Source organism: Helicoverpa zea, chromosome 23, assembly GCF_022581195.2.
Source record: "Helicoverpa zea isolate HzStark_Cry1AcR chromosome 23, ilHelZeax1.1, whole genome shotgun sequence".
Classification (NCBI taxonomy): domain Eukaryota; kingdom Metazoa; phylum Arthropoda; class Insecta; order Lepidoptera; family Noctuidae; genus Helicoverpa; species Helicoverpa zea.
In genome coordinates this window covers 5924574-5996662 of record NC_061474.1, presented here as the reverse complement: position 1 = coordinate 5996662, position 72089 = coordinate 5924574, and the positions used below count along the sequence as shown (strand labels likewise).

General features: G+C 36.8%; 2 protein-coding genes across 3 annotated transcripts; both read right to left on the bottom strand.

The window, feature by feature from the left end:
• Positions 1 to 25214: 25214 nt before the first annotated feature.
• Positions 25215 to 32597, bottom strand: LOC124642039. Its single transcript, XM_047180335.1, has 8 exons — positions 32452 to 32597; positions 31406 to 31523; positions 28733 to 28803; positions 28518 to 28593; positions 27984 to 28130; positions 27390 to 27549; positions 26358 to 27036; positions 25215 to 25314 (listed from the first exon to the last, which is right to left on the bottom strand). Exons 1-7 carry the CDS (start codon positions 32545 to 32547, stop codon positions 26898 to 26900), a joined length of 807 nt encoding a protein of 268 aa, XP_047036291.1. The 5' UTR covers positions 32548 to 32597; the 3' UTR covers positions 25215 to 25314; positions 26358 to 26897.
• Positions 32598 to 34232: 1635 nt separating this feature from the next.
• On the bottom strand, positions 34233 to 71186 carry LOC124641829 (huntingtin). 2 transcript variants are annotated; one of them, XM_047180061.1, is made up of 44 exons: positions 71007 to 71180; positions 70791 to 70932; positions 70083 to 70204; positions 68548 to 68765; positions 67637 to 67768; positions 67169 to 67302; positions 66595 to 66784; positions 65814 to 65965; positions 65225 to 65383; positions 64260 to 64369; positions 63905 to 64029; positions 62477 to 63291; positions 61850 to 62046; positions 61385 to 61504; positions 60817 to 61072; positions 60162 to 60336; positions 59499 to 59750; positions 58874 to 59049; positions 58073 to 58603; positions 57769 to 57929; positions 57408 to 57501; positions 57057 to 57156; positions 56489 to 56583; positions 55929 to 56174; positions 55267 to 55642; positions 54760 to 54946; positions 54201 to 54345; positions 53537 to 53719; positions 53063 to 53181; positions 52221 to 52352; positions 51654 to 51806; positions 49827 to 50871; positions 49287 to 49483; positions 48783 to 48929; positions 47914 to 48108; positions 47301 to 47449; positions 46719 to 46846; positions 45674 to 45895; positions 44744 to 44946; positions 43792 to 43930; positions 37726 to 37861; positions 36617 to 36936; positions 35044 to 36271; positions 34233 to 35012 (listed from the first exon to the last, which is right to left on the bottom strand). In XM_047180061.1, the coding sequence occupies exons 1-43, from the start codon at positions 71069 to 71071 to the stop codon at positions 35867 to 35869; spliced, it is 9348 nt and encodes a 3115-aa protein (XP_047036017.1). In that variant the 5' UTR covers positions 71072 to 71180; the 3' UTR covers positions 34233 to 35012; positions 35044 to 35866. The 2 variants fall into 2 exon arrangements, with proteins under 2 accessions (XP_047036017.1, XP_047036018.1); XM_047180062.1 differs by lacking the exons at positions 34233 to 35012; positions 35044 to 36271; positions 36617 to 36936; ... (2 more) ...; positions 44744 to 44946; positions 45674 to 45895 and adding an exon at positions 45954 to 46335 and having other exon boundaries at positions 71007 to 71186.
• Positions 71187 to 72089: the final 903 nt, after the last annotated feature.

Sequence of the window (72089 nt, the reverse complement as noted above, 5' to 3'; positions counted from 1 at the left end):
TCAGACTTTCTGGCTTACCCTAACGACTGCCAGTACTTATAGTTGGTTGGAAAAATATAAAAAAATATCGCGTCTGACCCAAGTCCCGACAAGCGTAATCACAAAGAACGGTGGAGATTTCTTTTTTCGTATTTTTTGATGTTGAGTTCGTTTGGCGTGTTGATTGGAAAGGCATTGAGTCTCGGCAAAGGCTTTTGTGTCGTACTCAGCCTGTTATCATACTACTAGGAAATGGTAAATGGTATAGGAACAGTACAACCAGGTTATGCTGTATTTGAATTCGGAATTGACGAACGTTCCAATTATAGAGAATTTAAAAATCACGTGGTCTTGAATTTTTTAACTAAGACATTTGAAATAAGAACTGCTTTTATTTCTTTGTTTTGGTTATTCCAAAAAGTATTTGACTAAATAAATGAAATAATATGTATTCATATTTTCTAACTGGTTATATTTTATGTCAGTGGTTGCAATAATTCAAAATTCGTAATGCATCTGATAAAAGGCTTGTAAATATTCATATAACACCTCAATAAATAACGTTGCACAATTGAAATGTCTTGAAAAGAAGACGTTTTTATAAATTGAAAATTCCACATGTAATAAATTAAAGTAGCGGGTCTTAGAAATCTAAAATGTCACCATTAGCATTTTGGTCAGAAAAAGCAACGCACGAATTCTCCTAGAGAAAAAAAAGTAGTCCTTCACTATTTTTTTATTTTTATTTTTGGGGCCAAGTCCGAATACAAAGTGCCTCCGGTCTTTATAAAAAAGTTGAAGGAAAAAAACCTCCTTTATCATGTAAATAGAGTAAAAGTATCTACGTGTGAAAAGCGTTTCGGGCGATAAAATAATTTGCTACTTTTTTATGTTTTTTTGCCGCTAAGTTTATATTTTTATCACATTTGAGGGTTTAAGGTGGATGAATTTTGTTTATTTGGTGCGTTTCCATTGTTTTTGTGCGTTAACCTTTTTCTTTCGTTTAATTTATAGCTTTTAACAAGCCTTTCATACCTGATATTAGTTTGTTTTTGTTACTCTTTCAGAGTAAACTACCTATTTGTATATACATAATTCAGGCAAAATGTTTTGAAAACGGTTACTTTTATGAAGTGAGGAATTCCGTTTAAATCGTACTAAAAAGAATATATTCAAAAGGGTTGAATATGAATGGATGATGTTTTTTTTTTTCTTTGCCAACCCCTTTTCTAAGCAAGCAAAAAAGGTTACGTTAACTCAATTATTAAAGTTAATTATGGTATGTTTACCTAAAAGGCATAATTTGAACATCTAAACGACCAAAATCAAGGTGTTTATCTCAATATTTGGAACGAAGGTATTTATCACGGAAAATTTCCCTTAATTTATATTTTGATGGAAATATTTACACAATTCATCTTGAATTTTAAGAAAGCTTCTGGTACAGAAATCCAAGAGCTGATCCATTATTTTCAGATATTTTAAATAATTCGTTATTATTTATCGAGAGCTCCCATCACGACATTGTAAGGAAAATACGTTACTTTTGCATAAATGGATAAAAAAAAGACAGCAATTTATATTTCAGCTAAACTTCCATGAAAAGTACTTAGCTCACCACATTGTACATTGGAAACTCATTACACTTATTTATGCCATCAATAGACTTCTTTACCTAATTATATACCTACTTAAATTTTTATGACAGTTAATGTCGGTTTACCTAGCACCAGTACCTAATTCTAATAGATCAGTAATTCAGATACGTAAAGCTTTTAATTTCAAAGTCATAAACGTCAGTTTTCTTAAAAATTTTCACTATGAGTTTGCAAGTTCAATTTACAAAGTAAACAGTTGTTTTAGGAAAAACGGATTATTTTGACTAATTTCACTAATATCACTAAGGTAAATGCAACTCTTTCTGCCTATCTCTTAAACTTTTACAGAAACCCCGATTTTCAATACCTATCACAAGTGTTTTTAAGTTTTCCACTTATTTTGTAAATTAAGAAGAAATATTCATATAAAACATTTAGCTTGCCAACATTTTTCACGATAAATCGCTTAAGTTTTATCAAACGGTATCATTAGATACATTTTTTTATAAAACCCCAACTTCAAGTCAATGACCGCGATTAACGAACTCGTCAATCATCCGCAGAGTTTTTAATAAATTCTACAAAAAAAGAACTAAATGAACCAAAAAGGTTTTAATTTTTTTTTCTTTATTTCACACTGGCCATGTAAGCTGGCAATAAAGACTGTTTGAATTTAATTAAAACAAAACAGATTGTGTTTATAAAACAACGCTGAAACAGAATAGGGATTTATTCTAAATACAAATATTGAATATGGAATACTCGAATGTGTGAAACGCGTTCGAATAGACAATTGTTTGATTTCAAATACGTATTCGTGTAGGTCCTCCTGAAATATGATGACCAAACTTTTTTGATTAATTTATGTTTAAAATGTACGTGGTGAATAATCGTATAATAAAAGAAGATCGATGAAAAATAAAAGGGGATTTGATGTTCTATTAAATATGGAACGAGCACACCCAAAAATACTTATATGGTTGAAGAAACCTTATAATTTTGGTATACTTAATGTCTGTCAGTTTTCTTACGTGTGTTTTTTCAATTTCAAGATAGTAATTTTACATATTGAATTCTAACAAAAATCAAAAATTATCAAACCAAATCTGTTACAAAAAATAAAATATTTCATTGACAGCCGACCTTTTTTTGCTAACCGTACAGAACAAAGATGTCCTCTGTAAAACAATAGCGTAAGAAACTATTCGATATGTAGAAGCTAATCGTGCGTGATTTTGTGTCTGACCGTACACAGGACCGGATTTTGTACCTACTTAAAAAAATCTCTACGGAGATGTCGAGATGATGTAGAGATTTTTTTAAATTCAAGGTGCTTAAAAGCGATTGTTTTAGAGAAAGCCTAATTTTAGGTGTTCTATGGCTGATATGGCAATGATAATTACTTAAGTATCAGAGCAACAGCCGCGGTGAAGATAGCGGTAAATAGGTAACTGGTTATGCTCGAATTTTCGATGTTAATAGAGTTCCTTCAAGAAGCAAGTTTGTCCAATAGGTATTCAACTGCATCTCTCCAAAAAATGTAGTTTAGTATAAATTAGGCAGATGGTGATTAAAGTACCTACACTGAACCATCACACTACATGTGACGCACACAATGCATTGCGGCACCGCACCGCAAATATTTCACCGCAACTTTTTTATGTGAAACTACGCAGCATTTTGTTAGCGAAATATCTGCTGCGCACCACAATGTATTATGAAGCTCTGACTGTTAATTAACTTTGTATAACGATCCCAATTCTTTGTCAATATCATTTTGTTTTTTTAATATGGACTTCACAAGGTTCATTAAAACATTTTGTGAACAGGAAATTCCGGATATAATTATTCACGGTCTCTATTTAATTAATTAATTTTGCCTAAAAAGAAACCGTATTACCTTACCGTTTATTCTTTTCATACACACCTTCCGAGTTTTTTAATGAAGCATTACTTTTACACGTGTCGTTGCCCGACTGTTGCTTATTTTGTTTAACATGAAAAAAAGCAAAGTAGTGAAAAAGCCCACATACATATTTATGCCATGTAATAAAATAAATGCCTCTGTGGCGTGTGGAGTTTTGGCCTAGTGGTAGTGGTAGAGGCAAGTACTTACCAATGGAACTTTTCTAAGTTTGTATGTACTTTCTGAGTATAACTTAGACACCAATGACTGTGTTTCGGATGGCACGTTAAACTGTAGGTCCCGGCTGTCATTGAACATCCTTGGCAGTCGTTACGGGTAGTCAGAAGCCAGTAAGTCTGACACCAGTCTAACCAAGGGGTATTGGGTTGCCCTGGTTACTGGGTTTAGGAGGTCAGATAGGGCAGTCGCTCCTTGTAAAGCACTGGTACTCAGCTACATCCGGTTAGACTGGAAGCCGACCCCAACATAGTGGGAAAAAGGCTAGGAGGATTAATAAAATAAATGCCTCTAGTAGTCTAGGATATAGCTTAATCCTGTACCACAAATACATCCCTGTATTCACGTTTATATGGCAGTTCACAAAAAGATTAGCTAGACAGCTAGAAGTGGATAGAAAAGGAAGATTTATTAATATCTGTAAGGCCTCAAATATCTAGCTTTTATTTCAGAAAGATAAAAGCTTTGAACAAATATTGTCTTCGTCTACGTGACAAAAGCAGAGGATCGATCGAAACTTCTAGAAAAATTGCAGCCTATTGTTATCCTACTCCTGGTCCAAAAAAACTTCTCATGCAGAAAACTTGACTGGTTTATCTTTTCCAACATTTGTTTTATGTTTCCTTGACAACCAAAATGAACGCATACATTCTATAAGTCAATCATTTCTCATCCAGTATTTAGTAAATCCTTGTTTTTTACAATCCATAAAACAATCCTTTTATTTTTCAATTCCCAAAATCCCAAGTAATTTGTTCCTCAATGAAATAATAGGAGGTTCAAAATGAAATTAATTTCCAGGCTTTTTGTTCGCTTTCATATTAATTTTCATTTTTCTGTTCGTTTGAGGACTCTTCAATGCTGTCAACGTCAGAAACCCAGTGTTTTTTATGTAAACCAGTACATTGATTTTAATCTTTGTAATCTTTGGTAGGTTTTGACTCGTTTTGACTGACGAAAATATTTGCTTTGTTTACGGAAAACCGGAAAATTGGTGGGAAAAAAATAATTAAAATCATTTTTTCCATTACTTTTAAACAGAAAATATAACTGCCTCCACCAATCCAAGTACGTAAGTGAGCTATAGCTATTTTGACTGAAGAATTTCAGCAGTTGGTATTATATACTAAAATAAATAAGCTCAAATTAACTGCTCGCTCATTGGCATCAAACAAATAATTATTTGTTAATCGTTAATATCAAAAGACAATATGTTCAAAAAAGAATATCTCGGACTAATAGTTTAGTATTTTAAAGCATGAGCCGGTGATATTTATTTTAGGTAATGAAACTAATCAAGTGAGGACAATAGATCTTATTTGGAGTCGAGAAGTTCAAACCTACCAACTAAAAATATTACATTTCCTATAAAAATATGAGTGAAACAACGTGAAAAATCGAGTACACGATAAATCTTTTTACAGACTGCGAAAAGCTTTTAAAAGTAGTAACAGTATGTGGAAGTTGCGCTCGAGTGCCGTGAATCATACCTAGTCCTCTAGAGCCTTTACACTGTCAGGCGCCGAAACCGGAATGGGACATAAACTATGGGATTTGAAACAACGGGAAAATATTGTATTTAATAGAATAACTTTTGGAGTTTATGTGATAGAAGTTACTGCTTTATCATTAACGCAATAAGGGTGTAACTCCCTCCTCGGTCTAGTTGTCTAATAGTGCGACTGCTGTTTACGACGTCTCGGGTTCCATTGCCGGGTCGGGCCGAAATCGCTTTGTGAGATTTAGATACTTTCTGATCTCTATTCTGACAACAGACGCCGAGGCCGACAATCAGCTAGGACGATGTTATACAGGGTGTTTTGTTATTATGAAGATGAATATTGTAGACATGACATTGACTATTGAGTGCACCTGTCTATTTGGTAAATCAGTTTAAAGTGAAGTATTGATCTTTTTACAGGTAATTTAAAAATTACTTAGGAGCTCAACATCCAACATAAAAAAAATCTCTGACAGTTTACAGTACCACGTAAGTTCTGAACTCACTGGTAAAACTTTCTAGCGCAGACCATGTTTCGTAACTTCCCAGCTTTAATTTAAAAAAACTTCGTTCCCAGAACTGTTCTCATCAAGATAACTATTTTTGAAAATGAAAAACGTGCCCGCATCCCAGAAGTTTGTAGAAAGTTGAAATCACGCTGATTACTTCGATTCACTGTTTCCCGATAGTTACAGATTGCTCATTTAATGGACTTTCAGGCAATTTCTTAACCCGAAAATGGTGGTATCTAAATGTAGGTAATTGCATAACTTGATTAACTTTTTATTTATTAGCCTATTTGAGAGAGCATTAAAAGGAAATAAATACATGTGTAACATCTTCTGTTACTCATTCACACATAACTTTATCGTTTTTCAGTCACAGAAACTTAAAAAAAAAAAACTAAAAGTTTAAGTCTAAAGGCCTGTAGGTGTTTCAGCTCATCATGCTAAATGTGTGTAAAGTGTCACAACGGGCTATTTCTTTTCCATCTCACTATAACTTCTGTCAATCGCCTTCCTTTAATTCCCTCATCACACAAAACAAAACACATTGATCATTTGTTTAGCAACAAGTCCTGTTTCTTTCACAGTGTTGCCAACAACATACGCTCCCAGGGACTCGGCAAGTTATAAAAGTTTACCTACCATGAAAACTGGGCTTTTGCATCCCAGTACCGTTCTATATCTAGGTATAATATCATCATCAGCCTATCGCAGTCCACTGCTGGACATAGGCCTCTCCAAGTGCACGCCACTGAGATCGATTTTCAGCTTCTCGCGTCCAGCTCCTGCCAGCCGTCTTGCGCAAGTCATCACTCCACCGTGCCTGAGGACGTCCTACACTACGTTTGCCGAGGCGTGGTCTCCACTCTAGAACTCGTTTACCCCAACGGTTATCGGTTCTTCGGCTAATATGGCCAGCCCACTGCCACTTCAGCTTGCTGATTCGGTGGGCTATGTCGATGACCTTGGTTCTCTGACGGATTACCTCATTTCTGATGCGATCCCTCAGAGAAATGCCGAGCATAGCCCTTTCCATAGCCCGCTGAGCGACTTTAAACTTGTGAACCAGCCGTACCGACAGTGTCCACGTTTCGGCTCCGTAAGTCATGACAGGTAGGACGCACTGATTGAAGACTTTTGTCTTTAGGCACTGTGGGATCGACGATGTTAGGACTCGACGTAGCTTCCCAAATGCAGCCCAACCCAACTGAATTCTCCTATTCACCTCGTCCTCAAAGTTGTTTCTACCTAACTGCAATGTCTGCCCGAGGTATACATATTTCCGAACAACTTCGAGAATGGCGCCGTGTATCGCAATCGGTTCCGGTAGAACATGTTCATTGAACATGACCTTGGTTTTGTCCAAGTTCATCCGTAGGCCGATTCGTAGAGAAGATTCAGCCAGGTCGTTCAGCATCTGTTGTAGGTCCTGCAGCGTTTCCGCCATGATGACGATATCGTCAGCAAATCGCAAGTGAGAGATGTGTTCGCCATTGATGTCGATGCCACGTCCTTTCCAGTTCAGCGTCTTGAACATATCCTCCATTGCATTAGTGAACAGTTTCGGGGAAATAACATCCCCTTGTCTCACTCCTCGATGCAACGGTATGGGCCTTGTTTGCTGATTCTGTACTTGGACGGACATTGTAGCGGCTTCGTAGAGACATCTCATCACTTGGATGTATCGCCAATCTACTTGACAACGCTGCAAGGACTCCAGAACAGACCAGATTTCAACCGAGTCAAAGGCCTTCTCATAGTCCACAAATGCTAGACACAGGGGCTGATTATACTCTTCGGTCTTCTGTATAATCTGCCGCACTGTGTGGATGTGGTCTATGGTGCCGTATCCGCTCCGAAACCCAGCCTGCTCCGGTGGTTGGAATTCGTCGAGTCTTCGCGCAAGTCGGTTCGTGATCACTCTTGAGAACAGCTTATAGACGTGGCTTAGGAGGGAAATGGGTCGATAGTTCTTCAGCTGGGTTTTGTCTCCCTTTTTGAAGAACAGGACGACAACACTCCTACTCCACGCCTCTGGAGTTCTCCCTTCAAACAGGACGGCATTAAAAAGCTTCTGGAGCTCCCCCAGTAAGGGGTTTCCTCCTGCTTTTAATAGCTCTGTTGTAATGCCATCCTCGCCAGGGGCTTTTCCATTTTTGAGCTGTCTCAGAGCGATCTCGATTTCGCCACTGCTGACTTCTGGCAGGTCTTCGGTGAAATGGCGTGTTAATGTGGCTCTAGAATCCTCATTTCCGGGATCAGGTCGAGATGCATGCGATGCGTATAACCGGCCATAGAAATTTTCCACTTCCGAAAGGACTGCCGGCACCGAAGAAACGACTTCTTCACTTGTTGTGGTCAGCTTCGTCAAGTGGCTACTTCCAAGAGATTGTACGAACACCTTTGACCCCCGATTCAGCTCAATTGCTCTTTCAATGGCAAGAGTATTGGAGCACCGGAGGTCGCGTCGTACGTGCTTGTTGATCTCTTGGTTTAGAGCCCGCTTAGCTGACGAAGTGACAGGCGGGTTTTCACGTCGTTTCTTCATAAGCCCTAATGTATCTTCCGAAAGCTTTGATTTCTTGCCCTTACGCTGCATGTTACAGAATCTCGAACCTTCCTCCCTGAGGATCCGAACCACATATTCATGGTTCTGGTTAACGTCTGTTGTGGTTTCCACGGCGGCAAATCGGTTCTCCAGATTTGACTGGAACGTTTCAGATCCTGTCATGGTTTGGAGCAGTGTTGGTCGGAGCCTGGCCTTCATCAGACGGAAACGTTCGGCCTTGAAGTTGATATTCAGAGAGCCTCGGACAAGTCGGTGATCGCTCCCGGTATTAAACCTATTGATCACGGAGACGTCTCTGAATATGTGCTTCTTGTTCGTCATGATGAAGTCAATCTCATTTTTAGTCATAGTGTCGGGGCTTTGCCACGTCCACTTCCTTTGGGGCTGCTTTTTGAAAAAGGAGTTCATCAAAAAGAGCCCCTCGCGTTCGAGGAAGTTGACGAGCATTTGCCCCCTATGATTCCTGCTTCCAAATCCATGGGATCCTACTGCCGATTCGCCGCAAATCTGTACTCCCACTTTAGCGTTAAAGTCCCCCATGACAACGGTGTAATGGGTCTTTGTAGTGAAGTGGAGGGCCCTTGATATATCATCAAACATATCCTCCACTTCATCGTCTGAATGTGTCGAGGTCGGTGCGTACACTTGCACTACCTTGAGGCTATACCTGTCGGTGAGCTTTATGATAAGGTACGCTACCCTGTTCGACACACTAGACACCTCCACAACGTTATCAGCTAGGGACTTATTAACCAGAAACCCAACGCCACCTTGGGATTGTTGGTCTCCCTCTCGGAAGTACATTAGGTGACCTGATTCGAGGGTTATGGTGTCCTCCCCCTCTCTTCGAACTTCACATAACCCTAATATGTGCCACCTAATCTTCCCAAGTTCCACCTTGAGTTGCGCCAGATGCGAGTCAAGCCGTAGCGTGCGGCCGTTGTACGTCGCAAGAGTCAGTTGTGTTTGGTGGCCTCCCGTAACCCGGAGATTCTTCGCACCCCCTGTCCCGCCGTAACCACGGTCGCCACCGTGACCGGGAATAGCGGAACTGCCGGGAACTAGGGGCCGTGGCTTTTTTGTGCTGCTCATAGAGGTATTTAGCCTACTGCTATCACGCTGGCCAGACGGGTTGATAGAGGGTTTTTTTCGAGTTTTCCTTCTCTCGCACTGGTGTTCGGTGCATTTTTGACTCCATTAGTCGACTTCTACGACACCCACTGGAAGAAGGGGTAGCGACATATGTATTCTTAAGCCGTCGCTACACGGCTAGCCGTCGCTACACGGCTATAGTACACGGCTAGGTATAATATAACACAAGACAACAACGATAAACACAACTGGACCACGAAAATGGTCTCTCATGAATGAGTACCGTCTCATGAATATCTCACCTGTGTATGCCCCATGTGTTAGACCAAGAGCCTAATGCCGCCAGACATCAGTTATTTTCTCACATAATAAACATATTCAAAGTTACATGTACTTTATGTATAAAAATCCCTAAATAAACTAAAAAATACATACTTAGATAAAGCAAGGCCCAAGGTAACTGACAACATAACCGTCAGTTTTGCCTACTCTCTATTTTTACTGCCGGGCAAACCAAAACACCAATATATCTCAAGCTCATTACGACGAGTAGGTATCTTATCAATTTTCTGCTTCGACATACTAGCTATATTTTAATGGCTCATCTTTATTATAGTCATACTATCTTACTTTTGATTGTTCATCTCCGGCTAGAGAAACTTATATGTATTTTTGTAAGAAAATAGATAATGATTGGTTGGTCTGGTATCTCACACTATAAGTTCGGTGTTCTAGTTGACCCGCTGTGCAGTCATTTATCGCAACCCCACGTGGATGGAAGATAATAAAGAATATTTATGTAGGCACTGATGAAACGGCTTGTCTTAATGGTATTAAACCGTTGAGAACTGTCTGATTTTGTTTAAGCAATTATGTAATGGGATAATAAAAAAAACTGAAATAAAATCCAACCAAGTCGGATCGTCACACACGAAGGGTTCCGTAATAAAATGGCCTCAAAATCATCCTACTAATATTACCTCTATAAATGCGAAACTCCATTTGTTTGCTACGCTTTCATGCAAAATCTACTTATCGGATCATCATGAAACTTTATACACATATTCTTGGTGGTACTAGAATGAATATAGGATACCTTTTATCAATGCACAACGCGCGCGAAGCCGCGAGCGGAAGCTAGTTTTAATATAATTTTCAGAAATACTACATCTGTGAAAATTTCAACTATCTAGCAATCACGATCTATGAGATACAGTCATGTCATAGACGGACGAATGGACAGACGGACAGCGAAGTCTACAAGTAACCCTCTTGGTAATCCCTCTTTGCTTATGGAACCCTAAAAATTGGGTAGAATTTCAACATATAATAATTTAAATATTCCCGGAATCGAATTACAGCTGTAAAATTTTTCTGAACTCTGTTTAAAACATTTACGAGGACGTAATATGATTGCAAATGGATGCCAAAGGTCAGTTTAAATGCGATTACACCGAAAACGAATGAATAAAATTGAACGATGCGTTTTTATTTATATGCCAATAAACGTTAAATCGTAGTAGCCTAGTGGGTAAAGTATTAACTTCTCATGTATGAGTGTATAGGTGCGAACTATATATCAATGCAACTTTCTAAGTATATCTTAGACACCAATGGCTGATTAAAAGGTGAAGGAAAACATGTCGAGTAAACCTTCGCTATAAAGTCTAAAATCGCCAGTGCGCATTGAGCTAGCGTGGTGATCAACGCTCAAATCCTTCTCCGTGTGAGAGGAGGCCTGTGCCCAGCAGTGGGGCGATAAAAAAGCTGTGACGAAGATAACGTTGACCATCTGCCACAATATTTAAGTTGATGAAATTCTTGAAATAGTGTTATATGGCCTATATAATTGGCCTACTTTTATACAAAAACTTGATATTTTGTTCAAAATGTATAACAAAATCACTGAATAGAAATAAAATTATTATGTGTGCATCGACCTTAAATGCTTAGTCGGCTGATATAATATTCGGATGTATGCAGCGGCAAAAATTCAGGCCGTGCAGTGGATTTTATTTTACGGATCACGGCATTCTGATATAAAATATTTGCACATTTTGCACATTTGCGCACTTATGTAGGTTGGGAATGTGAAAAATTTGAGTCAAATTTGCTACTGTGCAGATGCGTTGATCAAGGTTTTTGGTATGAACCAAGAATTGGTTAAACTTTGAGAGACAACACCTAATAGAAATATGATCGAATAGACATAACTTCACTATATTATGTTAGTGCCATACTTACCATTTTCAGTTACTTACAGCATACGAATCCATATGACTCTTAATACCTACTTTAATATATAGAATAGTTTCATCTTTACCACTACAAACTACGTCAAAAATAATCCCTATTCATGAATTCCCATTAAAATTCCATAAAAGGAACAAACAAGAATATTTCGATCAAAATGCTGATGGCTTTGTACATCACATTGACAGATACGAACCGATTGCGTTGTTCTGTGCATTTTAATCAACTTGAACACAATGACCGTTTGATGTGAATTCTGATAACTGATTGTGCTGTTATGATGAGGTCTTGATTGAGAATGTCAGTTGGTTATCATAGAATAATTTGGTTAGTTTAGAGAGAGAATCCCGTGGTGGCCTAGTGGGTAAAGGACCAACCTCTCAAGTCGCCGCGCCGCCGACGCGGCGCCGGCGCGCGTAGTGGGGCCGCGGGTTCGATCCCAGATCAGGCAAGTACCAATGCAACTTTTCTCAGTGTGTATGTACTTTCTAAGTATATCTTAGACACCATTGACTGTGTTTCGGATGGCAAGTTAAACTATAGGTCCCGGCTGTCATTGAACATCCTTGGCAGTCGTTACGGGTAGTCAGAAGCCAGAAAGTCTGACACCAGTCTAACTAAGGGGTACCGGGTTGCCCGGGTAACTGGGTTGAGGAGGTCAGATAGGCAGTCGCTTGTAAAGCACTGGTACTCAGCTGAATCCGGTGAGACTGGAAGCCGACACCAACATGAACGGGAAAAGGCTTGGAGGATGAGAGAGAGAATCCCGTGGCTCTCTTACATTGTATAGATTTGCAGTTTATCTTTCAGTTGTATTGTATAACTTTATCAGCCTACTATTATAAAGTAATAGAATGTTTGTGAACATGTTACTTTTTAAAAAGAGTGTCTATGGAGTTTCTTGCCAGCTCTTCTCTATGAGACCAACTTTTTGGAACCGTGCAACTACCTAGTGTGACGTTTCATATGAGCCTGCAAAGGTCTATTTGAAATAAAACGTTTGACTTTGACTTTAAATGACAGAGGGAAGGGTGTTACTAAATCGGTACTAGTAGACCGACCAACGCTTGGTGCGGTCGGTCTGTGAAGACCGTGGTGACCGTGGTATTTCATAACAATTTCCTTCGCGTTTTGGAAGGCGTATCCTCACGAGTATGTAATAAGGCAAAAGGCTTTCTGTTAGTTAAAAAGTAGATATTTTTAATAAAATCTGTAGTTCTAGAGCTTACCTCCTATTACCTCACAAACATTACCACTTTATAATGTTAGTCTAATACTAAACAAACCTAGCTACCACTAGCTACATAATGAAGCTCATTTGCCATTCCACAACAAACACACGTCCAAATTAACTTCAGTAAAACATCACAAAAGTGCGTGATCAGTCGTTGTCTATTCAGTCGTTAATTTTGTGAAAGCGCTGAACAAATATAATATCTGTTGACTTTGACAAGCTCTGGATAGCATTTAAAGCGTATTTAAATCGTAAAGGACTTGTTAATTTATTGGCCGTTTGAATGCAGTTTTTAATTCACAGTAGTTTCAATAATTGCTACTGTGCATTAGTCGTGGTGGGCTAGCGGTTAAGGCAGCTCTCCCCCAAATCCAGGTCAAGCAAGCACCACCGTATGTTTTCCTAGGAAGTGTGTTCTTTGACATAAACTACGTGGACATCAATAACTAAGGAATGGTTTGTTGTCATATTTTACGGTAAGAGGCATAATTTTTGAAGCTTGAACATAGGATAAAAATAGATAGGGAACGCAAAGTAAATCTTTCAGTGGAAAATGTCAAGCATATCCGTCCCATAGTAACTGGCATACAGCAGAGTCGACCGACAGTTGACACAATGGTTGGCAATTTTTTTTTTTTGTGAAGATGATCTTGATTCCAAACAAAATTTTTAGTCGATGTAATACCGGCTGCATGCTTGATCTTTTTAATGTGAATACTTCCATTAATCTTCACACCGTTTTATGAGCCCAAACAAACTATCGGCCGACTAAAAGTTTGCTGTATGCACAGGCCCGCCGCTAGCTGTTTGTTCGCCCGCGTGCAAAACTGATTATGCCGCCCTACGACTACATACTTTTTGTCAAAAAATATATACGGGGGGGGGGCGGATCCAGGGGGTCCGGACCCCCCGCCCATTCATATCCATCTTACTTGTCCAACAGAAAAAAGTATGAACATGCACCGCTCTGATTGCAGAAAACCCACCTACTTTTGGATAAATAACTATTGCAATACATAACATACATTACACATAACTTTTTATTTACTTGAAATGTTCAGAGTAACCTAAGCAGTCTTGGGTTAGCCCATAAGCAAACTAAGCAATTGCTTAGGCTTAGGGCATCAATGCAGTGCAATCATTACCCAAGTGGCCCCTATGTATTGAAAGATTGTGATTAACTTAAACTAACGCACTTAAATATCTATAACAATGTTTAAAGTCAGTAAAATACGTTATTTGGTGGGTTTCCCGTTGAAAAATTATAAGACACATTCCATATGTAAGGAAGCGCGAGCGGAGCGACCGCAAAATTTTTAATTTTAAAGGACACAAAACAAATAAAAATCATTGTACAAAGCAAAGTCAAAAAGTAAGATATGCACAGAAGTGAAGTGCTAAAGCCGCGAGCGACGCGAGCGCGATTTTTTCCTTAGAGTTTTTATGAAGTAAACATATCATAAAAAGCCATAACGGACGTGCGCGAAAAATGTTTATTCGGAATTGAATGCCTCAACAATTAAATAAAGATAAAATGCGATATCTGACATGGAGCCGCGAGCGTAGCGAGCGCGAATTTTTTTGGGGATGCAAATGGTGAAACAGTCAAAATTGATAGGAGACGACCAAAGCTAGGGCGGCTTTTTCCGAAATTTTATTGGTTTAATTTTGCCGCCCCCTAAATAGCATTTGCCCCACGCTACGCCACTGGTTGATCTTAAATCGTTTTTAAGAATCTTTAATTTTGAAAATGTCCTTTCAACAGATGTACCTAACTGAAACCGGCAGTATAAGTAATATTCTTAGCGCTATTGTGTTCGGAAATATTGAAATCAAATCATTAGTAAAAAGATATTGTATTTTTTAAATATTACGTGATAACTCGCTAGATTTGCCGCCCCCTAGGACGTGCCGCCCGCGTGCTGTGCACGCACTGCACGCCCGCTTACGGCGGGCCTGTGTATGCAGGTATTCTAAAGTTCAACACATGTTCTAGCACATATGGGCATATTGAAACAGCTTCCTCAAAGTTTATAACAAGGAAACAGTGACGTAACTACAGCGAAATGCAAATTGTTTGGCTGCCGTCGACAGACCAATACAAGTTTTGACGTAGCATACACAACTTATTATGTTGAAGTGTTCTTGTATAATGACGTTTCTAACATATATATACCTGTGTATAGAGAATCTATATTTAGTAACAATGGAATTAATGTTGAATGATACCTTCTGCTTCTTGGAGGCTCATCGGAGGCATTTGTTTTATCGGCACTTATAAAAATCATAAGGAGGTGTTATTATTATTATTCTTTATTGCACACATAAATAATTGTGTTGTGTTGTCAATGTTTAATCTATTTTTTAATTATTTATTTATGTATTAGGTCTACCAACAATGTTTTACATCAAAGCATGCAATAACAGTAATTTACATTAATCTATTACAATGCAAACATTACTTAAAGGTAAACACGGTATGTGTTCTTCTATAATACGAAGAGTTATAGTGAAGATCATGTTGTCAGATTGTGCTGTTCAAGTTAAATCGGAAAAATATTCTTTTATTATCAGTCTTTACAGTCAGTGGCGTAATAGAGTATTGCCTCCATACAGAATGCTGCCACATGCATCTATAGTCTTTCAGCTGTTCATCAAAGAACTTGTTAAGGCTTACTTAGCTTATTATATCTACTCATTCTTGAAATGTATTTTCTGCTTCTGAGTATTCGCAATAATAACAGCAGCACAAATAGTCTACGCAAAGCCTTAATGAGTATCTCATTTTCCAGAAATACATCCAGTAACAGAAATAGGTAATTCTGTTGGTAGTACTACATTTCCGAACGCCCTACTTCAAAAGACCTTTATAGGAAACTAAAACGAACTACTACAAGTAGTACTAAAAACGTTTACGCACTGAATATCCAAAAGATATACTGCCATCTATCAGTTAACCCCCAAATCCCGTTAACCCCAATCCGTTTGAGAATAAATAAGAAGATACTCACACACACATGTGTAAGTAACGAGGTGTTAGTGTGTACGTACATGTGTTCTTGTGGATGTGTGTGTGAGCCAATTTTTATGTACGTCTCGCGTCAGGCCTGGATTTATAAGTGGGTGAGAGTCGTCGAATTGTTATTTGGGGGCTTATTGAAAGCGGGTAGAGGAAAATATGTACGTGTGTAAATAGGGCAAAATTGCTTTCTGAGTTTCGATGTCTGGATAAGTCTTGATTAATTTTGACTCCCACTTGCAAATATTTTACTTTAAAATATGTTGTTGCTTCATGTTGCAGAAAGCACGTTATGTGTCTTGACTGACAACCATTCTTAACAATTTGGTATCGGGTTTTCCGAAGTTACTGATTAAAGAGGTCAAGACGCCCAATGTAAAACACTGGTACTGAGCAGCACCTGCTTGGAATGGAAGCCAAACCCAACATATTTGGGAGATGATGATGTACTGTGTCAAGGCTTTACAAAATCGTCGCTACCACTGAAACCCCACCCTTATCACACATGCGACATAAACGACACCACAGGTGACTGTTGTCGGATAATTTACGACATCAATTCCCGAAGTCACGCGCGATGCGTGCGATTTCTCACTGTTTTACCGACACCGACTTTATACGACTTTTCGTTTCGTATTAAAATGTCGTTGACTAATGCGATGGTATTTGGTACGACATATGCGTTTGTGCTTGCGACTTCTATTTGTTGTTCTAAAGATAGGTTTGTTTAGTACAATTTGTTTTGCTTTTGGGAGTATTTAGGAATAATTTAGTGAGGCCTTGCTAGAGTGGAAGTCGGTTAAATGTTGGCTTGGTTTTCTAAGTACATACTAATATGTAAACTACAGATCCAAAGACCAACAACGTTTTGTCCGAGAACGATGATCGAACGTAGCACTTATCAACTGCGAACTACACATTACAAAATTTTACTTCATATTAGGAAAAAAAACAATTTGTCCTAATCCAGCATTTCTCATCGTCACAAAGAACAATCTTAGGCAATTTCCCTTTATATAGGCCAACCTTTTCTTTGCCTACACGTCGTTATCCCAGCAATATGTTGAGACCGCAATTTGTTCTGGGATTCGGCGATCAGGTTATGACGTCACAGGTCTTCAGAGGTCACAATCGACATGGCATGTGGCTTGTAAGAGTTTTTATACCGATGTGGAAATAGGCTAACGAGCGAAGTGAATTTTGGCTGGTAGAAGAGACGAAATTGAAATATTTTTTGTTCGCAATTTTGATATGAAAGGCTCTGCCTGGTAATATTTTTGTTATGAGTACGTGAAGTACTTAATTCCTTAACATTTAATGCGAATGAATTACACGTGGAGACGACAAAACAATATATTAAAAAGCCAACAAAGTTTTATCTACAATACCAAAATGCACTATGAAATTAGTTTCTATTTTTGAACCTAAAACGCAAGTCCTTCTAAAACCATAAATAATGACCGAAGTTTTTATTCCTGGACACCTTAAAGGAAACCACAAAAAGGAAACCCTTGGACGCATTAATGGGTCACAAAAGGTAAATAGTACGGAAATCACTCGAAACGAAAAGGTCAAGTCGAAATAAAACCTAACAAACGATAATACAGGAAATGAAAGGCTGTTCGATTCGCGGTCAATATCAATGGCTTCACTTTAAGAAAGTTTCTCTATAGATATTTACTTATTTATGTGCTATTCTATATCAATATAATAAAAAGGAAACATTTTTTTTGTTTGTTTACACCGATTTGAAAAATCTTTTCACTGTTGGAAAGCTACTCTTCCCGAGTAACGTAGGCTATATTTTATCACAGTAAGGGTCATAGTTCCCGCAATGAAACCGCGGGAAATCGGTTAGTATTTACTCTATTACATTTGTCTTATACAATAGTCTGTGGTGTGATTCTGTAAGACTTCATTCTTAACTTCGCATCTAAATCCGCCGTGAGTTTCGTGATTGGCATTCTCAAACTACACTAGCGCTACTCTTGCGAGCGTGTTTGCGAGTTGAACTAAATTAAACTCGAGATTTTGACAGATAAAGTATGAGATGACTTTTAGAACGTTTTAAGCCGAATGCGAAGTGAGAGTGAATAGCGAAGTGAAATGCGAGTTGTTGTCTGAATTTTATAGAATCGACGTACTGATCTATATACCTAAACATAAAAGTAAAGTTTCAAGGGCCAAAATCTAACACGTAGGTAATGCACCAATGAAAGGGTCCTTCACACCAATCTTAACCAATCAGCAATAAAGAAACGTGACCCTTAAGCATAAAACCTAACCAAAACTCTCAAACTACATAGTCTACTGACCTTATAATCCATTCCAACGATTCGTATCACCATTGTGACCAAATGGCGGAACGAAAATAGCGCCAAAACAGCCACAAAATGGACGAATGAAGGCCATGAATAGACGAGAGCGAATATTCAAGCACATTATACTAATTAAAGCTACGGACAGTCGTTTGTCAACGAAATGCAGAATGTGGAACTAGGAAAATGTTATTTCAACACTTTGGGATGACTGTGATTTAGACATCTATTTTGGAAAATTACGTTTGTTGTGAGAATCTTGCAGTCCTATAATATGCTGGACATCTGGATATATTTTATACACGGTCGATTAGGCCCACGGTAAGTTACATATACTTTTGTAACTATACACTATGCCACTACATATTATAACGCCTGTATGGTAAGCCTATGGCTTATTCAACATCCTCACCCGCTGAGCTAAGTCCCTTATACTTTAATAGCTTCACGCTCCGTAGGTAGTACCCCGATCACATAAACGTCAGTTTTCTTAAAATAACTGTTTACTTTGAATTTTCACGATAAAACAAAGTAAACACTTATATTACACGTTTAGTTGGCGAAGTTGGGCCCTAGAAGCATAAGTCCTCAGTTTCACGAAAAAATTGGTACCCTTTGTTGGTTACTTACTGGCGATTGTTAAAAATTACCTCCCCTAAAAATATGCACATAAGATTCAAAATTGCCTGACATAAATCACGCTCAACAGAATTTACGACCTGTCCGAAATAAAGCCTATCACACACCATAACACACTGGTTGTGCCATAAAACTGGGCAATAAACCGTCAAGAGCCAATTAAAGTTACCGTGATCATGTTTTGAAAATTTGAATACCTGTTACAGCCTTTTTTTTATCTCCCCACTGCTGGGCACAGGCCTCCTCTCACTAGGAGAAGGATTGAGCGTTAATCTGCGAAAATTTAAATTAAATTACTTAATTTTTTTCCGGATACGTAATCGTAGTAATGTGCGCGCTACCATTCATCACTACACACACGATTTAGAAGCCCAACCCAGTTTATCGGCTGACTAAAAGTTCTATACCTTGAATACGTTTAAACTTGCTTCCTATCAGTACTTTTAAAATCACTTTTACCACTGAACACTGAATTAATACCATTCATATCGTGAATGGTTTATGTAAACCGTTCCTCTATTTAATAACGTCTGCATTTCAATATTTCGCCAATCATTATTGAAACTATCACTGAATAGAGGGTATTGAAAATCAGATTCCGATACCTTTTATATTCGTCGCTTTTCAACTGGGAAATCTACCCGCAGTTTAAAAGCTATTGGTCAAACGCTTCAATCTAATTTGAGGAGGGGTTTTCACTCGTTCACTCAACGTTCAAGTTCTGTGTGAACTGCGCACTTTGGATCTAAGGACTCGAGCACATGGTGATGGACTGATGATCATGAGTTTGATTAGTGTGGGGACAAGACAATGATAATCAATGCTTACGCATAATGTATACGCCCAAGGAGATGTTTCGAACCTGGCCCACTACATATACTCGAAACGTTAAAAAAATAATAAGGATTTCGGGAAAAATACAGATAAATTGCTTAAATGCGTACTTTTCTTGTAATAATTTTCAATGAGTTTTATTGAATTTCAATATGGCGTCTCGCCAATTTAGATACGCCATGTAACCAGAAAATGAGAGTAAGCTTATAGTTTGACACTTAAGTCAAATAAATATGTCAAACGTCAAACGTTTGACACCGCCCGCGAAAAGTATTCAGCCTACCGCCATGATGGTTTTTTTGTCATGGGTTGTAATGTCAAGTGCATATTTTAGTGTTTTAATAGGATAATTGAAATTTAATTATTTTTCTCCATTCATTTTGAAACATCTCCTTTTTGCCATCATTGAGCGAGTCAGTGAGCAGAAATATTTTTTTTAGGTATCAGCGGGTGGTGGAAGTGTAGAAGACGGTAAGGACACATTCTGTTCATACTTATGCTCGGAATTTAATGTCCATCAGGATTGAGGAGCCACTTTTTGTATCTAAATGAAATTTTGTACTTATTTAGTAGTAAGTTAAAAAGTATTGTAGGCTCAATCTTGGAATTTGTAGTATAATAGTTCAAAAGTTATATGAACACAAAGGTGGCTCCTCAATCTAAATATTTGGACTGAGGAGCCACGTTGGAACACAGAAAGTATACGATGTACATTCTTGAAAATTTTGTATGATTTAGTAGTAATTGAGCGCAATGAGTACTAAAAATTTAATTCCAGTACCTTTAATATTTAAGAAGATACAATACTTTTAATGTGGCACCTTAACCCATACAATGAAAGTGTGAATTCCCATGAATCGTAAGTGGCAAATTCAAATTACACCCCATAAACATTTAGTAGTAAGTGTGTCTGAATTTGTAGTACATAAACAAAGTAGTAAAATTGAGTGAATTTTGTAAAAATACGTATTTTAAGTGGCTCCTCAATCCTGACGTTTCTGAAATGAGAAAATGCTTGGGTTACCTGAAATCGGAATGGAATTAAAAAAATAAAGACACTAACATTTAGTATAAATTTCTACTAAATATACATGCACAAATGAAAATTGTATGTATTCAATATCTGATAAAAAATCATCTTTTCCATTTTCCTTAGGACGTCGCCATTAAGGGTGACCATGTAATGTGAATAAAAATCAGGATAAATAGGTAGTTCTCAGCTTTGACGCCAATTTTTTATGAAACCTCTGTAGACAAACGCATTTATGGCTATTCCGCCTCGTGAATGACAAAATATTATTAAATACAAAAGTATTTAATAACCTTACTTAATATAGTATTTAATAAACTTGCTTTGCCATTCAACATTGCTGGAGCGATGTAATGTTCCAAATTCAAAAAACGCGCCTGCAATGGTTTTTTTTTTGCCCTTAGGGCAGGCTAAAATGTTACGACCGTACTGCCTAGTATTTCGTAGTGGCAATGGATTTGATTTTCATTGTCCATAAATTCGATACTTCGCATTTTTTTTAATAATGACAGCATTACATATGAAACAGATATTCGCCTTTATCTGTCGCCCTACCTATTTATCCTGATTTTTATTCACATTACATGGTCACCCTTAATGGCGACGTCCCAAGGAAAATTGAAAAGATGATTTTTTATCAGATATTGAATACATACAATTTTCATTTGTGCATGTATATTTAGTAGAAATTTATACTAAATGTTAGTGTCTTTATTTTTTTAATTCCATTCCGATTTCAGGTAACCCAAGCATTTTCTCATTTCAGAAACGTCAGGATTGAGGAGCCACTTAAAATACGTATTTTTACAAAATTCACTCAGTTTTACTACTTTGTTTATGTACTACAAATTCAGACACACTTACTACTAAATGTTTATGGGGTGTAATTTGAATTTGCCACTTACGATTCATGGGAATTCACACTTTCATTGTATGGGTTAAGGTGCCACATTAAAAGTATTGTATCTTCTTAAATATTAAAGGTACTGGAATTAAATTTTTAGTACGCATTGCGCTCAATTACTACTAAATCATACAAAATTTTCAAGAATGTACATCGTATACTTTCTGTGTTCCAACGTGGCTCCTCAGTCCAAATATTTAGATTGAGGAGCCACCTTTGTGTTCATATAACTTTTGAACTATTATACTACAAATTCCAAGATTGAGCCTACAATACTTTTTAACTTTCTACTAAATAAGTACAAAATTTCATTAAGATACAAAAACTGGCTCCTCAATCCTGATGGACATGGAATTTAGTTGCGAGCCACCATTAAAATTCAAGTGTCGTTTTACAAATAATTTTCAGAATCGCAACTAAATAGGTTCATGATACGAATAAATGAAAAATTTGCCATTTTCCTATTACACCAATGAAATGCGAAATCATACCTAGTCCCTGATACACGGATGATGAAACGCTTAACCTGATTTGTGAACCACTTTAAACTGCACATTTGGAACATGTGTAGAGGGTCTGACAGCCATGCGTTGATTAATGTGGTTAGAAAGGACCGTTGACTCCATGCTCATCAATGCAGATTGACGTTACTTCTGCTTTACAGCACTTTCTCTCTATCCGATTTTGAATTTTGCGATAACGATCCGAGCGTTTTCACATGGATAAGCCGAGTGAAAAATCAGCAAGTGTGAAAGCGCTTTTAATCCATAGGAATGGCATTCCATCTATTTGCAGTTTTCGACCAATAACTTGCTGCTATGAAGTTAGTCATCTCCCAATATAAATAAGTATCAAGTTTTTTTTTTCAGCAGTTAAGCAGTTGAGTTAGTCAGGATATGATTTTCATTTCTATACCCACGCATTAATTTACAAAATTATGGTTAACAATTAATTATTTCAATTGATTGCAACATTTATTATTGACCCATATTACATTAGCCTTTGTGGGCGATAAATAAAGTCGCTACAAGTTACTTTTTGAATCAATTATCCTGAGAAATGTTAACCTAAATTAAATTATGTGAAAAGTTAACAATTTATGTTCAAAACGAATGTAAGTTACCATTTCCAATATTAACACTGACATAAATATTTACCAGCGGTTTACAATGGCTTTAAGGGTAAGCTTCGTTTCAAAAACTGTCTTTTATGATATCTGTTTTCCTCCCTTTCGGTTCTCTTAAGTCCTTAAAAAAAGGAGATATGAGGAATGAAAACTAAGAAAGGACCTAAACACAGCACATACCTATGAGCCTATAACAAAATTCTTCCGTAAATCCAAAAGAAAAACGTTTAGCGTTTTTTTTTCAAAATAAAACATATTTTTTGCTGACTGGTCAATAAATTTTAGAATTTGAGGACAAATCTTTCTCCTGAAATAATAATTCCTTCATCAGCAAACTTTACCCTCATTAATCGCTACCACCAACAAAATTAAGTAGCCCACCAAATTACCGCAACAAAAAATGAACCAAAATACTTATGAACACGAGTCCATTAAACCAATGACCGGCAACTTCAACTTTTGGCTACTCGAAATACTTTGAAAGTTTCAAAAATTTTAAATGTTTGCTTTTTTTTAAACTGGTCCTGCCCTTAACACACTCGTTGGGGCCACTGAAATGATTGATGACGGACTCCAAATTGCTCTGGGCCGTCGGCGCCTACAGGCCGAAATTTTGGACCACGCTCTTTACTTGTACTATGGGTTAAGTTAGGAGAGGAAGAGAGGTTCATTAATTACATTCCATTTTTCGATCTGAATATAAGCCTTTATAGGCCCTGACTTATCGGGGCCTTATATATTTTTTGTTTTGCAGTGACGAGTTTTAATATTATTTAATAAATCTTCATTTATTTCTATAAACCCGCATACTTTTGCATTTGAAGATCAACTTCGGGAGCACCCACAGCAAACATACATTCATATATATGTTTGAAACCTGATAAAAATAAAACAGAAATAACGTAATGCCTATCTTTTTACGTGCTACTAAAAAATTGTGCCGCGTATACATAATTAGATACCTTTACCAAATATTTTCTTCATGTTCTCTAGTTGACTTTACCTTACGCCATCCAGGCACTCATGTCCGACACGCCAGCTCCAATTTACATGCAATCAGCCAATGGTAACAAGATATTGTACCTGTACTATTAGATTATTAAACGCCTTTGCTTTCACAGCACCAGTAACCGTAGGGTTAGATGATCGAGGAAAATAACCCGTTTCGCCGTTGAAGCCAATTTTGACAACTGTCGACACAGTTTAAATATATATCTCTTGTAAACAGTTGTGAAGTTACGTACTAACGTTCGTAACAATGTCACTCACACACTCATGTGTTTGATGCACGACATCATCATCCTCCGAGCCTTTTTTCCCAAACTATGTTGGGGTCGGCTTCCAGTCTAACCGGATTCAGCTGAGTACCAGTGCTTTACAAGAAGCGACTGCCTATCTGACCTCCTCAACCCAGTTACCCGGGCAACCCAATACCCCTAGGTTAGACTGGTGTCAGACTTACTGGCTTCTGACTACCCGTAACGACTGCCAAGGATGTTCAATGACAGTTTGATGCACGACACTCAGTACATATATTACTTTCCTCTATGCTCAGTACTGTGACAGCACCGGTAGCGCCGGTAAAAGCTTGTCGATGATTTTACTCATGTTAGTAGGTACCTTCACAACTGTATATCTTTATTCTGGGATTGAAGCCAATTCTCACGACTGTGGATTCGGAACTTGGAAATGTTCGAGTGAGATAGAATTTTGGGGAAGAGAGAAAGATTTTCCTGATAAGGATGGTGGATATTGATTATGTAATTATGGGTTTGGATAATGAACGGTGATTAAATAAATTAGACCAATCTATCGAAGTCTTGTCTTACGGGTATCGGTATTTCAGGAGATGCCGCCATTTTGTTATTTGGTGAAGTTTGGCGTGTTTTGTCATTTGAAAACTTGCTACTAATCAAGTAGTTAAGGATAGCATTTTTTTTTCTAAAAACCTAACTTCTTTATCTAGATTTGTCAATAATTAAGATGTTAAAAAAGCTGTATAGTTAGTTTATGTAAATGTAAATGTTTATGGAAATCTCAAAAACAAAAGCTGGACTATTCCGCCTAAACTCCCATTTCCCACATTTAACCGACTAAAGTTTTTAACTAATTCGAAATTTTCTAATCTAAATGCAAATCTTTTAGAAGTCGCGCTACTCGTAAATGACTTTTTTGTAACTTTTAGGAAAGTTTACACAAAAAGAATTCTACAAAGAAACTCAAAAGGGTACGCGTGGAGTGGTTTTAAATCTTTTTGAAAATTGATTTGAAAGTTTTGCCATATTTTTTGTCGATAAGAATCATTTTATTTACTTTGCTTTAGTGCAATGTGCAGTGGGTGAATATATTTTTACTAGTACATTATATGAACACAACATTTTGACAATATGTACATGTCGTAAGTAAATATAACTTTTTGGATAAGTATGTCTGACGAATTGTATCTTGTCTCACAAATAAAAGCAGTTATTACAAAATTACAAATTTATTACACACTTCACATTGTTTACACACAGTAACAAAGTTTAAAACTAATTAAAATTAGGAATTTTAATGACGGAGGTGACATCCTTACTAATATTATAAATCGGAAAGTGAGTTTGTTTGTTTGTTTGTTTGTTTGTTCCGCTTTCACGCCGTAACTACTGAACCGATTGCTTTGAAATTTTGCAGACGTAAAGTTAGAAGTCCGGATTAAATAATAGGGTACTTTTTATCCCGAAAAAAATAGATATTCCCGAGGGAAAACAAAAATATTGTTTGCTTGATGGATGGATTGTAGATGGCGCTGTGTGTCGTTTAAAACAAGGTAATATATTGCAAACGAATATAAACATGTAAATTTAGAAGCTAAATGATACGATAATGAATCCCCGAAAATGAGGAATTCCCGAGGGATGATGTACAATTTGTTTAATCGTCTAAACTGTTTTTTTTTTACATCTACTTATATATTGCAAACGAATATGAACATATAAATTTAGAAGCTAAATGATACGATAATGAATCCTCGAAAATGAGGAATTCCCGAGGGATGACGTACGATTTGTTTTATCGTCTTAACTGTTTTTTTTACATCTACTTATCCTGAATTAACTATAATTCAACGAATTACTAATTGGTATAAGTATTAGTTAAGTTATTTCGTTCTTGAGGTATGCGATAGATGGCGCTGGGTGTTTTTAAAACGTGGTAACGATGTGTTTTTAAAATACATAAGAAGTGGAATGATAGCTTTTTAAAACGTGGTGACGTTGTTTTTTTTAAGATACGTAAGAAGTGCAATGATATCTCGCGCTTTAACCTGTAGCTCATTGTTCAATCGCGAGCTTCCCGATAGCTCGATAGATGGCGTTGTGCTTTTCTGTATCGTGGTGTTAAGGTTCGCCGCGAATTAGTCTGTTTTGAAATCAGTGGGGCCCAGTAGCGCCAGGGCCAGCCGCGGCTGCGGGTTGTTCGAAAGAGGTACCGCGGCCCTGGTATATAAAAGGCCTAGGACGGAACACGACGATTTTAGTCAGTAAGAGTCTGACACTCCCTCACCGCTGCTAACCCACAGCGGGAGGGGTGAACCGAATTCCACGCGGGCGAAGCCGCGGGCGGAAAGCTAGTTAATCAATAAATCATAATATTAATTAATTTTCCACCGCTTAGAGAGTTTGTTAAGATATTAAAATTAATTAAAAAAGTGTATTCACTTGAATTAAGCCGGCTCCTTATAAAAATGGGATGAACTTTCAATAAATAATGTAAACTATTATAAAGTGTTAAAAGGTGACCATTTATTTCACACTTTTTACTCATTTAGTTCTTTATTTTAATAACTTCATATCTAACATACTCTCTAATAACTCTGAAGTACACTCGGAGGCAATAATTTCTGGTCAGTTATTATGCATTATGCACACACGAAAAATAATAACCAAGCATACCCAACGTTTCACCCGCATCCCGAGGTAACTACTCCAATTACCCGGACACAACGCCTATTTTTGTCGTTACATGTCTCTGTATAAAATTCCATTTCAATTGGCTCAATCGTTTTAGTTCGATTGCATATCACATAGACAGAGTTACGTAAATATGTTAGAATTTTAACTGACCCAATATCATTGCAACCAAGTGTACTTACTAAAATAATTTAACGTTATCTTAGTATAAGAAGATGGTTCCGTCGGAATGGTTTTCAACTTTGATCGTGGGCGGCGGAGGGTCCCTTTCCAAGAGGTAAGCTCGAACTTGAATGAGTACCACGTTGGCTATTGAACATAGTAGGGCTACGAGTAATAACCTGTACAAAGAAAGTAAGACTGATTACTTTGCCTGAGTTCAGGAGGTCAGATACGCAGTCGCTCCTTGTTAAACACTGGTTCACAGCTGCGTCTGGTTTGACAAGAAACCGACCCCAATTTAGTAATAAAAAAGCTAAGCAGAGAGTGGTTTTATTTTGCATTAAAAAGTCTATCGGATTACAACAGAGGCATCAAAAATTACTTCGAGGTATTATTATCAACGCGATTTACAAGATTACGCGATTACATTATATTACATACATTACTATTACATCCATTGGATAGTGGGGAAACACTAATCCCGTGCGAAGCCGGGGCGGGTCGCTAGTTAAAGTAATAAAATAAATCTTACCAATAAGAGAATCCAAGGCCAGAGGCAGCAGTGTAAATGCCCAGCGCTACGTATGACAGCGCGAGATGCTCATTCAATCCTGACAATAGCCAATATATGCCGAACATTAGCATCACCAACACGCCCACGAAGATGGTCGCTAGGTTTGTGTATAAACATCCTGGAATAAAATAAAGGAAAAATAAAAATAGATTATTTTGATGTAAGCAGTGGTCGGAATTATTGTACCAACTGTACAGACAAATAACTATTGAAAAACATGTTGAAGTTCGAAAGCTTAGATTATGGATGGAATCATTTATATTTCTGAGAAAACTTCAATTTGAACTAATGTTCCACTGTTAGGAAATGCTGAAAATCTGACCAACAGTTTAAGTAAGATATTAGGTAGGTACAATGGATTCATCTAACACATTAATATTTTTTTTATTCGACTCATGACTAAGATTTAATCTGAGACTGAAACAAACATATTTTAGAAACAAAATGATCATCCTTCTTTTCCTTTTTTTTAACCAACAGAAAGTAACTTTTAATGAAGTCAAATAATTCAGAAGTAAAATTCAAAGCGACCAAAACACGTCAATATCCTACCAGGTAATCCAAATATAGGTTCAGTAGGGTTCCTAGTAGCGTTGAGGATGGCCAGACCGGCAGCCACGACGGCTAGCACCAGCTGTATGATGAGAAGAGCGATCAACGCCACGTACAGGCCGAAGGAAATCACTGGGGCACGTGACACTGGAATATCGAGAAAATGTGTCAGAATCATTTATTCGTAAACATATGTAGGTGAGAATTACAGACGAAAAGGTAGGTACAAGATATTAAAAAATAGGAAGTGAGTCATGATTTTGTAAAATGATATAAAAATTATTGAGAAAATAATATTTTACGATTAAATTAAAATTAAGATAAATTCATCACGTTATTAATAACCTGTAAGTTAAAAAAATTTATAACTAGTTATAGTAGCCCGAACTAATAATCTGGGTTTTACCCACTTTTGAATAAAACTGACCAATGCAATGAGTAGGACAGATAGGAAATAATTCTATATGAGTAGGTTGGGGATGTTCTTATACGAAAAAAACTAGTAGGTAATAGTAGTATATAAACAAACATTACATGGATTCGTAGTATCAAAATCCGTTGTGGCGAGGCAATCGGCCGTCGGTCTGAATCCTCGAGCTAAGGCCCGCACCTGCAATTATAACGACAAAGTGGCGAAAAAAGTCCTTTCAAAAATAATAATAACCTGAGATTCAGTATTATTTTACGAGAGCTATAGGCCCATTGTTGCATATTTTTAGTTATTAAAGAAAAGTAACAAAATAACTTACCTCAGTTAATCTGGCTTCTGGGTCAGTCTTACAACTAACAGCGCACGCATTGAGTTCCGGAGCACATGTCACTGTAAAGAGAAACAATTAATAAGTAAATGTTTATTATTATTATAAAAAAAAATACATAATATATCTGTCGGATGTTTTTTTCAGGAACAACTAGACATAAAATAAACTATAGACTAAAGGTTATACCGTTATTAGTACAAAACGTAAACCCGGTACACAATGAAATCTATTGTCTTATATATTCTTCGGCCTACAAGAGTAATCAAGAGTTTGAAATAGAGAAATCTTAGTTTAACCCTTTTAGAGTAGGTAATTTAGAGATTTTAATATAGACTTCAATAATCCGTCTCATAATCTTAACTCAATCTATAAATTCGAAAGTAGATCTGTGTAATAATACAATAGCAATACCTAATACAACTAAGATGAATTTCTTTATCTAAAATTGGAACAAGAAACGTATTGTCTTAATTCCTTCCTACGTGTTGAGCTCTAAAACCAACGAGAATTATACCGCATCAAGATTCTAGCGTCAGGTAGACTAAACGACGACACAACTCGCAGCTGTAAATTATAAAGACTTAAATATTTCTTTATCAATGTCAATAGATACAATCAAAGATATGAGTAATAATTAGATAGTTAGGTAGTAATTTCAGTTGTGCACAGTTGCATGTTTATAGAATGGTAAATATCAAGACTATGACATGACAAGTGGTACCTAACTACTTTAAAAGTGCTGATTATGTAAGATTTCAGATGATATGTTTTAAGTTTGATAAAAAATAATGAGTTCAGAGACAAGGATTAATGTAAGTATACAAATAAAGGTAAGTAACGTAGCATGTCGTATTTAGAGTACGTCGCTGATTTCGTTGCCTACACAAACGAACCTGATAAAAGTTATTAGTTGGGCTATTTAAGATGAAAATGTTTTGTTGAGCCTAAAGCGAATTCTGATCAAAATGATTTACGATTAGAATACTGAACTTATGAAGTTTTGTATAGGTTTTGTCTAACCCTTTCTGAGTCCTATAGGTCCCAGACAAGGCTTTGTTGCCCTTTAGATATTAAGGTTCTCAAGAGGTCGGAAATATAGTCTTTTGATATGTGTTTTTAGGGATCCATACTTCGTAAGATAAAACAAGAGATCTAATAAGATCACTTTGTTCGTTGTTGAAAATACATTTTAACAACTTATGCATCTTATTGTACAACCTATATATTATCCTACTTCCTACTAATATTATAAATGAGAAAGTTTGTGAGAATGTATGGATGTATGTTTGTTATTCTTTTACGCAAAAACGGTTGGACCGATTTGGTAGTTTGATATGTAAATAGGTGATACCCTGGATTAACACATAGGCTACTTTTTATCAACACACCACGCGGGCGAAGTCGCGAGCGGAAGCTAGTTACTTATATTATGCAACAGGGGGTTGAAAAACTGAAGCCACTAGTTCCAGCTTTTTTTTTCCGACGTCAAAAATCATCAAATGACCCCTCCCGCTGTGGGTTAGCAGCGGTGAGGGAGTGTCAGACTCTTACTGACTAAAAACCGTCGTGTTCCGTCATAGGCCTTTTATGTACCAGGGCCGCGGTATCTCTTTCGAACAACCCGCAGCCCCGGCACTAGTTCCAGCTTAATATGACAAAAAGACGCATTGTTTATGCTGAAAAATAAGGCAAAAAACACCATAATTAATTCGTTTCCTGAGCCATATCACGTATGGAACCATCGGTGAGCTAGGCCGACTCCAGTTTCCATTTTTTGTAAAATGTAAAATAGCTCTCACTATTGATCTAAGTACAAAGTGAACTGATTCAAAACTCTTGGATTACAACGATTTTGGCTGGAAATGGAGCTGTCAACCCGAAAATCGAGTTTTTGACAGCTGAGCGCGATAAAAATGTAAGTAAGGCAAGTATTAGAAAATTATGCATAGAAATATAACGTCTGCTTTCAGAATTATATTCTTTTTTTTCTCGTCAGTATCTAAACATATGCGGAACACTGAAAACACTGTATGTAGGTATGCCAAATACACCGGTATACACTAGTTAATGGCATCTACCTAATGAAAAAATTTAAATGTTCTCTCCACCCAAATTCGGGAGGCGTGTCGCTAGTTATAATAAAGATTACCAAGAAATAAGCATTGACCTGAACTAATTAAAATATAAATCATTCTGTTATTGCTACCATAAATCTGGTCCGTGAAGAGAAATTCAAAATGTTTTGCGGTTTAATATTAAAAGTGCTAGCGTCGATTTAATAATGTAGTGCTTACATTTCTGGGGCTCACGGTTTAATTACACTCGGAAGAAATTAATTTGGGTCATTTGAGTAATATTGTCATTGAAAATATTAATTAGTTTCATTATTGCTTAATAATAATAGTCCTCATCTGCCTAGCCTTTTCCCAAGTATTCGGATTCAATTTATGTCCTTCAATGCGGGATTGTTCGAGAAAGTTACCGCGGCCCTGGTACATAAAGGGCTTACGAAGGAACATGGTTGGTTTTAGTCAGTAAGAGTCTGACGCTCCCTCACGCTGCACCCACACGCACAAAAAAAAACTGGGGTTAGTCCGGTTAGATTAGAAGCCGTCATAGGAGAAGTCTAGGTAGATGATGTTGAAAAGGATTAATACTTACTGTACAAGTTGTGAACATCGGGAGTAATGAGGGGTCTTAAGATAATCTCTCCTCTAAATAGGCCATAGTTGATGTCATTGGCATTTGCTTGGCCCGGTGCTGTAGCTGTTGATACAACCTGAAATAAGGTAGGAAAAACCATCTGTAGAATAGAAAGCAATCGACAGTATCACTGCATTAATGTAATGTGGTACAGATCTCTCCTCAATGTTCCATAGTTCCCGTTGGTGCCACAAAGTCGGCGCGAATAAACTTACATGGTAAGTTTCAGTTTCGAATTGATTCACATCGCACGATTCTGCGATATTAAGTGTATACGAGTCATTGAAAATATTCTTTGTATTTCTTTATGTATCTTCTGATCAATCAATGTGACTCACCGCGTCAATTCGGAATTTTGTGTACAAGACCTGTCATCGTTATTAAAACTTGGATTTCCTACATTGACAGTTTATGTACTAGATTTTAATAATTTCATCTTTAGAAATTCGAAAATGGTGATGCAAATCACAATCGTTAGCACTTTTTGCAAGAAATTGAGGTAGTTTTTTTATCGATGATATAAAATTATATTGCTCATAAATGCACAAATAGGTATCTATGAAAGATTATAGACATACTGTTGCCAGATAGTGTACCTACCTTTCCTCGACAATTTGCATAGGATTAGATTTTAGATTCGTATGCAATCTACAGCAATTTTTTTATGTTTCAGCGTAACAATCGAAGAAGCTAAATACCTCTACTTATTATAGAGCCTACTTTTTATATTGGTCTAAAGTGAAGATTTCTCCATGTTATTTGGTACCTATCCACATAAAGTCCCCAAGATGACCCAGTAAACGTCAATGTGAATGTTTATTAAACAATTGCTCTTGAAAGGCAATACAGATTTAGATAAAGATTGACCCACGTGAAAAAATCATCACTTTAAGATAGTCTACAATCCCGGATACACAAAACGATTCTAATAAACATACTGTGTTAATCGCTGAGTAAATTAACTTTAGGTAACTGCAGTAAGTAAATAAAAGTACCAAACTTACCCAACTGTCACTAGCTAGTGCCACAACAATCAAAAGAACACTCAGTATACTGGACAAAAATGCACCAAAAATATATCCGCGCCGTGTGACCGCCATTTTGACAGTACCGACAATACTAAACGATTACTTCGCATTATTTCTATCAACAATTATCACTGATAATGGATAATCTTCTGATAATAACTGAATATTTTTCGTAATGACTCAGGCTGGTGTTCTACGCGCATTGATCACGCATTTCTGAATTAGGTATGCAATCTTTGACGTGGATAATTTATTAGCATTTAAGCCCTTTTGGGGAAGTACTCACCGAGTACTAAATCTGTCTGTCTTGATCGTTAAGTAGTAGGACGCAACGAGGTCTCGAATTCCTCCATATCAGCCAAAATTAATTTGTAAGATTTTACTATCCAGTGGTAAGAACCCACCGTGCTGGGTGGTTTGTGGGACCTACTGCTTACTAATATCGTAGTTGAAGTCCTGTTGCTTTAGATTATTTGTTTTAGAAGCTTTTTGGAGAGTTGAACAAAACTAAATTATCTAGCAGAGTTCGCTAATGAAGCAAACCGGATAAGAAGAAGACTACTATACCCGTTACAGTCGCCCACCAATCTGTTAAAACACTAACAAAAGACGAAATTATTCAGTCCGCAGTTTTTTACCTACTTATCTATAATATAAAAATGAATCGCAAAATGTGTTGGTAAGCGCATAACTCAACAACGCCTGGACCAATTTGGCTAATTCTTTTTTTGTTGTGTTTGTTATTGTCAGGAGAAGGTTCTTATGAAAAAAAAAATAGGGTAAAGTAGAGAAGTCAGTTGACGGGAGCGAAGCCGCGGGCAAAAGCTACTACTTAATGAAATCGACTTGATGCCCACATCAATCCGATTCTCAAAAATTGGATTAAGATACTTTTTAAATTGACACTAAAATGTTAATCAGTTTTATTTGGCTGTTGATGTGTAATGAAACCATATCGCGATTCAGAAATGCACAACGCCATCTAACGAGCCAAAAAATCGTCAAAAATATTATTTTTCAGGATTTTTTGGAATCATCACCAGCCTGCACGCATGGACTGCGTTTTGCTGGTCTGTATTTTTAGGAAAGCTTTTTACTTTATAACAAAAAACTGAGACATGTATGAAGTCGCTCAAGGAGCTCGTCGCTACAAAGTAGATAACAGGGGGATGTATCACAAAGTTAAGCAACACCTGACGCGCTTGGTCCGTGGATGGGTGTCTATGTCATAATGTCTCTGCCTTTCATACGTCTACGAATACATCTTTCACAGTCATAAGGTGTAGTCAGCCGCCAGAAAGTCTGACAACCAGCCTTACCAAGGTATTGTGTTACCGGGTTAAGGAGATTAGATCGATATTTTGTGTTTCTTCCGTTTCATTATCTTAGAAAACTGACTCAATTAAAATACTATATTTTTTGTACACAAAATAAATAATGGATTGATTGAAGATGCCTATCCTATCTTATCTGTATCTATGCCTACTTTGTATGTATAGAATCAGAACTATTGATAAACTGTGATTTAGTTTAGATAATAGTTTGTTGTGTTTTAACTGAAATATCCTGTTAATACTAATGGATTATTTTATCTGATTTAGTTGGAAAATTGATATTTTCATTTCAGCGGTATGGTTCAAAGAAAAATAACCGAAGGAAAATCAGTACGTAAAATGCTTAGCACTGGTGTAAAAAAGTTAAGGAACATTTCTGACAGTTCAGCAACTAGTATTGCCAACAAAAAAAAAACACCCAAAAACATTTCAAACTGTTTTATTAACTTGCGGAAGCATCGAGTTAAAAATATTTCTATTTAAATTCAATTACATAATTTCATAAAATATACATATTGTACAACATTATCATACATTTTTCGTGAAATAATTTATAAGACACTAGAGAACAATGACGTCACTTGACATCCCTCGCGATTGCCATCCAAAGTAAATAGAACTTTGTCAATACAGAATAAAGATCATAATTGAATGTAAGATAGGAATACATAACATAAGAAAGAGTATTACATATTACACTTAAAAATATATCTATATAACATAGAGGTTATAAAATAATTTCATTATGTATGCATTTACTAAGGATAAATAAATAGTTACATTTAATTATTTAGAATTAATTAATAAAGTTTATAATAGGGTGAATAGGTGCTCTTTATAAATGGAAAAAAATATAAGTGACATAATATTTGGCATGCACGCAAGATTAATCGAACATATATTTTGAAGTAAGTATTTCATTTTCAGGTATAATTTTTGTAATTTCGTGCGTGCAACCATGACAGTTTTCAAAGAACATAAAGATTATTGCTATATAATAATGATTTATTTAAATATTATTTTCAAAATATTTTCTCTTATTTGAAGCATAAGATTAGAAATTAATAAATTAATCTACATCGAAAAATATAAGCGCGATTATTTCTACATTATTGTTTTTAAGTAGACTTTTATTTTATGAATAATGAAAGGACAATGTTCATTAAATTTGTACTATGTACTAACAAAAATATTGATGGAATAAAATAAAATATAAAAAAAATATAAAATAAAATAAAAATAAAGTCTTTAAGCGCCCCGCCCATGTTGACTAATTTATCGATATTTCTCTTAGGTATAGTAACATCACTATGTCGATAGGAAGACCGCGTGGCTTGAATTTTATTCTTAAGATAGAGAAGGGCAGTACTATCGATAAATATATTCTAGTTGATGTTTTTTTTTTTTTAATCATACTTCTATTTTATTAAAGCCACTAAGTTTGGTGTTCTACGATAAATCTCAAGTAGGTTTAGAATAGAAGGGGCGCTTTACTGATCTGTAAAAATATAACATATTATTATTTACACAAAGCAATTATTTTTTATATTGTTCAATTATCGAAACAACTCGAAAACGGCTAACCCAATTTTGATACTCTTTGATTGCGATCAGAGTTGTATTAGCTTGATTAATTAGTGTTATCTTACCAATTTTTTGCCAGCTACCTCATAAACTTTTACATACGATAAACTTTTAAAAAATCTCAAATTCTCAATCAATAAAACCACTAATTTGGAATGAAATTTTGCATTGAAATAAGTTAACGAAATACTATACTTGCCTACATTTTCTAACACACTCGATCGTTTATAAAAATGGTACCCCAATATATTTCATAAATACATGAAAATAAAGTACTTTAAGATAAATTAAGAGCTCATTTTGCTCCATCTAAAAGTCGATATCGACAGTTATTTTATATTTTGTCTACTCTATGGGACTTTCTTTAAAAAAATATGATTTCTTCAACTAACAATTCCTTGTAAAAGAAAAGCAAAGCACTACCGGGAAAACGCCTTCCAAAATTCAGGGTACCATTACTTTACCACCTAAACCTACAGATTCAAGCACAAAGCGACTTCAGACAAACACTCGTTATTACTACAAAGCTCTTTCAATCTTTCTATCTGAGATCCCGTGAAATTTGACTTACACGACACTACACACAACAGTCTCCTATCTTTAAACGTCATTGCAACATTATTTGACAAGAAATCTCTAAAAATACCCCAATTTTCGGAAATTTCACCACTTTTTAAATAACCAATTCGTAGGATGTGGTAGCAGAGTGGGGATATATGTCGTATGAACTGGTTTGAACTGGCTGAAACCAGTAATGTTTGTAAGCAGTAAGGGAGGAGGTTTGAGGTAACTTTGCCGTTTAAGAGATGGCATAATGCTTCGAAGATCCACCCGGAGAGAACTGGGAGCTGGTCTTGAGTTATCGATGTTTGGAATACCTGTTGAAGAATTAATATGTTTTAGTGTAGACTAATATCAAGCGTCTATCTTATGGGAAAACGGAGGTAAATATTTCTTATTATCAAAATTAACAAACAACAAGACAATTTAACCACTTTAAAGTCGAAATAAAATTATAACCATAACAGACGCAATATACCCGAATATGGTATACTAAACAACACTATAATAATTATTGTTATATGCTGGCTCAAAATTCCGTATACCTAATCGAATTCATGTTATATGGAGTTCATATTTTTTAATATTCCCAGTTTCTCATTTTTTTTTTACAAATTCTAAAAGCGACAAAACTGTTCTGCAAATTGAACAAAAAATCTTACCTCAAAAACGATCTCAGCATTCATAACAGCACAATCAATCCATTTATCTCTATCCGAAGCAATCTCTAACACAATTTTCTCTGTCTCCTTACAACATTCTAGAAACTCTATAACAATTCTACTCAAAGTCGCCGCCGGTGGTAGAGTCTCTCTCAAAAAGTATTTGAGAGAAGTCGTCAGAATTCTCTTACTCTCTCTCTCTTTACATTGGCGTAGAACTTTGTAGAGTAGTGTGATTCTTTCCATAGAGTTCATGAGTATATCTGGGTCCATATTTGATACATCAGAAGTCAGTTTAGGACTTAATAGTTTGTTGTCCGCTGTGAAAGAAAATTGGGATTATTTGGGGTGAAATATTTTGTTGGTGAGATTGGCAAAGCATTTTGCATGTTCATCGTACATATAGTGTGGTATAGTAGGCCAATAATAACATTGTTACAAACATACATCAAGTATATTTTATGGAATTTAGCGTATGTGAGTGTGTGAATCATATTATTTTCCAAAAACACATATAAAACTTAGCTGCCAAAATTGTCTAATTGATTTTGATACTTTATACTTTAATGCAGTCGAGGTTTCAAGAGAAAAAGACCCTCTACGCACATAAGCTTTTTGGTTAAATTATTTAAGCTTAGATTAGCATAAGGATATAAGAAGCGTTATGTCATATATATATTTATATGAGTATTCATGTCAAAATTTAAAGAGCAATAACAATAAATATGTAATGTATAATGTATTTCTTCAAAAGCGTGTCTTATAATAAAACTGTGTTACCGTGTGTTGAGTGGCCCTTTTCTGACATGCAAAAGAGGATATGTGTATTAATTTCTTAAATAATGAGGTGAGAGAAAGAACAACTCTAATAACCTGTATCCTAAAATATTATATTACAACCTAATATGTATTAGATCAACACAACCTAATATGTAAATTACAAACAAATAGATTATCTGTAAAAAAAAAAACAATTATCTAATAATCACAGTTCTTGAGAGTCTGGGGACAGACAGACGAACAGAGAAGTCTAAGTAGCATATTCCTGTTTTACCCTGTGAGTACGGAACCCTAAAAATGTGCTTCTAATTCAATATAAGTTATCTCACCTGAAAACAGATGCACCATCAATATTTCTATGGCGTGTTGTTCGGAGTAATTCTTCATGTTTTCCAATAGCTTCTCAATAACAACGTTCTTCAAGTCTTTTGGAAGAACTTGCTGGCGAATCGTGGATGTGATACCCTGAGGGAGACAATTATCGTTAACTTTATTTATAGAATAATTACTGGGAGAGTGACTTTGTCCGTTTGGTACGGTAAACTGCTGATTAAGATGAAATTTGGAATACGATAGGTGGTATCCATATGGTAAGGGGTAATCTGTTTATCCAGTAGCAAGATGACCTTTAGAAAGCTTACAAAACTGTTTAGGCTATATTGATTCTGGATTTAGTCTCTTCTCACGTTTTACTACTAATTGAATTGTAAAGTTAACTTTTTCAATTCAATTATTTGAATTGGTTGAGATCGAAAAGTGTTGTCAGAGGCAACAAGTGCTCTCAGATTTTAATTGTGATTGTGTTAAAATACTGTGATTTAGCTAGAAAAACTGTGATAAAAATATAGCTAGAGCTAAAATACAACCCTGTGAACGTTTTCTAGTGAATTAATGTGCAAAAACACGTTAAACTTCGTAGTAAAACTTTGCAATAGCATAGTGAAAAAAAAAACATCTACCCTCACAAAATTAATAAAAGATTTAGCGGTTAAAGTTGTCATTGTCAAAATGACAGATGCTGCCAAAGTCAAAGGATAATGTTGCCATAGTCTCATTTAAAATTTCTACAAAAAGAAAAAAAAAATCGAATGGTAGAAATTAAGGCAAAATGAGTGAAAAAAAACATTGTCAAATGAATCAACCTCAACAAAACCGAAAGGTTTATCATCAACAGATCTTCCATAAAGGTTTTTTTGAAACTAGACCAAGATCTAACTCATTTAATGGAACAGAATCAGAGGTCATAGAAATAAGAGACAACCCTCAAGAACCTTCAACAAGTGAACAGCTAGTTCCAGAAGAAATTCCTCAACAAGCGCCACCTCCATGGCAAAAAATACCTGGCACTGGGAACAAGAAGCGTAAAATGTCCGATTCTCCACCATTAACACCTGCTGAAACTCAAAACAGATTTAGCGCACTACCAGTTGACCAAGTAGAAGAAACAAACACTCAAGCTCCGAATAAGCCCCCACCTATCATGTTGTATGGTATTGAGGATGTCAATGAATTAACGAAATTGATCGAATCCACAATCGATGCTTCCAACTTTAGATACAGAATAGTCAACAAAAACCTCTTGCGGCTAATGATAAACTCAACTGAAAATTACAAAAAGACACTCGATTTGATCAGACAAAAAGGCCTTATTGGTCATACTTTCACAAGAAAAGAAAGCAGATGCTACCGTGTGGTCATTAAAAACTTGCATCACTCAACTCCTGTCAGTGCGATAAAAGAAGAACTGGAAAGCACGGGAAATACTGTACAAGGCGAGATTGTAAATGCCAAATATGGACCTGATAAAATACCAACATCAACATTCTTTGTAAATTTTGTGGCGGGGCCTAACAACAAACTAATAAAAGACGTGAAATATATTTATCACCAATCGGTAATTATAGAAGATCCCAAGAAGAGAAATACCATTGTACAGTGCCAGATATGCCAGCAATATGGCCACTCAAAAAATTATTGTATGCGGCCCTACCGCTGCGTTAAATGCGCACAACCCCATAAAACCTCGGATTGCCCTAAACGAGACCGAAATACACCTGCAAAATGTACCCTGTGTCAAGGAGCCCATCCAGCTAACTTCAAGGGATGTGAAGTCTACCAACAAATATTAGCAAGGAAATCTAAACCTCAAAACACTATTAGAGTCTATGATAAAAATGTTCCTGAAACGCGAGTTACTGATAATCAACAGCGAGCCCCAGCTTTACTGCCTAGCCACGAGAAGCCACCTAAAACTCACAATTCAAGCTTACTAATCCAACCTTTAGATAAAACCTATGCTGAAACCGCAAAAACCAATACTAAACATAACTCCGAAAAGATAACCTCACATGAATCTGATAACAGGATAGAAATACTCTTAATTAAACAATCTGAAAAATTCGAATTAATATTACAACAAATGAGTATGCTTATGAGCCTCATTACAACGCTGGTACAAAAACTGACCAAATGATTTCTCTCAAATTAGCAACCGTCAACACAAATGGCTTAGCCCCACATAAACACGATGTGGAAGTACTAATCAAAGAATACCAACTCGATATTATTCTTGTTTCGGAAGCCCACTGCACTGACGCCAACTCAAACATAAAGTTTGATGGCTACCTTACCTATGTTACCCAACACCCCGATGGAACCGGCCATGCCGGAACAGCCATAATCATACGCAAATCAATTACACACTGCTTAATGCCGGAATTTAAAAAAGACTACCTGCAAGCAACCACGGTGAGGTTGGAAACTCAAGACGGATGTTTCAATGTCTCAGCTATATACAGCCCACCAAAACATAAAATAAATGAGTCAATGTATAGTGACTACTTTCGATCTCTAGGAAACCGTTTTATTGCTGGTGGCGATTGGAATTCCAAACACACATACTGGGGTTCCAGACTCACTACCACAAAAGGCAGGCAACTTAAATTGAGCATTGACACCAACAAACTAGTCGTGATGACTACATGTGAGCCAACTTATTGGCCATCGGATCCAAAGAAGGTGCCAGACTTAATAGACTTCTTTGTCATCAAAGGATTTTCCAAACATTATTTAAAAGCAGAGTCTTGTCTAGACAGTAGCTCAGACCATACACCAGTTCTTCTGACAGTCAGTCCTTTGCTGATTGAGTCGGACAAAATGGAGGTACTGTACAATAAGCGGACTGATTGGGCAACATTCAGAGAGCAGATCGAGGAGAGAATCGACCTAAAAGTGAGACTTAAGACTGCAGAAGATATTGATGACAACACAAAATATATAACAACTATTATTCAAGAATGCTGTTGGAATAATACACCACACATTGAACCGGTTCACCACCCAACAAATTATCCAAGATATATTAAGCAAAAAATACAGGAAAAACGAAAACTGCGTAGGGTCTGGCAGCAAAGCAGATTAGGAACGGACAAAACAGCACTAAATAAAGCAATTGTGGAGCTAAAACATTTAATTCGCAGTTGGCATGACGATACACTGCAATCCAAGTTGGAATCATTGTCGGCGACTGCTGCTACAAATTACTCACTGTGGAAATTCACAAAATCATACAATCGCCCACAGGTCGCCAAAACACCACTTAGGATAAATCACAGACAAGAACTGCTCAGGAAAAGGCCAACCTTTTTGCTCTTCACCTGTCGAATGTGTTTACTCCTAATGAGACCAGCGATCCTGAATCGGAAGAAAATGTACGGGCATGCCTCAACCAGCCTTATCAGATGTCGTTACCCCCCAAAGCCAGTGTCTGTACGAGAAGTTGCAAGGACCATAAATGGACTGAAAGATAAAAAAGCTCCTGGCTTCGACCTGATTACCAAAGAGGTCTTAAAGGAATTACCTAAAAAGGCTCTTGTATTCATAACAGTCCTAATTAACGCAATACTGAGAGTCCAGTACTATCCTAAACTATGGAAGATTTCGCAGATAATGATGATCCATAAAATAGGAAAACCTGCACATGAAGTAACGTCATATCGACCGATCAGCCTGCTACCAATTTTATCCAAACTGTTTGAAAAAGTTCTCCTGCGTAGAATCGAACCGATTCTTAGAGAAAACAAAATAATACCTGACCATCAATTTGGTTTTCGCCAACAGCATTCAACAATAGAACAAATTCACAGGGTCTATGAAACAATAAGAAATGCTCTAGAACGAAAAGAATACTGCTCATCAGCATTTTTGGACATTCAACAGGCATTTGACAAAGTTTGGCACCCTGGCCTCCTATACAAAATTAGAATCTGTATTCCACACAGCTACCACCTACTAATGGAATCTTATCTCTCCGAAAGAATGTTCCAAGTGAAAGAGGCTGGATCCACTTCGGCTTTTGGGGAGATGAGAGCTGGAGTGCCTCAGGGATCCATACTGGGTCCAATTTTATACATTCTGTATACAGCAGATCTGCCAACAATACCTGGCTTAACCACGGCAACGTACGCTGACGACACTGCCATTCTCGCCTGTGATAGGGATCCTAGTGTGGCGTCTGAGGTCCTTCAGCAGGGGCTGTATGAAATTAATAAATGGCTCCAGAAATGGAAAATCAAAGCCAGTCCTTCCAAATCTGTGCAAGTAACTTTTGCTTTAAGGAAAGGAGATTGCCCGCCTGTGCAGCTTGGCAACACCACCCTACCACACAGTGACAGTGTGAAGTATCTTGGCATGCACCTAGACCGTCGTCTAACGTGGGAAAGACATTTGAAAACTAAAAGAGAAGAAATAAACATCCGATATCGATTGCTATACTGGCTACTTGGAAGGAACAGTAAATTGTCTACTGATAATAAGCTGCTGATATATAAATCTGTCCTCAAGCCCATCTGGCTATATGGCATACAGCTATGGGGTACAGCAAGTGATTCGAACATCTCCATAATACAAAGATTTCAAAACATCATCCTAAGAACAATTACAAATGCCCATTGGTTTATCAGAAACAATGAAATTCACGAACACCTACAATTGAATACAGTCAAGGAAGAAATAAGAAACGCAGCTGAGAAATACCAAAATCGATTGACATACCACCCCAATGAATTGGCAGCCACACTAATATCTCAGAGTTATACCAATCGCCTAAAGAGACATGACATACTGAAGCTACAGTCTAGATTGTAGCAATACTGCATAGGAGAGTAGATGTCTCACTGGAGACAGCACTCCACATAACAACATCCAGACACCTCATCTGATTATAGTTAATGATGACTGATTGCAGATTTAACCACAAAAAAAAAAAAAAAAAAAAAAAAAAAAAAAAAAAAAAAAAAATTCAATTAAAATACAGTTGCATTAACATCTTGTATGTCGCTGATTATAAAAAGGGAATAAATATTTTGACCACCATAAAATGCTTTGACACCCTTAGTTTTGTAACCAAAAATATCTACTTAACACCAGAAAAATAAAGTCTAAAAATATAATAGTACCAGCTATTTTAGTCGACTCCACTTTAAATTGTATTCGACCACCAAATTTAGTAAATGATCACCAAATCTTGACGACCAAAATAATGTATTATTTTTCCTAAATAAATCACTGTGATTGCCATAAAATGTAGGCTTATTATTAAATAAAGTATTATGATGCCATATTAAGTTATGTGTATATAGACTCCACGTAGATAGTCTTGTTTGTCGTACCCCTAGAGTGCAATTCAAAACCGCGTAAGCGCGGAGGGGCGAGGCGGCCTGCGAGCTGAGGCGCAGGTAGTTTTAAAGCTCGCCGCCAGCAAGCCGAAGCTGCGGTGAAGCGTGTGAAAACCATCTGCGACGATAAGCTCACATGGGACCGTCGGAGCCCCGCAGCGCCGGACCCGTGAAAGAAGCCATGCTTGCTGCATGTTGCATGTTTGCTTCCATGCTGCATGCCTGCTACCATATATGTATATCAAGTTAGGGATAAAAATGATTTATTTGGACTCATTTTGCTAAAATAGGATAGCAGAATTTAATTTTGGTGATGATTTACTATTTATGGAGTAATTTTACTTAAATAGGATAGCAAAGTGTTGAAACTTTGGTTATTATTTTACTTTAAAATGTTGGTTTAATTTTGGTGATCATTTACTATTTTTGGCTTACTCATGATTTACTTGGAGTAATTTTACTTCAATAGGATAGCAAAGTGTTAAAACTTTGGTTATAATTTTACATTAAAATGCGAGTTTCATTTTGGTGATCATTTACTATATTTGTCTGCTATTTGTTACTATATCTGGTGGTCAGTTAAACATAAGCCTTATAAAAAATCAATTGTGCCTCGCGTATACTTACTTATCTGCGCTGCGACATACAGCGGGTAAATGTTAATATTACTTCGTAAACAATAAATATACCCTTACTCCTCTACAATAAGTAGCAATTTACCTTAACAACCAAATCGGTGCAGTTATGCCTAGGGTTGGCTAACACAAAGTCCACGGCTAAGTTGATGAGCTCCGGATGTCCGAGTTCTATTAGTGTGAATAGCACCGTCCAGTATAGACTCTGTTCGTAGAGAGATATTCTGCAAATAAAAATAATAATAATGTCATGATTTCCAATTAAGGATGGCAGTCGCTCCTTGTAAAACATTGTTACTCAGCTGCATCCAAGGTGGAAGCCGACCCCAACATACTGCAGTGAATATTTACATGATTTTAATTATTTCTTATAAATGCGAAAATCTGTTGCGCTTTCATGCCAAAGCTAAGTAACGAATTTAAATGACATTCATTACATAGATAGCATTGATAGACACTGATAAATTACATAGGCTTTTTGTCCCCCCCCCCCCCCCCCAATGACGATTGTATGCGTCTGCGCAGACCAATACTTTGCTCACGGAACGGCAACGTCGCCTTTTTCTTTGGTCTTTACAATTTATACAACGACTTTTCACCCACTATATCTGACAAATGTCGACTTTCTAAACCCAACTTACTTGGTAGGGGTTCGGTCCGTAAACATTGACTAAATGCTGCGCTTTCCCCGTCAGTTGTAGGAGACAACCCTGTAAGGATGCTTGACGCAGTGGGGCGTAACTTGAGGAGTTTCTGCGTCTACGACAAAACGACCGAAATTGCGTCCACGGAGTGGCACTATCGCCTTCACCTTTGGTACTTACTATTTTTATGAAGCATGAATTTTTCAACTAACATCGATGTTTCACCCACCATTTTTGCCAAGCGATTTATCGACTTTCTAAACCCAACTTATTTGGTATTAGAAGCACCATCGTCGCCTCTATCTTTAGTTCTTATCCACCATCTATAAAAGCTACGAAATTTCACCAGCCATTTTTGACCAGCAATTTATCGACTTTCTAAACCCAACTTACTTGGTATTAGGAGCAAGATACTGCTTCACAGCCACATTTAGCTGCGACACGAGTTCATGGTAGGGGTTCGGTCCGTGAACATTGACTAAATGCTGCGCTTTCCCCGTCAGTTGCAGGAGACAACCCTGTAAGGCTGCTTGACGGAGTGGGGCGTAGCTTGAGGAGAGAGACTTGAGGAGTTTCTGGTGGACTGTTGATAGTTCCTGGTGGAAGATTAAGTTATTTAAATCATTTGCAGGTTTGGAAAGTAAATAAATTGGGTATCAATAATATACTGGAGCCAGTCAGTAGGTATAACTTTTTGTTCTTCATTGAATTTTGACGAAACTTGGCAGTGATACAACTTATATTAGAATAACAAATAGGTGAAACATTCATACAACGGCAATATTTTTTGAGTACGAGAAGAAGTTCCGACGGGACCGGATGCTAAGGGAAAAAGCAGTGTTTGGACCATTATTTTTTCTGACCTAGTTGTATTTGAGGATAATATCGCACTCATTTCAATTCGAGAGATGGGATACTTAAAAAAAACTGTGATACCTATATATCATACCAAAAATGACTATGACTGTCTAGTCATACTATTTAAACTATATAGTTTATTTTTATGTTTTTTTGTATGATAATGAGACTACGACAGGTCGCACAGACAGTAGTAGTTAGGTAGAGTGTTGGAGTGCAATCAGTAGAAATTATAGTTTAAGTTCACTGTTTATTCTTATCAAAGTTACAAGTTTAAGTAAAGTGGATCACACGCGACGTCAGTATCGGCCTGTGTCCTCTTTCGCACTCGCCGCTAATCGACCTCAATTAACGTAAGATGCCGAATTAGCGAAATAAAGTAGAAATAACAAAATAATACAAATGTACGGATATGTAACCGTACAAAAAATAAGAATAAATATTTTTTTACTATTTCATACTAACCTGCAACCCCTCAAACCCATCCAAAACACACATACAATCAGACAGCGCCAACAACAGCGCCCTCCCCGCCGCGCTATACTGCGTCAACGTCGCATGAGCAGCGCTGGTCAGCGCTATGAGCTGTCCCGCCGCCCAGCACCAGTGCGCTGGTTGTGTGAACACTGCGCTGGTTTGACTCATGCAGGATAGTAGGGCTACGCGCGCTGCGAGACCTGTTTCTGCCTGTAGAAACACGATTTTCTTTAATAATATGTGGAAGTAACTCTGTCGCTGTCAAAAAAACTAAAAATGAATTTACTGTACTTCAGTACAAAGATAGTAGAGGCTGAAAAATGAACCAGGACAGATGGCAGCCCTAATTTGGTACACAATACATAGTCTTAGAACCTGAGAAAGGATACAGACTACTTTTATCCAAGTGCGAGAAATAGTTCAATAAGGATACGAGTGGTAACATGGGGAACAGATAGTCTTTATTAAAAAGCAAATTCTGAATGCGGATAAAAGTAGATATAAATGTGACAGTATTTGGAATGTTATTGGCTGGTCAGCGCAATCAGCTGTCCCGCCGCCCAGCACCAGTGCGCTGGTTGTGTGAACACTGCGCTGGTTTGACTCATGCAGGATAGTAGGGCTACGCGCGTTGCGAGGCCTGTTTCTGCCTGTAGAAACATATTACACTTACTAACCACCAAAAAAAATCTTGGTAGATAGACCCTGATAAAGGATTTAAGTTAGCGGTTCCCTTAGAAAAAACCGCGTGGAATAACTAATCTTTATACGTTAAAGTAGAATAAAATTGCCGAATGCAAATGCAAGTTGATATATTTTAAGGGATGTAGTATATACCTAGATGTTTGACTTCACCTCCTAAAAGGTCCAACGTCACAATATACTGAAGAGTATTTAGGTTGTTATTGGCAATTTATCATGCTTATCTGTATGAGAAAAAACTGTGGAATGTTTAAAATATATTTTAAGTATGAATTAGATATCAGTACTTACACACACGGTTAACAAAAAAAATGAAATAGAAATACAATACCTTAGGCTCTAACATTTGTGAGGTGACATCCATAAGTATTTGTAGACAGCTGTTGATGTCTATTTCCTTATTTCTTCGAACTCGCTTCACTTCTCTCTTCACCTTATAACTCGCGTCATCTGTTATGTCTGTAGGGAAAATACAATTCTTAGATGAAGATAGAAGCCTGTTACGCCATGAGATAGAATTGTTCACAAATACTTATAGCCGAAACTTATGCGCAGAGCGTCAAATTGCTAACTTTGGGGATGTCCATTATTTGATGAGAACTGCATTATTTTTGTCTTGGTGACTTAATTGTAACAACACCAGTCACTCAATATAAGAGTGCGGGTTCGATTCCAGGTCAGACAAGTATCGGTGCAACTCGAACTTCGAAGTTATACATACTCTATACTTAGAAAGAACATACGTATTATTTTGAAAGACACCGTCTCAGTAAAGGTGAAGGAAAACATTTTGAGGACACCTTAAATTTGAAGTCTCAAACAACTAATTTACATTGTGAATCGCTCATTTCTTCTCTGTATGAAAACAATAAATAAGATGAAGCGGACATAAATAAAAATCTACAGAACTCACCTGAAGCCAGTTTCAAGTACTCAGTATTAAACTGCGCGTAATGATACCCGTCAAAGCCATCGTTCATTAGAGGTATACGTTCCAAGTTCACGTTGTCAAATATTCTGTACGCTGAAGTGCCAACGAGGATGTTTCGGAGCCGCTGCATGCTGTTGGAATAAGAATTTATGTTCAATCGATGGGGATTTTATTTTATTGAGGTGAGGTGAGACAAGAAACAGCAAGTAAGTATTACAAAGGAAGATGAAAAAAGAATGCACACATAGTAGTCCGCAAATGAACAAAATAGCAGTAATCTAAATTAATAATTTGTTAAGTACAGCCGCAATTTGGCTATAGAAGATAAGATAATAGGTAAAACTTACCTACTATCCCCGAAAGAAAATATAAAAGGAAACAGTCACGTAACATGTCTTTTTTTTTATCAGATATCGATACCTTACAATTCCTTCACGGGTCGGACAGGGTTTATTATGTTAAGAAGTAATCTTATAAAATGTTGTGGGTCGTGTACTTGTTATGCTTTGGTCTACGCTGTTACTGTCTGTATACTTAATTTACTACTGTTTGTTTTCCCAAACATATAAATAAACACGTTATTTCCCCCACTCACCCGTCACTACACAGCCTCCGATGCCTGGGCACGTGTCGCAGGGCTTCGCCCCTCAGCGCAGCAGGCGCGGCGCTCAGCAGCAGCTGCGTGATGCCGCGCACCGCCCAGTGTGTGCCGTTCCCTTGTAGAGCTCCGAGGAGGCCTACCCACATCTCTTCGAACTGTTTCTTTGATGACCAGCCTATTAGGTTTACCCTGTGAAGGTGTGGTTAGGTTTTATAGGCATGTAGGCATACATTCGGGCTTTAATATAACGAGCTAACTATCACAGAATACACAGTACACAGTACTAGTACAGTAGTAGTAGAATACACAGTAGTGTATAGCATACATTGTCATATACATACATTGTCATATACATACATTGTCATATACATACATTGTCATATACATACATTGTCATATAGATACATTGTCATATACATACATTGTCATATACATACATTGTCATATACATACATTGTCATATACATACATTGTCAAATACATACATTGTCATATACATACATTGTCATATACATACATTGTCATATACATACATTGTCATATACATAGTTAAAAATCTGTACATACATTCACGCGCGTTATATTTTAATTATTTCCCAAAAACATTTAGGAGCGAAATTAGTTTTCATCGCAAGTTCGCAACGCTTTCTTTCACATATTACTTCTTTTATACCATCATATTAATTAAGAAATCTCAAGACAAGATCTCGAAATCCATTTAGACCTTCTACTACGCGTGTTTATGTCTAAACTTATTATCCATCTCTATTGGTAAAAGAATCCAATAAAGTTATAAAATAAGGCAATAAATTAATATTAACAAACCCTCCTCTAAAAAAGTACTCAAGATAGAAATAACTAACCTGAACAAAAATGCTTCTAAAACGTCCATATCCTGCAGCGCTTGTAGAGGCAGATCTATCTTCTGCAGTTGATCCTTCTTGGAGACCACGTCCACTGAAGACCAAGCTATCGGCGGTATTAGGGCTATGTTGCTTACTATGTCTAGCCTGAAATGAGGACAGGGGTTTATCCGACTTTCCAAAAATGAGGTTCAGATGTTTTTTCACTTTATCATTTGTTTTATCTTGGGTTTTTAAGAAATTTTGCTACTTGAAAGGTCGGAGTTTATGTTGTGAACTTTTATTATAAGTACTTCTTGGCTTATCATTGTGCAAAATTATACATTTCTGAAATATTATTTTATTTTTACAGGCATTCAGAATTTTGGCCCTGCTTCATGGCAAACCAAAGTGAGCTTTATTCGGGTATGTACGAGAATACAGGCCGAATTTGTGTTATGCAAATAATCATATTCTACATTACAGTTTCCATTTATAACACTTAACATCAAACTATGAACTCACCGTGCCAAAGAAACCAGCAAGCTCTCAATGGGTTCTCTATAGCACTTCTCTAAGAACTCCCCAGAGCTCGTGGAATAGAAGTTATTCTCCCAATACTCTAGCAGAGTGATCAGTTTGTCACCAGTGATTATCATATCAGGTTTAGGACCAGAATCTTGAGGTTGCATAAAGTTCTTTGGCGTTAGAGGTCTTGTGTCCTGAAAAAAATAATTTAAAAGATATTTTGATGAGTACATCATCTGCCTAGTCCTTTCCTAACTATGTTGGGGTCGGTTTAAAGTCTAACAGATAGCAGTTGAGTTCCAGTATTTTGATTCTGATCTCCTAAATCAGTTACCCTGGTAACTCCATACCCCATAATAAGACTAACTCGTAATGACATAGATGGTCACCCATCCATACCTTGCTTAACCAATGCAAATCGAGTATTATTTCTATAACAAAATACAAAACTTATGAGGTAAACGAGACCTTTTTTCATTGATTTTACCTAAAACAGAAGTATCAAAGACATTATAAATCTATTTAAATAAAACTTACCTTAACCAAATACTTGACAATCGCATACAAGCAACTGATAGCGGACTGCGTCCTATTCACATTAGAATCAGTATTCAATTCGCTCCAAATCTCTTTGAAACTCAATGCTTGCGCGACATTGTCAATGGTCACTCTTATGACATTGTCAACAACTATATTGTCAGGCACTGACGCCGTCACTCTAAATGACACGTCAGCATGCACTGGAGTTTCAACTATCTTCTTATTCTTTATCAAAAATGATAAATATTGCAAAGATATTACAGAAAATATAGCCATGTTCTTAGCTAGTGATGCGGGCAAAATGTTCTCGATACATTTATCGATTAAATCACAGTCGGCGTCATCGATAAATGATATTATTCTGTCTAGTGCTGACAGAAATCCTGTCATCATAGTTTGTAGTATGCTGAATTCCTGATAAAATAACTTATCTTGAAAGACTTGGTGACAGCGTCGTGTGTATCTATCGATAGTTTGTTCGACATTTAAACTAAAATTTTCGGACTGACTCAAAGGTCGAATTTGTTTTGGAAACAGTCTGATAATGTCTGACAACGATTTTTCTAAAGTGGCAATACCAACTATGTACAAAGCTGGCATTTCTGGCGGATCGATTTCTAAATCTTCTTCAGATATTTGCAGATTACCGAAATTTTCTTTTAAGTTTTCATTATCTGTGATAGGTATGAAGAATTGTGATTTGGACTCCTTGTTATCACTTTTCTTGAAGACATGAAGTGTGTTAACAACGTTTAGTTTATTGCTATCGATAGATGACGTCATCTCTTCTCTCATTTTCATCTCTCTCTGTTCTCTTGCACTCTCTTTTTCATACTCTTTTGTTTCGTGTACAGAGAGGATGTTTAGGAATTCTCTCAAGTAGTTATCGCAGGCTATCCTAAAGGCGGGGTTAAGTATTTTTCTATCGAATTCTGGACACGCCATTACAGTAGTTAGATCTTCTTTGGGTAAGTTTGAAAGGAAATAAGCTAACTCTGTTTGTTTTAACCCTTTTGGCGTGGAGCAATCAGCTTGGCAGCATCTATTTATAAACAGAATATTCATATTAGAAATACTATGACTTGTAAATAGTTGATATTGTCTTTACTTATTTCATTACATAATGAAGTATAATAGGGAGCAGGGGGTAGTCCATAAAGGAATACATTTATGTACCTAAGTGAGTTTATAGGGGTACTTTATAAGGGAGAGTTCATATGGAAAGTACATATAAAGGCTAAATACTGTGACTCGACGAGTGCATCAGGGTTGTAGTGCATGCCAACTGTGCCCATAACAGTAGATTTACCACTGTGATAAATTGGATACACCTAACTCTACCCACGAGTGTGTGGCTACATCTAGTTCTAGCCACTACGATGAAGGCTACGCACCTTATTATATTTTATACTAGCTTTTGCCCGCAACTTCGTTCGCGTGGAATAGTGACTACCAGCAGATTATTGATTTGACCAATAGATGGCGCTATATGTCCGGAATAATTTTATTTTTATTTTTTTTTTGTAATAAAAACTATCCTATGTCCTTTCTCAAGTTTCAAACTATGTCTGTACCAAATTTCACACAAATCGGTTCAGTAGTTTAGGCGTGAAGAAAAGACAGACAGACAGACAGACAGACAGAGTTACTTTCGCATTTATAATATTAGTTTGGATACAAACCTTATTTTAACATATTTTCAGGGTACAACAAAGTTTTGCCACATGTGGCCGGCTACAGCCAACTTTAGCGAGCTAGACCTAGGTGTAGCCACACTAAGGGCTTTAGGCGTAACATTTCTAACTAAAATAATACAATAATTACCTTCCCTTAACTTGGTTGAGTAACCAGTTAGAATCGATGTTGGTTGTCAGAATGTACTGCGGGTTGATAGCCCTGTCTTGTGACAAGTCTAGCGGCGATAGGTCGAACACGGAAGATGCTAACGTATTCAATTCCATTACTAAGGCTGAATATCTGTTGATAAAAGAAATAACGTTTTGTTATAGGTACATGTAGCAAAAAAGTTCGTGTAATATTTCATTAATATTATCGACATTGAAAAACTTAACCTTGATTATCATGGCTAACAATAAAAAATATTATTTTTACATAAAACAATTACATATACCTTTTACTTTGTCATCCTCATTCAAACGTTCAAAAGAATAGTTTTAGGGTTCTTTCAAATTGGACGTTATGTGTCAGTACGGCAATAGTGCGTTTATTGTCAAACATGTTCACTTGTTTTCATACAAAAGACAACCAAACAATTTGAAAGAACCATCAAGCTGAATGAGCAACACCCTAAAAAAACCTAATCAAAGCAGTGCGAGGAGACTCCTTTTGATCTGGTGATTTTAGTAGACATTTAAACATAATGCTACTCACCGCGTATGAACCTTATCCCTTTGCAGTAATTCCAGGGCAACTTGTACGTCTTCCTTGGAAAGTTGTACATTTATTTTGTCGACTGGCAACTCTTTCACTATCCTACATCTGTCTATGGCTAATTTGGCGAATCTGGAATTAATTCCAAACTTAATTGTATGGTGTGTATTATGCTAAGAAGAAATCAAGAGGAGTTTAGGCGTTAGGCCCGGTATCCACCAAAGCGGAGAGGAGAGGAGACGAGAGGAGATGTGTTTGAATAAACCAATCAGATTTCATTATTTCCACATCTCTTCTCCGCTTAGCTTTGGTGGAAATGGGTCAGGCGGAGAGGAGAGGAGATGTCTCATTTTTCTATAGAATTTTGTACAACGAGCGACCAAGCGGCGCTAGTTGAGACAGATAGCACTATGCATAACGCATAGTGGAAAAACGCAAAAAGAATTTGCATTAATTCCAAACTTAATTGTATGGTGTGTATTATGCTAAGAAGAAATCAAGAGGAGTTTAGGCGTTAGGCCCGGTATCCACCAAAGCGGAGAGGAGAGGAGACGAGAGGAGATGTGTTTGAATAAACCAATCAGATTTCATTATTTCCACATCTCTTCTCCGCTTAGCTTTGGTGGAAATGGGTCAGGCGGAGAGGAGAGGAGATGTCTCATTTTTCTATAGAATTTTGTACAACGAGCGACCAAGCGGCGCTAGTTGAGACAGATAGCACTATGCATAACGCATAGTGGAAAAACGCAAAAAGAATTTGCATTCCACATCCTAGCATTCGGGGAATAAATAAGGGAAATCTTCTTAGGGTGAGTGATAAATTAATGCTATAATAAACTTACCTAGCTGCGATAGCGGGTTCCAATTTCCCGATGATTCGACAAATAAGAAAGACTAGCGGTCCCGATTGACTCTCGTGACAAAGTGACAGAATCTTGAATGTATTCAACGCAAATTCATCCTGAAACAAAACACATAGCTAATTATTGTTTAACATACGTTCTTTGAATAATGTGAATATTACTAATTAATTTGAATATTGTGTGCACATAGTGTGCTTTTTAAGACTGAAGATGTCATGTTAATCTTTTTAAGTTTGACATTTGGTATAAAAAAATAAATTTATAAAAATAGTGGGACGAATCTTTGAATTTAGCTTTGCCTAGTTCTTCTCCTATATTTTAAACCAAGTTATTTGAATTCTCATAATCGCTACGAAATACAGGGGGTATTTAATTGATCCACACTTTCTATTGAACAATCTATTTTACCCTCCCCTAGATTGTTTTAACATATTTACATAATTACACACTCACTTTCAAACACCCCTGGCACCTAGCAGCAATGGCTTGCAACAACAACCCAGATGCACCGGGCATTTGTTGCACCTTCCCTATGAGAGTCTGCACAATATCCTCCCGGTACTGACTGACTAGTATATGTACTCTATTAACTAGTAACCAGGTTAGGTGCACTGCATCTGTTAGACCGTTCTCAACCTGAAATGGGAATAAATTGAGGTGTTAGAGAGTACTGTGGCTTGTGGCTAAGTGATTAAGTAATAGCCATAAGGCGCAATTTATTACAAGAATCGATATTCAACTTCGTGTGCTAAGTCGAGATTTAATAATAAGGGTTATTTTCATGTTGTATGTCTCGACCAGACCACGGGACTTCACAGTAACGGATTTTTGGCAGACGAACGTGACTTAATGAAATAGTGACACAATATTATTATTTAAAAAAACTTTGTACATAGTTTAGTTGAAAAGTTTTCATCAAATAACTTTGCTTCTTTGAAGTTGACTCCTAGTAGACTGCATTGTAGTCAAAATGAGCGACCAATACAGAATCAACCAATTAATTTACCCCACACAATATAGTTTTTTTTTTTCAACCATTTTGACAGTTACAGTCACTAGTTACCATCTTCAGACCTACAAAGTTATTTACCAAGAGCTGTATACATAAAAAACTCACAAAATACTCGCAGTAAGCCATAACGCAGGCTATCTGAAGCACGTCGACGCGTAACAACTGTGTGTCGCCGCAGTCAGCGCTCAGAGGGAGGTTGCGAGCAAACCCTATTAGCTTCTGCCAGTATTTGTGGGATAGGAAGTTTAGTCTGAAACAAGAATGAAAATGTAAATGGTTTTATTTTATTTGGAGTGGCACTGTTTTCAAAAAGTTAGTCTCATGGAATGGAGAAGAGCCGGTAAGAAACTTCATGGACACTCTTAGGTAAAAAACAAGGATTTTAATACATATTAAATATAACACCTTATGACGGATAGACAAGTATGGAAGAAGAAAATATGCTGCGCCTACCCTAAATAAGAATGGAATAAGGGCAGGAGGATTATTAGATGATAGGTGGTATTTTGTGTCATTAATTGTGCGGTCCTTCTAAATTGTCCTGGTATAAAATTAATTACGATCCTTGCGTTAATCGTAGTCTATTTTTTCTGCGAATTTACAAAGTATTTTTCCTCCAAACTGCGGATAGACCTTTTCGATATTGTGCAGCATCGAAAATTACCTAATAAGCAAATGTGACCAGTGCACAGTGAGCAGCGGTATCCTGTGCGCGGACTTCAAGCAGACCACGTTGAGCACATCTAGCGGAATGTTCTCTTCGGGACTGTAGAGGCCGGTGTTTAGACCGCTTTGTTCGTTGTGAAGAAGATTTTGGGCTGTTTTAGCTGTTAGAGGGAAGATGCAGCCGTCTGGAAAAAAAATTAATAGATTATTTGTGACTTTCAGATTTTTTTACGTGGTACATAAACGTAGCATATAAATATAAGATGTGAGACATAAAAGACCATGTATAATTTTCCAACCAAATCATTCGTTTTGACAACAGAATGGAATAAAGACCGTTATGGATGAAAATTCGAGTCATAAAGACTGCAGTATAATGAAAGTGTACTTTTGGTGTAGCTCATTTTAAACATTGAAGAGTTACGATTAGCTGTAATTCAGAGATCATTATATACCTAACTATCAACACAATTTATCCAATAATATACATAGGTATAAAACTCACCTGTCAAATGCAGCATATGCTTCACTTGCACGATAATATTAACACAAACAGCATACAGCAGCTGATTCTGTTCCGTCTCCACACACTCATAACAATTATCCATCTCCATTATCGCATACGTCAAGGTTTTAAACAAAAACCGGACGAGAATAACGTCGGGCGACAAGTTCGCACAATTCTCGTTCACATTTTGAACGTTTAACGGATCAACGTCAGTTTTGACGTTGAAAAATATGGATAGTGGAGATATGCACGTTGACTTTAAATAGTTGATTGTTAGAAGGATTTCGCTTTCTGGTATTAGAACGAGTATTTTTCTTAGAAGCACCATTATTATTGAGAGGTAGCGTAGTTTTAGTTTTAGGGGTGTTGTTGCCTGAAAGGAAAAAAAAGCAAAGTTAAGGTTGAGTTTTCAAATTCAAGGTAGTTTATTGGAAGATATGGATATTCTAAAGATAATTTGGTCATTATATTGGATTTTTTGGTAGTCATGTAATGATATCCCAACGCAAAAAATGAAAAAAACACCCTATTGGAAGTTTAAGCTTTCTCTGCTTCGCTTTGATTTACGGGAAGTAAATCTGGGCTTTACACAACCACAAGGTATTTCAAAAATCTTGAAAACTCAAAAAAATTAAAGAAAGTGATTAGATAAAACTTACCTGATCCGGAGGCGCCTTAAAAAGGATCTTCAACAAAATCTCCACACGACTTTGTTCCAACAAGACATCTTTATACACCGTATCTAAGAGCCTCTCTAGAGACCCAATAGCTCTCTGACAGTCCAACTCTATAGATCTCTGAGTGAGAAGATTGAGTAGTGTGTCGCTAGCGAGCTCTGACCAGCGGTAGTAGCTCTCTGGGTGTTCTTGAGAGAGAGAGAGAACGCAGGATACTAATTCTAAGACCTGGGAAGATAGAGAATAGTATTTTGTTTGTAGGTTTTATAAAGATGTTTCGCTTATACTCAATCAAATTTAGAATGTATCCTTTAAATAATAAGATTACTTATGTCTTTAGTGTTCAGCAATTCTTTTTTAAATAATGGCAAATATTGAAATTCTGATATTGGAGTCCTGTATTTGATATTGTGTCCTAGTCATTGATCTCTTGACAAGATATATTAAGAAAAAATCAGTACGATGCCAGGCAAAACTCAACCAAAATGGAATACAATAAGACTCAAAATTGATCGACAGTGAAGGCTCAATTCAGTACCAACCTTATGTTGGTGCATAGTTTTCTGCAACATATAGAATAGCACCTCTCTTGTTGCTTGAGCTTCCTGCTGTTGAGCTCTCCCTAATACACTAGTACCTGAAAAGGTTGATAAAATTAAAGAAATTCCATAAGTTTCTATATTTGGAATATTTTTTCCTCACCTATGCTAAGATAAATAATATAGGAACTACATATAGATGTAAATGTAAAAATGCATAGCTTACGAAACAGTCTATGTCAATTCAGTATATGTCAATCCTTCGGTATAAATTATTTATTTATTCATTTAAATCTTACAAGTACAATTCACAAAACTTTTTCTCAACGGCAGATATTAAATTTTAAGTTTGGAAATTCTTTTCTTTTATTAATCTTTAAGGGTCAATCCCCACTGAAAGAGCAGCGGCCGGCAGCGGCCGTAAATGCAAGTGACAGAGCGGGGCGCGGCGGGCCGCGCGGCGCCGCGCTCTTACGTTGTACGTGCTCTTACGGCCGCTGTCGGCCGCTGCTCTTTCAGTGGGGATTGACCCTAATACGTATTTTAGTTGATAATTGTCACAAATGCTTACCTCCCATATTGCTAAAGACTTTCACAGCCACTGGTTCCAACCCAGCTATGCATTCCAAATGAGCACCAGAGGCCATCAAGCCATCACAAAGTTGAATAAGCTGCAAGAAAATATATCACACTTATATTATAAATGCGAATGTTTCTATGTGTGTGTACGTTCGTTATTTCATTTCGCGCAAAAAGCTGCACTGATTTTGATAAAATTTTGGCAGTATATAGCTTTTACATTAGAGTAATAACCTGGGGAACCGAGAGAAACCGCGGGCAGATGCCAGTTATTTGAAATTTCCATTCTTCTAAATCATATCCATTATTCTAAAATATACTTTTCAATATTAAAATGTCATACCTTTGGTATTTCTATAATTTGTTTCGTGTGATGTTTCGAAGAAGACAGTTGCACCAAAAACATTAGTATACTATTCACTAAATCACAGCAATCACTGGAACAAAAGGCAATATAAAATTACATTGTATAATCACACAATTTGTATCATATTTGTGAGTGAATAGGTTAGTCTTGATGTATTTGTCTGTTTGTTTGTTCCTGTTTCATGCACAAACTTCTGTACAGGTTTTAATTGAACTTGGCAGTAATGTTGTTCAAATATCAGAATAACATATAGACTTTATTTTATCCCGAACCGCGAAGGATTTTTCTTTTGACCACAGCTAGCAGAAGCTAGTATAATCTTATATCTCGTACTCACGGTATCTCATGCTGCTCTACCAAGTCGAGCTGCTTCATGAGGAAGCCTATGAAGATCTGATCGCTGTCCAGCATGCAGTAGTTGACGCGTAACGTCAGCAACTGATTCAGCAGGTTCAGCACTTGGCATTGTAGGGGGATGTCGTTTTGCATTGTGTAGCTCTGAAATCGCAAATTCGTACATGAGAAGTTGTCAATAGAGTAAAAATGGCGATTGAAAATCAGTTCAACAAGCATAGAATTTTACAAGGTGGATTGATATAACATTTGGCTATCAAAATATATAAAATTGAAAAACATCTTACCTTCAAAGCCTGTATCACAACCGGTTCAAACAACCGAATATACCTCTCCAATTCCTTCTTATTTGTACTCCATTTTCTATCAGACTTATTCTTAGCAAAATTCTCCATTGTCATCAACAACTGCCTTTCAGCCACCATCCTAGGATTCTTACTATCTAAAGACAACTTCTGACTAGCATTAGAACATACACTACTCCTTCTAGACTCTTCTTTCAATGTACTTAAAACATTCACCATCATCACATCTTGGTAGAAACTTGTTTTATTTTCTACTTCAGTTTTGTCTAAAATACTCATAAAATCTGAGTATTGGTTCACCATATTTGTACCGAAAAGACATTTTAGTAATTGTGTGATGCAGTATACGGTTATGTCTGGGCATAGAGGCATGATAACTTTGAGGTAGAATAGAACCTCTTCGGTAACGTTGCCTATTTCTTTTTCGGTGGCCAGTTCGAGTTGTATGGCTAAGGAGTTTAGTACTGTTGAAAGGAATGTGTGGAATATACTGCTTTTTGGGTCCAGATTTATCTGTGAAAATAAATAGAAAATAAACCCTATTTTGTGATCTCCGAAATTTTTAGTAATTTATATCGCTGAAGGTATTATACAAATTCTGTTTGATTTTTAGATTTTTTTGATGAAATATATTTTTTAAGATTCTTGATTTTGATCTTAAATTCAGTTCAATTAAAAATGTGTGTAATTTTATTCCCACAAAAAAAGCAGCGATACTCAAATCAAGTGAAGTTTATGTGGATTAAATAAATTAATAAAAAACCAAAAAATATATAGTCATACCTTATGATTAGAATAAGTAGCTCTCAACGTCTCGTAAAACTTCATATAAAAGGGTTCGTTGAAGAAGTGACCGACAAAGTTGGCTTTAAGACTAGAAGCGGGCGGCAAAGTTTTTTTGCGCAGAGAACCTTTTTCGTCTACTTCGGGAGGGTTACTGCCTCGACGGGGCATGGAATCTGATAAAAAAAGGATATAATTATTATATCCTGGGGGGTAAATAAAAGGCAAGTGATCTCACACCACGCTTTTTTGACTGTAAATGTTGGTTAAATCCAACTATTCCATGGGAGTTTTGTGTGTTAAAACATTCTTAATAAAGTTAATTTGTAATAAATATACTAAAAAATAATTCGGTTTTCGATAGCCCATTTATCGAGTTATGTTTTTGGCAATTTTTATTGGGGTGAGCGACGCAGAAGAAAGCAACTCTACTAAATATTTTGTGACTTGCTCCCGTTAGAGGACTCACTCTCGTCCCGTGGGAGCAGCTCCGCAAACCCGGATAAAAAGCCTATAACCTCGATAAATGGACTATATAACACTGAAAGAATGTCTAAAAGAATAATCGATCGGGAGTTTATCCAGAGATTAGCGCATTCAAACAAATATATGTATATGTACTTACCCACAGTTTTCCTTCTAACCGGACTCCCAGGTAAAGCAATACCACCTTTATTCAAATGCGTATTAGGATTAACTTCCTCTATCAAATGCACCAACACATTCAACATTTTCAGCGTGACTTGTAAGAATTTTTCAGCTAGGCTGACAACCCTTTCAGAGTCTAGGTGTTGCCATCTTTCTTTGGTATTTTGTGTATCGCGCTCGAAAATGTCCCGGTTTGTTGTTTTGTGGCGCATTATGTTGTGGATTTCAACTGGAATAAATTTTAATATATTCTATGACAAAGGCATGACATAATGACATATACACAGCAAAAAAGATAAAATAAAATAAAATTATTAAAACCAGAAGTAGATGATTTTTCTCGGTGTTTTGGAAGGCATGTTAAATAAATAAGTCCAGACCGTCTTTTGTACTTCTCTGACGGTCGTTATTGGTAGATGCCAGAAAGTCTGACAACCATTTTTGCCAAGGGTTGTCGGTTTGCCCGGGTAACAGGGTTGAGGAGATCAGACAGGCAGTCGCTACTTGCAAAACACCGGTACTCAGCCGTATCCGGTAGACTGGTAGCCGACCCGAATATATTTCGGAAAAGACATATGACTTTTCAAAACTGACATATTATAGATCATTTTTTTTTCTTAAAATCATGTTCTTTTCATACCTGGATACAACAAAGAACACAACTCCATAAGTATAGTCCTCGCCATGACGGTCCCGTTACAATAGTCCAAGCTATCGAGACAATAGCTCAACAACCCTTGCTCAGAGTAGGCCTCCATGTGTTTCCATGGCGACCATCTCTTGCAGATAGATTGTAGGGCTTCGAGAAGACCTTGCTAGAAGGAAAGTTAAAAATAATGATTAATTGATTGATTGAAAGTTAATAATGCATAAAGGTTTTTGATATTAAATTCTATTTTATTTTTTATTTTGATATTAATGACTCGTATATTAAATTCAACAAAAGATGAACGAAACCCTGAACAAAAACAAAACAAAAAACTCAACCCTCTATATTTTAAATAGCTCATAGCTTTTTTAATTAAATTCATCAATTATTCTAACCAAGAATTGAAGAATAAGTAAGAAGAATTAGAAAGTAGGTAAGAATTGAAAAATGTATTGAATGAATTTATTTATCAATCACTGCTAGCCAGTTAAGCTTTTCTTGTATTATCTTTGAAAAAAACTATACTTAAATAAGTCATCCGTTTGGGAGGTACAAGGACACAAGCAGCAGATATTCCTATGGCACATTTTTGCTGAGAATTACCGAAATAGTAAAAATGCTTAATGCGTATTTAAAATTGACTTACCGAAAAATATTTACACCTCGCAGCTACAAGTTTCCCCACCAAATTACCCACAACCATTCTCAAACTGGCGCCATCTTTCAATATTTCCCCACATTTCAACTGCGGGGGTAGATCGCTGTAGAAGTATATATCTCTGACGAGGTCGAGAGCTAAACCTTCGTGGTCGAAAGTGAACTCTCTTGAACGTTCCTTGGCGAGCTGGGAGATTATTGAAGTGGGGGTATCGTGTTTTGGTGGATTTATTGTTGGTATTACACTGTGGAGAAAATGAGTATGTGAGGATTTTGCAGAAAAAAAACGAGAAGATGATTTTAAAAACCATAATTAATTTTGATATTAAGATATACATTTTTGATATAAATAAAATGTATTGTTTCTAACAGCTGTAATTACAGAAGAAACATTCAATATTCTTCTCCTTGAATTTAAAAGTGACTGTCACATGAGCAATTTTCCATCCATAGAGAAGGCCATTTAATTATATTTCTATCAATAGAAGATTTCGGAAATTGATTCCTGAAGATTCCTTACAATCTTCATATACATCGGTATAAACATTTTAACTTACTTGGTAATAGCTTGAGCGGCTGCATTCCTCACTTTCTGATCCTGATCGCCGAGCAATCTGACTAACGTGTCCATAATCAGTTTGCTTCTCACGTAATACATTGGGTACAACATGAATAGCCTGAAAACATAAACAGGGTTTACATCATGGGAGATTTTAGGTAAAATACCGATATTCTTTAAATTCACCACAAGATTTATGTTTTCCTATATTTATTTCCAACCCCTGTTAGGGACGTGTGTTGTAACTTTTCCAAGTTACATGTTTTAAGTACATATAAATTGGACAACAATGACTGACTAATGAAGAAAAACATCTTAAGAAATAATAGACTTTAAAATTCTGAAATCGCCAATCCGCCTAGATCAATCAAAATGTAACTCCCATTCCTTCTCTGTAAGAGAAAAGGTCCCTGTAGTGGGAAAATAAAATAGACTAAAGATGAATATAATTGAAAACACTTACTTCTCATAAGGCAACCTCTCATACAGCTTACACAAGTTAACTCTACACAACCAGTAGTTATTCGCCTCTACGTTAACTAGCGCATTCAATACGTCTATTATCTGCGCCCAATGAGAACTATTGCATAGCGCCGTAGATAATGTTGTTAATGCTGACAGTGTGTGGTTTACTGTTGAGTGGATGTCGTCTGAAAGACCCTGGGAAAAGAGATTATATTGATTTTATTTAAGGAACTTAGAAATGGGTTTGCTATAAAGGCTGGGCAAGGAATAAGTTTCAATTACATAATCGATAAGGATACTTTATCGATGGGTACTTTGGTCGCCTAAAAAATTATGATAGACGTTAACTTAAAGAACATCTTCCGTTTTTGGAAGTCGGTCAAAAATTAAAACAGAAAGTATGTCATACTTTACTTAGACATAAAATAAGATGGGGATTAGGCAGTAAATTGGAGCTCTCTACAGCTTTTATACGCTCTGCCTTTCTTAAGACTATATATGTAATTTTTCATCTCTTTATGGAATTTTCATATTATGACATTTCATAATTTGTTTTGGCAACGTCATTGAATAAGTGAGCTCTATCAGTTAAAACTAAATAACAAGTATTAAATGTGTAACACACCTTCAAAACAATACCAATCAGTCTATCCATCGTAATATACTCCGACACATCTTTAGGCAAAGCACTATAACTCCTCCACCTATGATAATATCCATGTGACAGATCTAAAGCAGCCACCAAATAACTGCCAATACAGACCCTAACCAGCCCCCGAATTTGGGGGTCATTATGACCCTCTAACAACGTAATGACATCACTCATATGCTGAAACTCGAAATTCTCACACCCTTCAACTATCTTCATATCGTCTTCCAAATTTGGAACAACAACATCAACAGATTCTTTGCACTGAATTTCATTTGTTCTCTTCAAAGGCCTTTTGACTCGTTCCTCTTTCTTCTCAAAATCTTTTAAAGCATCTAAATGGTCCAAATTAGTGGTAGACTCCCCAAAATGGTCGAATTTCATGTCCAAATCTATGCTTGAGGATAGAACGTCCCCACTACTCGACATAGGATACCCAGTAGATAGGGGATCGTTACTACCCGTCATATTAGAATTTGTGGTAAAATTACTATTCGTCATATTAGGGTTTGTACTATCAGTAGTTGCGCTGGCCAACAAATCATTTTTCGGGAATATTTTGCTGTCCAAAATATTACTAGGAGCATCTTTAGAACTTTTTTGTTCTGTGCTCTCAGACTTGCTATCTTTTTTGGAAATTTGGTGGGACTGTGTAGTCTGTTGGCTGTCTATGCTTCGGTTTAAGAGGTCTTGGCTCAAAGAGTCTGTCATAGAATCTTGATAGCAAACGTTTCGTTCAAGAATAAAGTCGTTTATGTGATCTTGGTTTGAATCTGTGCCTTCAGATGACCCTGTAAAATGACATTCGAGTGGTAATGGGTAAAATCATTTTTTTCTGACAAGCAAAAGTTGCAATTATTTAAGGGTGCGTCCACATCTGGCGAATGCGCCGCGAATGCGCAGCACGCGAGCCGATCGCGAGCTGTCCGCGAGCTGCGCGCGTGCAGTCACTGCAATAGTTCGGTGCGCCTCTTTAGCGCAACTCACGCAAGGCTCGTATAGAGCGCGCGAGCGGCGCGCGATCTGCGCGCAATCAGTTCTCGCCCTTACAGTTCCGTATACTGGCTCAGTACTATCGAAGATGTCAGACGTCGCGCGCCGCCTGCGCGCCGCTCGCGTGCGGCGCTTAGGTCGCGCGCGAGCTGCGCGCGTGCGGCGCAGAAGCGGCGCACGAACAAAAATGAACGCGCGCAGCTCGCGGACAGCTCGCGATCGGCTCGCGTGCTGCGCATTCGCGGCGCATTCGCCAGATGTGGACGCACCCTAAGGTGTAATTTACCTATAAATTGTAATAAATAAATGTAACACAAAAACTTCTTTATGGTCGGTATTATGGCTTAACTAACAATTTTTTTTTAACTAAATATACCTAACAGTTCTGAGAATTTAAAGAAAATCACTCACCAGAAATATTATGATGTTTCGCATCAGCATCCTTATCTAAATACAATGTCATTGCTTGGGGGTATAGTTGTAGTATTTCAGATAGACAATTCAACGCTGACGATTTCAATGACACTCTTACCTGCCTGGAAATAAGGTTCAAATTAGTCACAAAAACGTCCACACCATTTTGAGACCCTTTGCAAGGGTGAATTCTCCTTCTCCAATCAAAGAAGAAAAAAATACATATGATTGTAACTGACTTTCAAATATGTTTATATGCCTCTTATCAAGTACATGATTTTTTTAACTTCAGTTCACAATAAAACTGATTTCCTTTCTTTCCTTTTAAATACTTTGATTTCCATGAACTTACCTATCAGGTATTACACCTCCTTTATTGCCAGTTAAAATAAACTTCGATACTAGCAACCTTGCACAATATTTTAGAGGTATAGCATCGTCTTTTGCTGATCCAATGTTTATCTGTGAAAAATAAAATATACAAACTATAAAATGATTTAAGTTATCTATGTTGCAAGTCGTGGTGGCCTAGTGGTTAAAGAACCAGCCTCTCGAGTATGAGGGTGTGGGTTCGATTCCAGGTCAGGCAAGTACCAATGCAACTTTTCTAAGTTTGTATGTACTTTCTAAATATATCTTAGACACCAATGGCTGATAAAAAGGTGAAGGAAAACATCTTGAGGAAACCTGGACTATATAGTCTGAAATCACCAACCCGCATTGAGCAAGCGTGGTGATTAATGCTCAATCCTTCTCCGTGTGAGAGGAGGCCTGTGCCCAGCAGTGGGACGATAAAAAGGCTGTAACAGAACATGTTGCATTTGTTAACTTATTATAGTTCGGCCATTCAGAGAATGCGTTCCTGACACGTCGCGATTGAACTGACGACGTAATAACATTCATTGATTATTGATATAATAATGTTGTTTTAATGCTCCTCAATTGTTAAAACGGTAAACAACCAGCAAAAATATTTTTATCGTAACTGCAACGCCATTGCAAAGTTACGTCGTCAGTTCAATCGCGACGTGTCAGGAACGCATTCTCTGAATGGCCGAACTATACCTACATCACCTTTTCCTAACTATTTTGGGGTCGGCATTCAGTCCGGTTAGAACGCAGTTGAGTTCCAATGCATTATACGAAACGCCTATCTGACTCGCTCAACTCAATTATCTGGACAACACAACACCCTTCAGCAAGACTATTTTTTTTCAGATTAGAAGCACATTCTAATCACCGTTTTCAGAAATTATTCTTACTTTTAACCTACCTCTTAAAACTCTAATATAAAAAATCTTAGTATACAAATCTCACCTTAACAGCGCCATCTACAACAGTTTGCACGTAATCAACTTGATCAACCTCCTTGGGTTCAGTTTCTTCAATCTCCTGTAACTTCTCTGAAAGATCTTTCGAAAGTTGCTCAGAGTTCGGCAATTCCATTTCAGGATCACTCGCTGGAGAATCTGGCGTCTGTTAAAAAATAGATATTTAGTTAAAACTTATATAAAAGGAATATAATATACTATAAATTTAGTTTTCTAATTTTACTTTAATAATCCGGTTTACAATATTCCGAATTTAATACCGATGAATTGTAATGTCAATTGCTTAAAAACAAGATATGTATTCCAGTTGCATATCGGGTAAGATATCCGATTGTCAATTTCAAATTATACGTAATTTCAAATAATCACAATTCGGATAATATTAAATAACATTTTTAATACACACTCGTAAATTGTGCTATAGTAGGTATTTAGACTTCACACACACAGTGAAAACGAAGGAAAGGGATATGACAACAGCAGATAGCGTCACTTGCTAAAAATCTTTTTTACCTCATGAAACTCCTTTAAACCATTTGTCAAAGCTGAATATAAAACCGAAATTATTCAATTACCTGTATAGTAAGATCTTCGACGCTCAAACTAGGAGTATTGAATTGCAACAAGCTACCCAATTGCAGAGCTCCAGAGAACGACAACTCTAAGGGATCGCGTAATTCTGACTGAGGACTTGGCGCGTACCTCGATGATATTATACTTGATGTGCCTGTGGAATTGAAATAAGCGTAAAGACTACATAAAGAAGAAAAGGAGAAGAGATTCTTGAGCTTAAAACAAACATCGGAATTGAGAACATCCTGCTTTTTGGGAAGTCGGTTAAAAAGAGCTTTGAAAAGAGCGTCCAATTGTCCCATACGGGGAGTGCCTGGTTTTCATGCTGTCGGGCAGTATTTTATTTTAATTCTGATTCTATTCGCAATGTCCACGCGATGTTTAAAATTACTTATAACCAGAAATCGGAATTAGGTAGTCATTCATGTACTTTCATCGACGATATTAGTATGGGGTATGAACCTTCCCGGGATTTTGTGGTGTTATTAAAAAAGTTAAACGGACGCTTGACAAGTGTTAAAAAAAAATCTTTAGTCGATTTATTCTAAAGTCTGTTTAACTGTTTTATTAATCACTAGCTTTTGCCCGCGGCTTCGCTCCCGTCAACTGACTTCTCTACTTTACCCTATTTTTTTTTCATAAGAACCTTCTCCTGACAATAACAAACACAACAAAACAAGAATTAGCCAAATTGGTCCAGGCGTTGTTGAGTTATGCGCTTACCAACACATTTTGCGATTCATTTTTATATTATAGATTAATATTTAGTATCAAAATACTCACTAATATTCCTCCTATGTCCCTTATCACTGTGCGTATTATCCAAAGACACGGGTCTCGGGTGTCTATCCAAGAGCGCAGTTTTGTACTGTCCCGACGCTAAGGATAGCAGCACAGTGAAACATTCCATTATCGCGTTGTGTACGTTGTGCTCTTTCGTTTGTTCTATGTAGTGTATGCAGAGGTAGTATAGCTGGAATGAAATAGGGATGTGATATTTTGTATCGATATTTGAATTTCGGGAAATGGCTGCCTATAATAATATTATTTATATGGTTTTATTTTCCTCATAAGTTAGATGAAGTCAGAAATTTCACTGAGCATAGAGAACAGTTCGTTTTGAACAATGTTAAATATAAAATACAATTGTTATTTATGAAATTATGGAATGCGATAAATGGCATCTACACTACTGTATATCAACTTAAATAAGTAGAGATACTGGAATGAAATATTTGCGAACTGTTATTGAATTCTTATTTCTTCAATAGAATCTGCATCATTTGCTTCTGTACTCGTACATCAAAAGATTTTTAATTAGGCAAGAATAGTGTTTCATGAAGTATAAATATGTTACCTCTAAATAATCTCGAACACCAAACAGGTCGTTTTCGGAAAACTTGTTGATATCGTTGATTTGGAAAATGGCTTTTATGACGCAAAACCATCCCATCACTACGGTACTGTCGGGTGATAGAGGCCATAGTTTTTCTGTAAACAAATGAATTCGCGCTAGGAATATAATCTTTGTAAGGAGGAACGAATTGCATGAAAATAATACCAAAAAAATGGAATACTTACCATCGTCAAAATGCGATTTTCAATTTATTGAATAACTGGTTATGTACCCATTTTTGAGAAATATTGAAATATGAAACACCTTTGATGCTATATGACATAAAAAATTGCTAACCTATTGCCTACTTACGATAAACGCTTATATGTAAAATGGAGATAGCATCGACATGGATTATAATTTATTTCAACTGATAGATGTTTATAAAAGTAGATTAGGTACCTACTTGATATTAAAAAATAAACTTACCAAAAACCTTCGCCAATATATTAGTAAGCAGTGGTTCTCTATGTGAGCAGAGATGCGCCACGCATGTTGCTATGCCGCGTCTGACCGCCGGGTCTAATGTCTCCACATGCGATAGCAAGGCTTTTGATAACTCTAGGAAACAGGACAACAATGTTCATGTTAGTCTTTTGTAAGTAAATGTAGAGCCTTAAAGTTAAATTTCCTAAGAAAAAAAATGCTGCCAATATGTTAATGGTGCATGTTGCAACATTTACCTTTAAAGAAAACCAGGAGTCAAATCGCTGGGTTGAACAATAGGTGACAATTTCACGACTGGTTATCGTTACAGTTAAATGGTGCAACCCACCCTGAATAGGTATGTATTTTATTCTGTTGTACAAGAGCAGACATTCAGGGTACATCATCATCATCATCAGCCTATCGCAGTCCACTGCTGGACATAGGCCTCTCCAAGTGCACGCCACTGAGATCGATTTTCAGCTTCTCGCATCCAGCTCCTGCCAGCCGTCTTGCGCAAGTCATCACTCCACCGTGCCTGAGGACGTCCTACACTACGTTTGCCGAGGCGTGGTCTCCACTCTAGAACTCGTTTACCCCAACGGTTATCGGTTCTTCGGCTAATATGGCCAGCCCACTGCCACTTCAGCTTGCTGATTCGGTGGGCTATGTCGATGACCTTGGTTCTCTGACGGATTACCTCATTTCTGATGCGATCCCTCAGAGAAATGCCGAGCATAGCCCTTTCCATAGCCCGCTGAGCGATTTTAAACTTGTGAACCAGCCGTACCGACAGTGTCCACGTTTCGGCTCCGTAAGTCATTCAGGGTACACTAAAACAAAACTCGATGGCTTTTCTTTTTGTAACTAAATCCCCCCTCTAAAATAATTAAAATACTAAAAATGAATCTTACCAGAAATCTCCTCATCAGTAGTATATTCAGCCAAAGCCGTCAATATTCTCGGCAGATTATTTTCTAAAGCTTCAACAGTCAGTTGTATCTCATTCGTCTGTCGAACTATTTGGCTTAGCTTTGGAAATAATGTCTGCGCTTGTGTACGAATCTTGCCGACTCCGGGCCGGAGCCAGCAATCTCCGAGGCATATGCGGGAAAGTGCGGCACGGATCCATCTAGAAAGTAAGTTTTTTGTTAAATTAGAGCAATGTATTCATTCAAATAAGAATAATAAATAGAATCGTTTATTTTTCAAAAGTTTGTTAGTACAAGAAGTTTTACAATTGTCTCCAAACTTGGCTCGCTTGTATCTTGGACACCAATTTATCGTATACATTAACTTAAAGAAGATAGACCTAGTTAAATAATTGCAGTTTCACTTTGACTTCGAGAGAAATATTCCTTTACCCTGCTTCAATCTCTCTCTACATCAATTAAGCTGAAGAACCGTTTCAATCAATATCCATATTTAAACTTTTTTAATTTGGTTGAGATGTTTAACCTTAAACTAATACAGACAGACATAAATATGACCTTTGCGTTTTTAATAATACTTAGTAGATATTACGCTTAATATGACCAGGTAACTTAAGTATGTTGTGCTCACATGAAATAACCATTACCCAACCCTTTTAATTACTTTAAAGGGGTAGGTACTAGTACAGACTAGGCGTTTCAACATAAACGTACAAACATTTTTGGCAAGCATGCTCGAATTTTAAACGTAAATTATTGGAACTATTATTCACAGTACATGTGTAGTGTATATAATAATACAGAATATAAGCTGCCTTAATAACTATCCACAATAGTCATTAATTTTAGAATAATATGAAAAAAACTGCTCTTTCCTAACTAGGCAATCAATTAAATAAGTAATGATCAATTTTTCCGACTATATAAAATCAGTTGGTTTTAATACCAATTATACAGCAAGACAATCGCATATGTTTGGTAATACCCAGCCACATAATCAACAACTATGCTATAATTTTTAATTGGTTCTGATGCTAATCACTTTAATTATACAATTAGCAAGAATTGAAAAAAAAACAACAAAAAGGAATTTAAAGCAACACTCTTCATTTTTTAATTAAATAATATTTTTTATTGATAAAAATATCATCATCTACCTAGCCCTTTTCAAACAATAAATTGTGGTCTGCTACCTAGTCCAGTCAAGTAACCCAATCTACCCTTCAACCCTCATAAGAAGTCGTAAGTCAGAAATTCTGACAACTCGTCAGAACCTACAACACCCTACCTTCTGAAACATTGAAAAACTCAGAATCTCATTAACCTGTTGTATGCCATAGCACTAATACACAATTGATCTTCTATTCTTTTATAATAAGTGGTATAAAAGTCAGGTGTATTTGAATATGTGATCAGTTAACCCAAGTGGCTGTTACTTAACTACAAGCTCCTTACCAATATACAAATAAAATAAAAACAAAACAAGGCCAAGTAAAAAACATTCTAAAACAGCTAACCTTGCATTCTTTGTATGGTCTATTTGGTTTTGCAGTATAATATTAGTTTTGTGTGAATGGAACGCAAAACCTCCAACCACTGCACGGTTCAGTGCTTCATCACCAACGAGACGAACTTCAGCCTGAAATTAATATTAACATGAGGATTTAACTTTGAATTGTCACAGGATAAGTCCATGGTAATTGTTGGTGACTAAACAATGCACACATGGCTTCGTGAGCCACTGCGACAACCATGCGGGGATCTGGGGAAGAGGCGCCGCGAGTAGTCACCGCACACCACCACCAGTTACTCATACAACACGGACCATAGGCGCGCATTCTTATAATCCAATATACGAACCTACCATAGTATAGAGTTCGCTATTTTATTTCTACCACCTGAGTATCGCCAACAGTAATAGTCTTAAAAAGTTCTTGTAAACCATGCGTCTCGTAAACTTAAAATTGAATAAAAAGCATGCTGTTTACAAGTGTTATCTATAAAAATAACAACTTCCATATCAATAGTTTATATAGCCAATTATACCTGTCAGAATAAATTAAGTAGGAATCAGAATAATGTTATATAGCTGGATACATAACAACACAGAAATCTTTCCTCATTTCTGTTGAAAAGTACATAACATGTTATTGAATAATGTTATTGAATAATCCTTCAAGTATTTTAGCAGCAAAAAAATAAGTTCAAGGTAACATATCACTTACGCTATCGTTGCTAGCTAATAAGAGGAGCGTAGGAACAGCAGAATGAAGTAGGTTTGCATAGTGACGAGCGCAGTTTGAACGGCTCCCTAGGGCTCCCAGGCACCGCCCTAGCGTACCAGCCGCCGCCTGCAACTCATGACTCCTACAAACAACACATATACACATAAAACATCACAAACTTCACGCCAAAAACGGAAAAATTATGCACAAACTCACTTCGCTGAACTCTCGTTAGCTTTAAGGAATTCTAAAGCCTTCTCAGCTTTTTCCAACACGTTCATGGCTACTGTTTATCACCCAGTACTTTCAATATATAACTCGATCATAATTGTAGCAATTTAATGAGTTTTAAACGAATTTCCGTCGCGAAAAACGCAAACAAACGTGAAGAAAATCAATCGAGTTGACGTCTACTTTTCGTTCGGAAATATGCAAAAATGTTATCAGCTGTGTAGCACAGTGACACTAATGTTTCTGTTTTATAACGAGAATGATTTTAATTAATTTTAGAAAGATATGATCATTCCTTCCTAGCATTTATAAGGGTGTTAACGAGGCTAAAAAGAGTACGGATTTACGAGAATTTAGGTATTTTAGATAACATTAATTAAATTGGCATTAGATAAACTTTCAGAACGATAGATAGACTGCAGCAAGGGGTCTCAAATACCCTCAGATTCTCTATGTACTCCCTTTGGGCTTTTTTCGACTAGAGTGAGCTATTAACATTATTCATTTATATTAATAAAAGAATAAATCAAAATTATACTTATTTTCATGTAAATTAATTGTTTTTTTTTACAAAAATTTGGGAAGCGGATAATATAAATAACTAAGTATAAATAAAAACAAGGATTATTTTTTACGCCTCAACAGTATTTTGATCAAGGGCGGATCCAGCTTCGGCACCAGGGGGGGGTCACACAGTCGTGGTCAAGTCACAAAAAATATTATATTGTAGCGTATAGATCTGTTAATATTAAAAGTAGTAGTATAAATACAATAAGCGCGATCGTAGCGAGCTCGAAATTTTTACAAATGTGAAGAAAAGTGTTTTCATGTAGAAAATGGCCCGAGCAGAGTGAGCGCAATTTCTCGTATTTATACTACACACACGTGCTAAACAAAAAAGCGCGAGCGAAGCGAGCGCGAAAATTTTTGTTCAGGTCGAGGACTAAGGTTAAAAAAGTGTTTTTATGTAGAAAATGGTCTGAGCTGAGCGAACGCGATTTCTTGGATAGAATCACAGACGTGAAATTGAAAAAAGCGCGAGCGAAGCGAGCGCGAAAATTTTTTTTC

What these genes read in the sequence shown, in the direction of transcription:
- LOC124642039 (XM_047180335.1), bottom strand. Translation starts at nt 32,547, where the DNA reads ATGGCGGTCACACGGCGCGGATATATTTTTGGTGCATTTTTGTCCAGT. An exon ending in CACTAGCTAGTGACAGTTGG is followed by an intron (nt 31,524 to 32,451) that starts GTAAGTTTGGTA and finishes ACCTTATTTCAG; the next exon opens with GTTGTATCAACAGCTACAGC. An exon ending in CAGAAGCCAGATTAACTGAG is followed by an intron (nt 28,594 to 28,732) that starts GTAAGTTATTTT and finishes TTATAATTGCAG; the next exon opens with GTGCGGGCCTTAGCTCGAGG.
- LOC124641829 (XM_047180061.1), bottom strand. Translation starts at nt 71,071, where the DNA reads ATGAACGTGTTGGAAAAAGCTGAGAAGGCTTTAGAATTCCTTAAAGCT. An exon ending in TATTAGCTAGCAACGATAGC is followed by an intron (nt 70,205 to 70,790) that starts GTAAGTGATATG and finishes TATTAATTTCAG; the next exon opens with GCTGAAGTTCGTCTCGTTGG. An exon ending in GTACTTGAAACTGGCTTCAG is followed by an intron (nt 46,847 to 47,300) that starts GTGAGTTCTGTA and finishes TTTTCCCTACAG; the next exon opens with ACATAACAGATGACGCGAGT.